Here is a 71,784-nt window from a genome sequence, read left to right as displayed (position 1 = left end):
CTTCTGGAGGACCAGGAGCGTCTCCTGCTGAAGCCGATGAGCAAATGTGCAAGCTCTGGAGGGTGGAAAATGGCAGCCGCCAGCCGCCTCGCTCTGATGAGCTGTGAGCCACTCCGCCACCCACCCTGATCCTTCCAGCCCCTCGCCCATTCTTCCCTGTACTCGCTTTAAGTGCCAGCTCCCTTGTGCCAGGGGTGGTCGAGAAATGTCAACGGGAAAACAAGAAAAGAAAACAGAAAAGCTGATGGCTTGTGATGCCTGCTAACGTAAATTCACGTGTTACGCCTGTTCTTCCTTTCCTGGGTGGAAGCAGCACTTGAGCCGTTTTTCACTAGAGCGTGCCCGTTTTCGTTGGCCAAGTGCTGGGCGCTGTCGTGCGTTTAGTTTAGTCCTCGGGGCTGCACCACAGTGTGGGTTCTGCTAGAGGCACCCTTGATGGGAGAGGAAATTGAGGCCCAGGGAGGTTAAGCAACTTGCCGAAGGTCACACAGCTACGGAGGCCAAGACAGACTCCAGGTCCGTGAGCTCCTGCCCCAGAGTACACCGTCTCTGCCAAATGGGTCAGTGCAGAGAAGAACGGCTATTTATACAAGCATACGGGATCAGTGATGCCCCCAAACATGCCAGAGGATGGCCCACTTTAACAAGCCCCACAGGTGAAGTTGAGGCAGGACTGGGATTAAAGAAAGGAAGGTGAGGCAGGATGGTGCAGGATCAGATCTCGTCTATACTTCAAATTTTGACATTCTGTTCACCATGGATTTTTTGCCAACAAATCCATGCTGGCAAAATCCAAACAAAGCTTTGTCCGTCTAGTCAAAGCTATGGTTTTTCCAGCAGTCAAATACAGATGTGAAAGTTGGGCCATAAAGAAGGCTGAGCGCCGAAAATTGATGCTTTTGAACTGTGGTGTTGGAGAAGACTCTTGAGAGTCCCCTGGACTGCAAGGAGATCCAACCAGTCCATCCTGAAGGAGATCAGTCCTGAATATTCATTGGAAGGACTGATGCTGAAACTCCAATACTTTGGCCATCTGATGTGAAGAACTGACTCATTGGGAAAGAACTGATGCTGGGAAAAATTGAAGGCAGGAGGAGAAGGGGACGACAGAGGATGAGATGGTTGGATAGCATCACTGACTCGATGGACATGAGTTTGAGTAAACTCTGGGAGAGGGTGAAGGGCAGGGAAGCCTGGCGTGCTGCAGTCCATGGGGTCGCAAAGAGTCGGACACAACTTAGCAAATGAACAACAATAATATGGGTTTTTTGCATGAAATTGAATAGTTTAAAGTACATATAAGATTAGAATGTTTTTACCTTGATCACTGAGATTTTGGGGACCCCCTTCAACTTTGCCCTCAGGGCCTGCCCTCCCCGGAGCCCCAGCCAGCCCTGCAGATCCCTTACTCTGTGTCCACACTGGGTCAGGAGTGGGCAGTGATGAGCTTCATCATCATGGTGCCCACAAGGTCTCAGGGAAACAAGGAAGCCTCTTGTCTGGGGAAGGACCCGAGCAGGCGTGGTTTGTGGGAAGACAAACGGATGGATGGGCAGATGACTGTACAGGTGGAAGGATGAATGTCAGTGCTGGTATTCAGGTGAGCGGACTGAGAAAGAGACAGTAAGATGGGATACAGTCCCGAGACAACATCACAGGACTCCCGAGAGCACACAGAAGCCCCCTGCGAGGGCCTGAGGATGCCCGCTGAAGACATCACAGACGCCAAAAGCCTCAAAGCCACACTGCGGGCAAGCATGGTGGAGGCGAGAAGGAAGCTTCTTTCTTGAGTGGAGGGAAGAGAATTCCAGACAGGGTACGCAGGCCCAGAGGTGCAGAGGAGGAAAGTGCAGGACAGAGCAACTCTGAGCCTCTGGAATAGGGAGGAGAGGCCATGGGTTTGAATCAGGCACCGCTGGTTATTAGCCATGGCAGGCACACTGCTCCGCTTCTCAGAGCCTCCATTTCCTAAGCTGTGAAATGGGCACTTTGACGGCATCAAGCTCTGAGAGCAGAATCGAGGATCCAGTACGAATGTCAAACATGAAGCTCAGAGTAGGTCCTCAAGAAAGTGTCAGCGCCTCTCCTGCGGCGGGCCCCTCCCCTCCTGGGGGTGCTCACTGGCTGACTCCCTCCAGGAGGGGCCTCTGCCCCTACAGGGGGGGCGAACCCCAGGTGGTTCCCTCCTGGGACCCCACCTCCACCGCCCACTGGCTGCGGCGGCTCTTTCCCGCTCACCACCCTAATACTCTAACGTGCACCTGCCACCACTTTATTCACGAAGATTTGCATCGATTTTGCCGTAAACGGTTATGAATTCAGCATGCAGAAAAAATAACATTGATCCCCTGCCTCATGATCTGTCTCTGAGCTGCACGGTCCGCTAATGGTTTCTCCCAAGATTTATGTCGGGAGCCGGCGTGTGGCTCCAGCCACGCTCTCCGCGTCCCCACCTCCGCCCTCCAGGTTTGCTCTGGTGACTTGGACCCTCTGCTTTAAAACGGGTTCAGGGACTGCGGCCCAGGAGCTCGCTGCAGGGAAAGCCAGGAGAGAGCAGGACAGACGCGCTAAGAAGGGAGGCGAGAAGGAGGTGGTGGAGGAGGAGGACTGCTGGGCGAAAAGAAGAAGGAAAAACAACATTCACCAAACATTCCCCGCCTTCGGCACTTCGAACGCCCTTCTGTCAGCTTCATAATAAGACTGGTGCTACCAGCTCCATTTACAATGAGGACGTGGAGGGTTGGAGGGGCTGAACCACGTGTAGAGAATCACACAGTAGACCAAGGACCCGGCCAGTATCCTGGCCCGGATGTGGCCGAGAGGGCATTCCCTCCCTCGGGCACAAGGCGAGGGTGGTTGCCCAGCTCTCCTCCTGCCGTTGGCAACTTCCGGCAAGTGAGGTCTGTTACTCCCAGCCTGGCCCTTAGAAATATCCGCCATGTGTCTCTTTCCTGCTTGGAGGCCACAGACAGCGTGGCTGGAAGACAGGGCGGGGAGCCTCAGGTGCCAGGAGATTGCAGCACAAATAAGAAATAAACAATTGCATAAAACCACTAAGATGGGGCAGTTCGCACGGATCGCCCTAAGATAGAATTGATGCTGATGCGTGCCAGCACCATGGGGAACAGTTTATATCACCTCCTCATCTTACTTCACAGCCACCCCCGGTGGTAGACATCACTGTGACAGATAAGGAGACTGCCGCCCCCAGAAGTGATGTGCGTGCTCACCGTCACACGGGGAGTGAGTGTCCTGATCAGAGTTCACTCCGGTCGCATGCTGCTCACACCCAGAGCTGCCTTCCCCTTTGTCTTGCCAGAACCTCCCCTGTCCCCCTGGAAGGAGGCAGACTGAGTGGGAAGCAGGGCGGCATCGGGTCCGTGAACGCTCACCTCTGTGGCTCTTTCACGAGCATCCCTTCTTTCCCTTACCCTGGCCCTGGAGCTTCTGCACTGAGGAGCTGACAGCAGGTGGAAACTCAGTGGTGAGCCTGAGAGGTGAAGACTGAGCCCAGCTCCATCCCCCCTGGGGCTGGGTGGTCTTCGCCGAGCACCGCCCCCTCCCATCCTCCGTTCCCCACACTCAGGAGAGGGAACTCAGGAGGTGAACCAAGAGAGCTCCAGGGCCCAGCTCAGCATGCCAGGGCAGAGAGGCGCATTTCCGAGAACCACAGAGCTGGGCCAGAGGTGCATGGGCCCATGATGAGCCCCGTTCCAGGAGCAGGCTCCTGCCTGCACAGATCAGCTTGTCTCCGAGAAAACTGTGGTCTCTTTGGCAAAATAATTCCCTCAAAAATTGGGTAGGATTGCCTTCTATTTGCTTCCTGTCAACACCACATGCAAGTAACCATAACCAAGATTTCTTCCAGGTGTAGTTTAAAAACTCATATTTTCAAATACTATATGATATCGGTTACATGTGAAATCTAAAACATGATGCAAAGGAACGGTTCTGTGAGACAAAAGCACTCAGAAACGTAGAGAACAGACTTGAGCTTCCCAAGGAGGCGGGCGCTGGGGAGGGGAGAACGGGACTTTGTGATGATCAGGGGCAAGCTATTCTATACAGAATGGAGAAACATCAAGGTCTTATTGTCCAGCACAGGGGATTCCATTCAATATCCTGTGATAAACCACAATGGAAAAAATATTAAAAAGAATATATACATGTAGAACTGAGTCGCTTTGCAGTGCAACAGAAATTAACGCAATGTTGTAAATCAACTATGCCTCAATAAAATGTCTAAAAATGAAATCAAGTGAAAATAAAATCTCATCTTTCATTTCCTGGCATCTGGTCCCAACCCAGAGGAGCCACGTGGGACAGCAGGTTTGGGGGAGGAGGCAACACTGACTGTTTGTTTCGCTTTGTTGCTGTTTCTGCTTTTCTGGCCGCTGCATGGCAGGCAGGGTCTTCGTTCCTGGCCAGGGACTGATCCTGTGCCCCTGCGGTGGAAGCGCAGTGTCTTAACCACTGGACCGCCCGTGAGGTCCCAAGGAGGCAACACTCTGATCTGACCTTTGCCACCATATTCTGGCTTGAGGTGCATAGAAAAAGTGGGGGCTTCAGTCTCCCCTCCTGCCCACGAGGGCTTCGTCCTCCAAATCTTGTTTTACAGGTAGCCTGAGATCATCTCTCTCGTGGGATCCGCTAAACATGAAAGAATCAGCCAGTGCACATCACACTCTGAGTTCCAACAGACCGGCTCGAGCTCCAAACGCTGCTCTCACTTGACCTGCTTTCAAAGAGCCACCAGCAACATCAGACATTTGTCATGATGCGGGCCACCCCCATCCTCCTCTCCCGAGATACCTCCATCTTCACCACCTGCTCCTTGACGAGTAAGCCACAGCATCGTGGTTTACACTTTGTTATGGAAGCACAACAGTGCTACCAAACTCGGTTTTAGTTACGATAGTAAGAGCTGCTATAAGAGAAGTCAAGGAACAGTGGTTTACGCAAGACAGAAGCTTCTTTCCCGGGTAGCAGTCGATCCAAGGCTGCTAGGCTAGCGTCACAATGTCAGAATCAAGGCCTCCTTCAAATCTGTTGCTGTTTTTGTCCACGTGGTCAGCATTCTTACCAGCAGGAAGCGGGGAGAGAGGAAGAGTGAGATACCCCTTCTTTTAAGAGCATGACTGGGAAGTTGATCCCGTAACTTCCTCTTGAATCTTATTGGTCAGAACATACTCCTGAGGCTACATCTAGCCACCCAGCACTATGGGAAATGTAGTTTCCATTTGGCGACCATGTGCCTTGCTAAAACTCACCAGTTCTACTGTTAGAAGAGAAAGAAAGAAATTCATACTGGAGACAGTCATCTGCAGCAAAATCAGCATTCATTCCACAGAGGAGGGGATGGAAGCTCAGAGAAGTTAAATGTCACCCAGGTTTGCACACCTAGCAAAAGTGATAGAACCAAGTCTCACCCAGCAGTCTGAGTCCAGAGCCCCCGCACACAACTGCACTGCTTCTCTGCCTCATCAGCACGCGCCACGTCCCACAGACACAGAAGGCAGACTTGCGTTTACCAAAGGAGGAAGGGGGGGGACAGGCAAATTAGGAGCTAGAGGTTAGCGGATTCAAACCACAGCACGTGAAATAGACAGACAGCAAGGTCCTGCCGTAGAGCACGGGGAACTACATTCAGTATCTTGCAATAAACCAAAAGGGAAAAGAATAAGAAAAAGAATGTGTGTGAGTGAGTGTGAGTGTGTGTGTGTGTGAGTGTGTGTGTGAGTGTGTGTGTGTGTGTGTGAGTGTGAGAGTGTGTGTGAGTGTGAGTGTGTGAGAGTGTGTGTGTGAGTGTGAGTGTGTGTGTATGTCTCTGAGAGTGTGTGTGTATGTGTGTGAGTGTGAGAGTGTGAGTGTGTGTGAGTGTGTGTGAGTGTGTGCGAGAGTGTGTGTGAGTGTGTGTGTGAGTATATGTGTGTAAGAGTGTGTGTGTGAGTGTGTGTGAATGTGTGTGTGAGTGTGTGTGTGTGTGAGTGTGTGTGAATGTGTGTGTGAGTGTGTGTGTGTTAGAGAGAGTGTGTGTGAGAGTGTGTGTGTGAGTGTGTGTGTGTGTGTAAGTGACTGAATCTCTTTGGGGTACACTAGAAACTAACACAGCATTGTAAACCAACTATACTTCAAAACTTTAAAAAACACCTGTAATGTTCCTAAAACAAATGGAATAGGAGTTCAGGAAAGGTTATATTTATTTTTCCCTGACCCTAGATATCCAGGTCCTTAAAAAAAAAAAATTTGCCACCAACACCACCTAGACACATTAGATTTTAAAAAGGAAGTGCAGAAACAATGATTTCTGGAACACGATAGCCAGGTGATCTCCTGGGTCTTTGGGCATCAGGATCATGTGGGGTCCAGGGATCTGTGTACCAAAGTTTGACAGCCGTAGGTTGGTGTTTAAACAAGGTACACGGTACACGGTACACGGTACGCGGTACACGGTACACGGTACAAGGTACACGGTACACGGTACGCGGTACAAGGTACACGGTACGCGGTACATGGTACGCGGTACGCGGTACATGGTACACGGTACATGGTTATTCGTGGCATGACTGCAGGCATGAAGCAGGGTAAACGCAGCTGCTAACTTATGAGCCAGACCAGCCTGAGTTCAGACTCAAGTTCTACTACTTCCTGGCCTTGTGAGCTTGGACAAATCACTACAGCTTTAGTATCCTCAGTTTTCTCATCTGTACAATGGGAGTGAAAATGCCTGCCTCACAGGATGTTCCCCTAGTCAGCAAACGTACTGAGTACCCGCCTTGGATCAAGTACTGTCGGAGGCGTCAAACAGAGCAAGTCAAACCCCTGCACTCAGGGAGCTTCTGAAGAGACAGAGAGCAGCCAGGAAAGATACACGGAATGCGCAGTATGTCAGATGGCGGCAAGTGCTCCAGAGAAAAACGACAGAGAAAGGCCACAGACGCTGTAGCAGGATGCAAATTTAGATCAGATGTCCGAGGAAGGAAGGCTTCGCAGAGAGGGTGACATTTAAGTGAGTCAGGCAGATATTCGGGGAGCAGAAACAATTTGCAGTGGAGGGATCAGCAAGGCTCCGAGGCAGGATCAGACCGGGTGTGTCTGAGCCGCAGCAAGGGGACCGGCGTGGCTGGAGGGGAGAGAGTGGGGTGGGCAGAGCCGAAGAGGGGCGGTGACGCGGGGCCCGCGATGCAGGGCACCCTGGAAGCCGTACTGGCCCCTAACTTATGGCTGACAAAACGGAAGCTGCTGGAAGGTTCTGTGCAAAGAAGTGACGTGACTGGGCTTTCATGGTGACAGAATCTTTCTGACCAATATGCAGAGAACGTTCCCAAAGAGGCAAGCGCGGAAGCAGGACGCTCTTGTCTGGGGGAGACAGAAGCAGGGAAGGTGGGAAGAGGTGCTGGTGCCCCAGCCCTGGCTCCGTCGCTAGCTCCCAGGGCTTCATCCCACCCCCCGCCCCCCCGCCCAGCCTCGCCGAGAAGAGGAAGACGCAGGCTCCTGTTGGAAGGAGGCGAGTCTGCCCAGCCCCTTGGAAACCTGCAAGCCTTTCTCTGAAGCTGGGCCTCTCGTGGGAACCTGCACCGGGCCATGTGTTTGGGGAAGGGAGTAGAGCAGTGCTTCCCCATCCCCACCTCAGGTGGAGACGGCGTCTCCATGGATTCCTCCGCGCGGCGAGCCGGGGGAGCGAGCGGACGTTCCCTCGCAGTCACTTTGAGGAGGTGTCCTCCGCTCCCAGGGGGGACACGTGAGCGAGTACAGCTTCCACGAGTGTCCCTTCCTGGGTCTTTGGCTTTTTGCAGCCCCGACACCCTGCGGACCTGCCCCGCGCCCGCATTCCAGGAGCGAGGGAGGGGAGGTGTGGAGGGGCGAGGGCTGGAGGCGCTGCACCCGCCGGCCCCGTGTGGTCCTGTTGGAGCCAGGCCTCTGGGCTGTGCACCCGTGTGTGAGGCGGGGCTGCGGTGGGTTCCTTCCTCGGCTTCCTGATTCACCCGTGTGTGCGTCTGGCTGCGCAGGGGCGTCCGCTTCTTTCCGCGTGAATGCTTACATGCAGATGCAAACATCCGTGCATATCGGCAGGGGGGCTCTGCGTGCCTGCACATCTGGGTGTGCATCTGGATTTGAGGCAAATGTCTGGGGCCATGCTTGTGTGTGCGCGTGGTGCTTCTAAGGCGTGCCTTTGGGCGTGCCCACGTGTGTGTGTTCCTGCGTGCATTCTTGCCTCCACTCTGTCCAAACGCAAGAATGGATGCATGCGTCCACACCTCCAGGTGCCTAGTCCGTCCCTCCTGGGGTGCAGGGACCCTGCCTCTCTCTTTGGTAGCTTGAAGGGCGCCCCGTCCTCTGGGGAGGCCCATGCCTAGGTGGACAGTGAGGCACAGGAAGTCTTTGACCAAGATGACTTTTTCCCCCGACTTAGGCAGCACCTGCAAGGACTGAGTTCAAGGCTGGTCCACAGGGCAGCATCTTTACATGGAGGAGGGGGAGAAAAGGAAGGAGAGAAACCCAGGGGAGCAGGAGGAGAGAGGCAGCAGAGGGGAGCAAGTGGACAGAAAGGGAACCAGCCGGGAAAAGAACAGCTCTGAGCGACGTGTCCCCAAACTACCCAGTTGAAAAGTTAAAAATTATACCTAATTGCGGGTCACAGGTGTTACATATAACATCCATCCAATGAATTCATTGGTCCATTTTCAACCAAAATACTGTAATGTCTCTATGTCGGACACCTTGCACCTTACCCCCAGCCCAGTCCTGCACTTTTAGCTCTGCTCCCCATTAATAACATCCCCCCAAAATGCTGAGAAAATCCCACCCAGGGGCAAATTGGTTGGTTCTGCTTCTAGCTTCTTGTGACCCAGCATAAGACAAGGACCTCTGGCCTTTACAGCTGAAACACATTGGCTCAAGTCACGTCCCTGATCTGATATCCTGTGGCAAGCCGGGTGCTCCCCCCAAGTTTTCTGAGCTCTCCTAGGGGGGCAGGGTCTTGCCATCACTTCCAGGTCAAAATTCCTCTTCCTGTTGACCTCTCCATCCCTCACACCCCCTCCCTACAGCTGCACCGGCCCAGCTGCAGGAATCCATCCTGCTTTTCTAATTCTCCCCAGACTCACCGGATGAAGCATCACGTGTAGCAGCCTTGACTCCATCTGTCCAGCGCTGCAGAGGGTACTGCTCTGAAAGCAAACTTAGAGGGGACCTTCCAACATTCTTCTTATTAAAGAAGACACCCTTCTCCATGGCCACATGCTCCGCAGGCTATGCTGCCCAGATGACTATTTTTCTCTCCCCTCCCATTGTCCGGGAGGTGAGTGAGCTGAAGGGTTTCTGGGATACCTCCCAGCTCTGAAATTCTATTGGACTTAGTCCGAGATAATCCTTTACTTGTTGGCTCTGGAAGAATGCAGTCCAGAAACTTACAATAACAAATGGTGGTTTGATCACACCCCATTTCTGTCTGCATAGTCCCTCTCATATTCCCCGTCCACCTCTTCCCTCCTCCAGACACCCTTCCTGATGCATTTTATGTGCCTCCTTCTGTCGGCATGCCTTTGTAAAGTGCATATTGCCGTTTTGTATATGCACATTTTCAGGGTACTTAAATGGAATTGCCATCACGGCCCTGGGCTTTGCAATCCGTACACATTGCTGTGGGTGCATCTGGTGTGTTGCTTCTAACTGCTCTCAGCCTCACGGTGGCCACGCTCTCATTCTGTCTATCCAGTTGCCCTGTGGAAACTAACATTTTGAACATCTGTCATTTGCCAGACATTGGCCAAGAAAGTCTCAGACTTGAATTATCAGACTCTATCCTCACAGCAACCTCTGCAGGCAGCTCTGTTAAGAAACTGAGGCAGTGGTTAAGCAACGTTCCCAAGATAGCTGAGCTAGAAAGTGCAGAGTAGAAATTTGAGTCTAGGCTGTCTGAGTCCAGTGTCCTCTCCTTTAATCAAAACAGCCTGTCTGGGCCAAATCCAACAATCTAGAACTAGCTGTGCCTAGGACCGAGCACCACAGTGGTAATAATAGTTTCCACCCTTTGCATACCTACCATGCGCCCGGGCCTTTGAGTCACACGGGGCTGCCATGTAAAGCTGCACAGGTCGTGCACTGTGCAACTTTAGCGGGTACCGTCAACCTCGAGTGCAACGTGAACAGCATCCCCTTGGGCAATGGGATGGTGACCATCATCAAGGCTGAAATTTTTACTCCATTTTCACAGTCGAGAAAAGTGAGTCTCAGAGGTTATGTGATCGTCCAGAAGCACAAGCCAGAGAAAGGCAGAGTGCAACTCTGAGTCCAAGTCCGCGCAGAGTCTGATTCCGAGGCCACAGCCCTCCTCGCTGGCCTACGGCTGCCAAAACTGTCACTTTCAGCCAAACCGTCAACTGAGCGTGTCTCCAGTTGCTCTGGGGGCTGTTCCCCAAGTAGAGATGACGATAGACAGGTCTGTCTCCAGGAGGCGGGTGCTGGGTGTGGTGTGGCTGCAACACAGACACCAGGTGGAGGTAAGTCGCTCAGTCGTGTCCGACTCTTTGCAAATCCACAGACTGTAGCCCTCCAGGCCCCTCTGTCCATGGGATTCTCCAGGCAAGAATACTGGAGTGGGTTGCCATTTCCTTTCCCAGGGCATCTTCCCAACCCAGGAATTGAACCCGGGTCTCCTGCGTTGCAGGCATATTCTTTGCCATCTGAGCCACCAGGGAAGTCCTGCTTCCTGCTACTGGGAAGTCCCAGTCCGGACACTAGGAGCTGGATGTGTGTTCCACGCTCAGCCCCCCTCCATACTTACCACCCTGGGCCGGGGGTCCATGCTCCCTTCACCCCATTGCAGCATGGGCCGGATCCCCATCCACCTAGCAAATGGTCACCAAACTCAGCAGGGCAGGAGGCCATGGAGACGAGCAGTAATTCAAAGGAAGAAGCCCTTGAGAGGGCTCTAGGTTGTGTTCACGGCATTAAGACAGCTTCAGAGAAAAGCCTTTATTGCAGGCAGAAGAATATTATTTCAGAGCTATTCCCCTGGCCCATTACGGCAAAATAATAGAACTTTAGTTTCTATATATTTGTCATGCTTAGTGCACATGTATCTCAAGTATATTTGACAGCATATAAAATTGAGGTGAAATATTGCAAAATTGGCCAATTCTTGTACATATTAAATGTATTTCCTTTATTTGTTACACTTATTTTACATATCTACACAATCCATCTTTGAAACTGGAGAGGCAGTAAGTGATGAATCGATACTGGGGTTTACATGGTGAAGGGACTCGCGTTGGGTGTGAAATTTTCTATTTGCCTGGCGTCCCCTGGTTCTGATTACAGAGAGGAATGGCCGCCACCTTCCTGCCTCTTCTTGGGCAGTTATCTCTCTCAGGGGCAGGGAGCTGCCGTTGTTAATTTGAGGCAATGTCTCCAAACCCCTTCCCTTCCCTTCTTGGCAGGGGCTGGGCACCAGCTTTCTCTAATGATAGAAGAGCATTTTACTGGTCTGAGTTTGAAGTCTAATTAGATGGAACTAACCTAAGTCCTAGAGTTCTCATCCTGGGACTTCACGAGACTTTATAAAATCGGACACCGGATTGGGAGCACTGACATATCCTTCCGTGGCTGCACAAGAAGGTTAAGCTCTACCTGGGAGTCTGGGGTGGGCTGTTCTGTTAAGGAAGAGGGTCTCTCCTTCATCTGGTCCATCCCGGCCCCGCCTGTCCATCCCTGGAGAACGCCACTCAGTCTGACAGGAAGAGTTGGGTGGTAGATGGAGCCCAACCACCAAAACTGCGCCTACCCGAACTCTTACCTGGATATTCCAGGTTGGACAAGCTCAGGGAAAAGCCCTCTGGAGTGTTGCTGTGGGTGCACCCACCCTACAGGCCGCTCAGCAACCCTTCCCACAATGGCCACAAAGCAAGACAGCACAGGGTCCTTGTTTATACGTGACCAAGGGCTCCAGGGGAAGGACGGCGCGACCACTCCTGGGGCCCAGGCCACAGGACAGAGGGTATGGATTCAGCCACATGGGTCCTGCATAGAGACGCCTATCACCATGGTGTTCTCCCATTGAGACTCCCTTGGGCCTGCTTCTTAAATGTAAGCCCATGAAGGTCAGGGCTCTCATTTTCATATTCGGGCTTGGGATTACCCCTCATCCTTTGAAAGTGAACATGAAAGTCGCTCCGTGGTGTCCGACTCTTTGTGACCCCATGGCCTATATAGTCCGTGGAGTTCTCCAGGCCAGAATACTGGCGTGGGTAGCCTTTCCCTTCTCCAGGGTATCTTCCCAACCCAGGGATTGAACCAGGGTCTCCTGCATTGCAGGCGGATTCCTTACCAACTGAGCTATCAGGGAAGCTTCAACCTCTAGACACTGGAAAGTAGTTTTAGACCCTCCATCAGATGGTGTGAGCCTGCAGACAGCCAGCCACATCTTATTCCTTGTGGTCAGCCTAGATCCGACTCTTTTCTAGGCCTGGGGCAGACTTGACATCTGCTGGGCTCTTTTCTCTATGCTTAGCTTCCCCCAATGCCCAGAGTGATCCAGTGACTGCTTTCTTGTGGGCCTTTCCCCGTTGAAAGCTGGGGCTGTGTTTTATTCATCTTTGTATTGTCTCTACCTATCGTGGCACATAGGAGGTCTTAAGAAAACGGTTAGATGGATGGATGGATGGATGAGATGAATTCTGCAGGTTTCAACACACGGGAATTGGGTCTGCAAGATAGTCCTATGCTTTGCGTCACCCGCCTCAGTGAAGTGTAACCCATAAAAGCTTCATTAATATCTCAACAACGGAGAGCCCAGATCGGCCACGTCCCGTCATCCATTAAAGATGAACTCCCTTCAGAGGGTCAAGGGGGGGCTAATGCATCTCTCCCCATGGCTCAGCCGCAGCCACCAGCCATCAGAGAGCCCATTAGGGGAGGAAAGAGCGATTGATCCCTGAGGAAAGATGCCTGGGATTTGGGGGTCAGGCAATTCCTGGGCCCCAGGAAGGAGGGACAGAGGTAAGAGCCTGTACTCACTCTTACCGGCTAGAATCCAGCTGGGCCCTGGAGGCCCGAGAAGAGGTGCATGCTCAGGGTAGCTGAGCCGGAAGGATCATCCAGCCCACCTCCTCCTTTTAGAGATGACAGCACAGGTCCAGACAGGGCAGGTGGCTTACCCAAAGCTCCGCTCTTATAAATTAATTGTAACTGCCCCGTCCTCACCTGTTCTCATACCCACGCCCTTCGCAGGGTGACTGTGCATCTCTACCCACTACAGGAAGGAACCTCGGTCCCCCCTCCCCCATCGCACTTGAACCTGGATTTGGCCAAAAGACCTGCTTGACAAACAGAGGCAGAAATGCTTATGTATCAGTTTCCAGCTTATGTATAAGAAGTTCTACTCCTCTGGGGTCTCTCCCCTGCTTTCCTAGCTTGATAAAAGTATTGCTGGGCTAGCCTGAGGGAGGACGAACAGAGTCCAATCAACTCAGCTGCCCCAGCCAGGCCCAGAAACATGAGCGTCCAACCAAGGTCGGCAAAGCTGCCTAGCCAAACTGCAACTGACCAGGCAGCCGCGTGGGCTGTGGCCAGGCCCGCTCATCTTAGCAGAACCGAGATGACCCAGAGACTCATGAGCCAACATACGTGTTTCCAATCAACCGTGTGCCCCTGAGGCTCTACGGCTGTCTGCTCTGAAGCATCACTAGCGCGGCGGGCACCCGGCCCCTCCTGGAGCGCCAGGGTGCTGTCCCCGCAACAGCCGCGGCTCCGCTGCTCCAGCGCCCCTCCTTCCTTACTCCCGCCTCCACCGTGGGAGCCTCAGTGGATGACTCATGGTCTCAAGATTTTAATCTTTCTTTTCTTTGTTCTTACATCTATTCTTTTTGCTTACAGTGTGTTTCCCAAAAAAGGACTCTGAGCCAACATTCAAACACTGGAAGGCCTCTTGCAGAAATCTGTCTTTTGAAAAATTGGAAGACGCTGGAGCTTGCCTAGCTGCGTGGCACCAGCTGACCATCTGGGCCCCGGAAGCAGCTGCCCCGTCAGACACGGACATGTGCAAGGCGCCCGCTCTGACAATAGTCCTCACCCCTGACTTCTGGCTTCCCAGTGCCAAGCCTGAGCACCAGTCATCATCTACCTTATGCTCTTAGCTTCCTTATTGCAGAGAAATTCCTCCATACGAGCTGCTGTCAAAAGTTGGCAAACAAAAGATAGACCTTGAGGGCCTCATGATTCAAGGAAAATAAAGAGAGCATGTTTCTTTGTGAAAGTGATGGATATTTCCATGTCCTTAAAATGCAAACAACAGCCGGTTCCTCTCATTAATACTGGCCCCCGGAGGCTTCTGGAGTTTCTACTCCGGTTCTAGACCAAACTCCTACAGACTCTGGTCCTACTTACCTTTTCGCTCTTCTCTCCCTTCCCCCCATTCCCTCAAACCCTAATTTCCAGACACCCCACCCCGCCCAGACCACTCACTCTGTTCCCACCCTTATGCCTTTGCCTATGCTGTGCCCGCTCCAAACTCAGTGGGAGATGCTCAGACTCACAGCTTCCTCTCAAACCTTGCCTCCACCCAGAGCCTTCCCAACCTCACCCCAGTCAGGACTGCTCTTGCCTTCTCTTGCACCCCACACTACCAAGCCCTGTGATGAAGCCCCATGTTAACAGCTGTCCCAGAATACACGTTGCTACCCCAGCCTAACTGCTCCAGCACAACTCTGCCCTCCCATCGCAGGCGCGACTGAGTCAGGGGGGCAGGGGAGAGGCGATGCTGGCCCAGCTGGTGCACCCTCTCCCCCATTACCAGCCCTGCTATAGACTTATTACCCAAAGTAGCTTTGGACTGAAATTGAATGGCCATGATTTGCATCTTTTTGCATTTCATTTGCATAGTGCTTATTTCCTGTCCAAAAATACTGACATTTGCTCACAGTTTGCTTCTGGCTCTCCAGGGCTCCCAACACTGCATCTCTGTGCCGCTGCCCTCTCACCTTGGGCCCACCACACCTAACCACACCTAACCACACCCGGAGAAACGCCTGGCTGGGCCAGGCCTGCCAGGGACAGACCCATCTCCCTCTTCCTCCCACAATGCAGCCGGGAGCCTGCCCCCAGAAATCCCCACTCAGCCTCCAGGCTTGATGTTGGCTGAACTGTTCCCTGCTGTGCCCAATGCCCAGCCTGGATCTAGGCATGCCAGGAACTTGTGAAGAGTCTGAATGAATGAGTACATGCATGACTGAGTGAATGAGTGATTGAACTAATAAGACAAATCACAAAAGTGAGTGGGTAAGCAGTCAGGCATGGGGAAAGGTGAGGAGGTGGGGGGCTTTGGAGCAAAGAGACCTCAGGCAAGCAAGCTCTGCAGAAGCAATTTGCTCAACAGTTTTGAGCTTAGCCCTTGGAGGCTGACAGGTCTGGGTCTGAAGTCTGGAGACATCAAGCAGGTGGGTGGCCCTGGGCAGGTCTCTTCATGCTGTGTGCCTCTGATTGCCAGATGAAAATACGGGCCCTGCTATCCCAATGCCTCGGACAGTTCCTGACTCACAGAAGGCATTCAAGAAAGGTCTGCCGGGTAAATGAGTGAATGCTTAACTCCCTGCATATCCAGTTGGTGGGCAGGTTAAATGGGATGCTGCCCACAAGACACTTGATGTAGTCTGTTACTCACTAGTCACTCACCGTGAGTTCAGCTGATCCATCCAGCTTCCAGTAGTCACCAGACTCATCCATGCATGATCCACATGGCACCGCCGGGAGGCATGTATTCCCGGCCCTGCACTGATCACAACTGGAAACCCAACCATGTGTTGTCCAACAGGGAGACAGGGACCAGCTCTGTGCCGAGTCCTGAGCCAGCTGCTGCGGAGCCAGAGATGAAACTAACAGTCCTGCCTCTGGGGTCTTTACAGTCAGGTCGGGAAAATAAGGCTGCCTCTCTGAAATAATTAAAGAGAAACAGTGGGGCTAGAGTCCCGCAGGCTGTAACACCAGGGAGCCTGGCCTCCATCAGCTGGGACTCCCCCAGGAGGTCTCTTAGAGAAAACGGCTTGCCTTGGCCCTTCATCTGTGTGACTGTGTGGAACGACGCAGGGAAAGGAGGACCAGCGGGAGAGAGAGCAAGGACAAGGGCGTGAAGGTGGGAGGACAAAGGAGTGAAGGTGGGAACACACGCAGAGGACAGACCGGGGGAGGAGGGGAGGTGCTGGGAGAAGGGGGTACCTGTGACTTGTGCACCTGGTTAGGGGTCGCTCCACCTCTGGCTCAAGACTCTGCCACACGGAGGGCTTATTCTCTAAACGGCAGCCTGTCTTCTCAGCATGAAGCATTTGCTGCGTGGAGCAGCACGGAGTGAAAGGACTGGCCTCCAGCTGTACCTCTGACTGGCCCAGCTAGCGTCACACAGAGGAAACTCCCTGGAGCTCAACTGCAACCGCAGGGGCCGCAGGAGCCCAGAGGTGGGACATCCAGATCCAACAGGGCTGGAACAACGTCAGAAGGGCTTCCCAGGGGAAGCACGCTGTGTTCAATTTTGAAAGCTGTTTGGAGCCAGTGGGGGAGAAAAGATGCTCCAAGCCGAGAACCACCTGCAGAGCCTGGGAGGTGAGATGGGAGACAGTGGGCTTGGCGACGGTAAGTCTGGGCGCTGGGAGGGCCCTGAGACCTGTTTCAAGGCAACCAAAACAAATCAGAGGTAAGACGACTGAACCCCAGACAGCTTGAATGACGCAAGACCACACAGCATTTTAGCAGCAGAACTTTGATTGGAATCCTCAGAGCTCGGAGCTCTAGGAGCAGAATGTGTCAAAGAAATCAGTGTGGGTGAACGTAGGGTGAAAAATATGGCCAGGAGGCTCTTCTCAGCCTGGAATCCACCTGTCTGAATCATGGGATCAAATGTGCCCCTAGTAAGAGGTTAAAAGTGAATATATTAGTCATTCAATCATGTCTGACTGTGTGTGACCCCATGGACTATTGCCCACCAGGCTCCTCTGTCATTTAATTCTCCAGGCAGGAATACTGGTGTGGGTTGCCATTTCCCACCCCTCTGCAGGGGGTCTTCCCAATCCAGAGATTAAACCCGGGTGTCCCACACTGCAGGCAGATTCTCTACTCTCTGAGCCAACAGGGAAGCCCTAATAAGAAGTTACTCTTTTTTCATCTCTATTTGGGTTAGTCTCATTTAGTTTTAGTCTTTTCTGGAGAAATACACATTTCCAAGCAGGGATCTAAGCAGCATGAGGCCCCATGATGGAAGATCCAGCCCAAACTGGCCTAGGCCAAAGGACTGTATTGGCTCAACCAACTCCTAAAGCTAGGACAAGGTGGACTTCAGGCCCAGCTTGATCCAGGGGCTCAGACTGTGTCTACAAAGCTGGGTTCCGCTCATTTCACTCACTTGATTTCTCTTATGTTGACCTCCTTCTCAGAAAGACTATCTCCTTGTCTCTCTTGCCATTGAGCTCAGCTTACTTGGAGTTCAGAGAAAGCTCCACTGATCACCAGTCTGACCATCTCACATGTCCATTCTGAGCCAGTCAGTGTCCAGGAAGGAGGTGCCATGAGTTCTTCCCTTGAGATCAGGAGTGGAAGGATGTGGCAGGAAAGATACATGATCCCAAGGGCAGAATATGAGGAAGAGTGAGTCTCCCAACATTTGTTTCTAAAAGTTGGATGCGTGCATGCTAAGTCACCTCAATCACGTTCAACTCTTTGCAATGTTATGAACTGTAGCCCACCAGGCTCCTCTGTCCATGGGAGTCTCCAGGCAAGAATACTAGAGTGGGTTGCCATCCCCTCCTCCAAGGGGTCTTCCTGACCCAGGGGTTGAACCCTCATCTCTGAAGTCCTGTGCACTGGCAGACGGGTTCTTTACCCTAGTGCTGCCTGGGAAGCCCGGAAGTTGGCTTTGCTGTTCAGTCGCTCGGCCGTGTCCAACTCTCTGTGACCCCCTTGGACTGAAGCTTCCCTGTAGGCTTCCCTGTCCTTCATCATCTCCTGGAGCTTACTCAAACTCGTGTACACTGAGTTGGTGATGCCATCCAACCGTCTCATCCTCTGTTGCTCCCTTCTCTCCTGGCTTCAGTCTTTCCCAACATCAGGGTCTTTTCTAGTGAGTGAGCTCTTCGCATCAGGCGGCCCAAAGTATTGGAGCTTCAGCTTCAGCATCAGTTCTTCCAATGAGTATTCAGGGTTGATTTCCTGTAGGAAGGACTGGTTTGATCTCCTTGCTGTCCAGGAGACTCTCAAGGGTTGGTCTCAAGTTGGATAAATGGAGCTAGAGCCACAAAAGCCCTCCTCCAGGCTCTGAGTCCAGCTGCAGGGGGCAGCAGCCAGGCAGCGTCCTCTGGGCGCCCTAAGGGGAAGGAGAGCCAGCCAGGGCAGCAGGAGGCAGAGGCGAGCGTCACCCAGGACACCCCTTCTCGGAGCCTCTTTTTGCAACCTCATCATTACCCCTACCCAGTCCTTCTGTCTCAAAGACTCAGGACGTCTCCTGTGATGTGAATTTCTGATCAAGGGGCTGGAGAACTTGAACTAAACATCTCGGCTCCATCCTAAGCATCTGTGGTCTTGGCCAGGCCACCGTCCATCTCTGAGCCTCTGTTTCTTCTCTTGTAATACGGGGAGACTGGAGCAGATCTGCGGTTTTCACACAGTTTAGGTGACAGAACCCATTCTCTCAGTGAAGTTTACTGAGCAGACCAGTATGAGAGTGATGGGTGTGGAACAGCTGCAGCTGATGCACGGGTGATGGGCACAGGGCTCTGGAGCCCAGCCTCCCCACGCCCCTGGTCTGAGAACACTCGGGGCCTCGGCTCTGGGACCACAGGGCATTGAGGGATGCACACCTGCCTTACACACACATGGACCTACAGGCCTGAGTTTGAGCCCCAGCCCCACCAATATACCAGTTAACTCTGGCTTCCTCAGCCGCAAAACTCAGGGACTCACAATGGCAATTATTTATTATACTCATGCACTTACAGGTCCGCTGGGAGTCGGCTGATCTAGGCTGACCTCCACTGGGGTGAGCACTCTGCCTGCATCTCCCACTGCCCTTGGGGCCAGAAGGTGAGACTCAACATTTTTTGTCACTTTGGCCAACATGTCATCCACCAAAGCAAGCTTTATTATGGCCTGATCTGAGCAAACAGCCACTATCCCATGAGAGTGCAATGAGGAGGCCTGGTGTGTGTGTGTGTGTGTGTGTGTGTGTCTGTGTGTGTGTGTGTGCACGCGTGTATGAGTGCGCACGTGTGCTGGCACAGATGTGGGAAGCGCGTCTCTGAAAGGCAGATGCTGCAGACCCTGCTTTATGATATTACTCAGAGGCTGAAGGCGCTTTCAGGGCCCAGCTCCCAGATTCTGCCCACTGTAAAAATCATCATGTTATAATTACAAGTTAATTAAAGCAGAAGAGATCAAAGCCACTTTAGACAGATTAATGATACAGTGAGTGCCAGGAATTTCACCGTTTTATGTATTAACCACATTGTCCTTTTTATTCCTCTTTTTTCCCCTCTTTTGTGTCAGCCGAAAAGCCTTTCATATCTTTTCTCTGCCCCCCTCAATGCATGAGGAATTTGAAGTCCTAACAGCTGTGAGGAACTGTCTGTGGAGAAGGGGCCCATTCAAAGGATATCAGAAAAATCAACGAGCCTTTTAGCTTCTGACTAGAATGAAGCTGCCACCCGCCTAACCTTCTTCTACCTAAAGAAAGAAAAACAAAAAAAGACCTAAAAAACATCAGACATTAAAATAAGGCCAAAGCAAAGGGAGGCATTGGAAACGAGACTCCCCAGCTCCTAGCCTCCCCAGGGAGGCTCTGGGAGGGAAGGGATTTTTACATTTCGGGGTAATCACTAGCCTATTCTGTTCAGGCTTCTCTAACAAAATGCCAGAGACTGGGGGGTTAGAAACAATAGCGCTTCATTGCTCACAGCTCTGGAGCCTGGAAGTCTGCAGTGGGTGCCGGCCTGGTTGGGTTCTGTGAGCACCCTGTTCTGGTTTGCAGGGTGCTGACTTCCTGTTCCCTCAACTGACCGAGGGCGGAGAGCGCGAGGAAGTTCTGCCATAACTCTTACACGGGAAATAATCCCACTCACAGAAACTGCACCCTCACAGGACAAGGACTGATGGTCGCTCAGGCGTGTCTGACTGTGACCCCAAGGACTGCAGCCCACCAGGCTCCTCCGCCCATGGGATTCTCCAGGCAAGGATACGGAGGGGGTAGCCAGTTCCTTCTCCAGGGGATCTTCCCGACCCAGGGATTAAACCTGGGTACCCCGCATTGCAGGCAGATTTTTTTACCATCTGAGCCATCAGGGAGGACTTCCACCCTCATGACCTCATTATTCCTGATCACCTCCCAAAGGCCCCATATCCTAACACCAACCCAGGTGTGGTAGCATTTCAACATATGAATTTGCATGCTGCCCATAACACCCACCTGCTGAGTCTGACAGCCAAGTCATCAAAGTTTAGCCTGAGGGTAAAGTATGAGTCAGATAATTAGCAGAAAAATAAACAGCCCACGCATTCATTCCCTCACCGGGATTCCTGAAGTGCCCACCGTATGCCAGTGCCAGGCCCTGGGTTGGGGCTGAGGGTACAATGATGAGCAGGTTAGACAAGGACTCTGCCCTGGTGGGGTCGGCAGTCATGATGGTGAGCACACGCAATGTACACGTGGACACACAATGCACACCTCAACATACAACATACATGTGGACACTCAACACATGTGTGGACACACAATGTACACGTGGATACACAATGCACACGTGGACACACAACACACGTGTGGACACACACAATGCACGTGTGGACACACAACATACATGTGGACACTCAACGCATGTGTGGACACACAATGTACACGTGGATACACAATGCACACGTGGACACAACACCGCGTGGACACACACAATGCACACGGGACACACCAACACACGCGTGGACACACACAATGCACACGTGGACACCACACGTACGCTATGACACACACAATGTATACGTGTGGACACACAATGTATGTGTGGACACACAATGTACGCATGGACACACAACGCACACGTGGACACACACAATGCACGCATGGACACACAATGCATGTGTGGACACACAACACATGCGTGGACACACAATGTATGCACGTGGACACACAACGCACACGTGGACACACAATGCACGCGTGGACACCCATCGCACACACGTGGACACACAATGCACGCGTGGACACCCATCGCACGCGTGGAGTGCTAAGGCAACGCGCAGCAGAGCCACCATGCACAAGAACCACTATTCCTCCAATCTCAGTGGCTTAAAGTTCATTTCTCCCCTGCACAAATATCCATCAGTGGTGGAGGGTGGGCATTTGCCTCAGAACCCAGGCAGATGGAAGCACTTTCATCTCCAACGGATGGCTCCAACAGTCACATCGAACAGACCGGTGGAGGAAGACCACCGGGACGTTTTTATAGAACGTTTTATAGTGACTGGTGTACGTCACTTTTACCCATAAAGTGCCTCAGAAATCAGTCACGTGACCTACCCAGTTGCAAAAGGAGCTGGGAGATGTTGTCTGGCTGGGAGACCCCTTCCTAACAATGACACTACCCCGCGGAAGGGGAGACGAATCATAGATGACTGGCCCACCTTTCTGCCAATACAAGCAGGGAAATAACTCATAGCCCATGGTGAATGCTTCACAGGAGAAGCTCAGCGGTCTGTGGGGGCCCTTGGTCAGGGGGCCTGTTTCCTGTTAAACAGGCCCCCCATTTATTCAGGGGGCTTGAATAAATGACCTGTTATTCCACAACAAGCCACCCCCACAACTGAGTGGATTAATACAAATGTATTATTATCTCTAGACGCTCTGTGGGTGGACCGGGCTCCGCTGGGCCGTGCTCACTTCTGTCTCTCAGACAGGTGCAGTCACGTGGCCCCTGTGTGACCACAGGGTTCCTTCATTCATAGGTCTGCACCTCACCTCGGATGGGTGGGGGCTGCCCAGGCACCTGTCTCCTCCCAGGGGGCCAGGGTGATGTTCCTTACAGCTTGGTGGTCTCAGAGTGGTGAGAGTCTTTACATGCTGGCTGGCTTCCCCTGGGTAAACACTCTTAAGAAACCCACAGAGAAGTTGCTATGCTTTTTACAGCCTGGACTTGGAAGTCCCAGAATGTCACTTCCACAGCATTCTATTGGTCAAGCAAGTGACTAAGGCTAGCCTAGATTCAGATCCTTCCTTCTAGTTCTTAATGCTCTGCGATTCTTTCTCAGGTAAGAGCAAGATTTCCAGACTAATCTGGCTACTCTGCAGGGTAGTTTCGAAGAGAGCAAGGAGAGAGGCAGAAGACTGTATTACGGTTGTTTTGGTGCATTTTGAAGCTCCTCACCCTTGTTATCCCCACTCTCCCACCATCATCAGCGGAACAGGGCCAGGAGTTGGCTGTCTCAGTTTGATCAGTCACCCTAATGTGTTCATCAGTCTAGAGCACTTCTGCTAGGCCTGTTCCTACCAGCTGAGTCTGAAACAGCTTTTCACATTGGGGAAATTATTGTGATGGGAGGATCCAAAGGATGAAGACATCCGTGGAGTCCAGTTCCCGTCCTCTTCAGTGAGAGCCCAGGGAGAGCGAGTCAGCACCACGGTCAGCTCCTGCTCTGCTTGCGGCTGGAGGCTTAGCTCGGGATGCCTGGGGAGGTCAGGTGAGGAGTGCGGAAGGAGAAAGCCTGCTCCCAGCGAGCTTCCAGCTTGAGAGGGACACTTGGATTCTGCTTTGGGGGTGAGAGGATGGGGCAAGAGAGAGGGGCACACTCTGAGTCTGCAGTCACGTGCAGTAGGCGGGAGACACACCTGCCACGCCGTGCCGGGCACCAGATAGGTCACATCCTCACAGCACGCGCTATAGAAGGCCAGCATTATTACGCCTGTTTTATAGGTCAGGACACCGAGGATCAAAAGAGCCAGCAGATCCCCCAGCTTTTACAGCATGTTAGTGCCAGAGCCAGGACGTGGAGCCAGGTCCACTGGGGTCCAGACCCACGCCCTTTGGTGCCATCCTAGACTTGACACTCAGTGGGGGCTCAGTAAATGCTGAGTTATTGAATGAATGACTGAATAATGAGTAGATTTGGTGAATGTGCAAACAAACTGGGAGAAGATGCATCTCCAGCTGCATTCAGATGCTGGACTGCAGAGGAAGACAGATGAGCCTGACTCCCCCCCCCGCCGAGGAAGCTGGCCGTCTCACCCAGGTCATGGGGTAAGTTGACTGAGGGGTTCACGCTGTAGCATGTGGGTTTGGTCCCCCCACCCCCGTCCTGCCCCAGAGGGGCGCAGCCTGAGTTGAGGGGCTGGAGAGGCTCAGGTTGTGGGGAGGAAGGAGTGCCTTCTCTCCCACTCTGTGGTCCGTTTTGCTCAGCAGCAGCGTAATAAAGCCGTGAGTGGCATCGCTGACAAGCCTGGACAGGCCCCCCACATGTGATGGTAAATCTGAGCCTGTTCTGACCTAGTCTGGCATTAAGAAAAAGACACAAAGGATCCTTGAGGAAGGAAGAAAGAATGGCAGTGAAGGCTGTTAAATTATACCTCAGGAAGGTCTTCCCAACAGCAGAAGTTATCCAACTCCAGGAGGGGTGAGAAAAACTCACTTGAAAGCAGATACGTGTGAAAAGGGCAAGGAATCCTTAAGGGGCCATTCTAATGTAAACCTGTTGGGAAATAGAGTTATCAAGAGCAGCTCACCCAACGCCCAAATGTCAGATCTGGAAAGGTCTTTCAGAGAGAACGTTTCTTAGATCCACATCGCCCTCTTTCAGATGAGGGTTCTGAGGTCCAGGGTGGGCTGGAAGGGACCAGGGTGACATGTCGAGGAGAGACCAGCCCTGTGTGGGCACTCACTTGTCAATGGTCCTTTCCTCGCCCCTTTGCTCTGATCTTTCCCCGTTAGCTGTAGGATTTTCCCAGAGACTAACATCATTTTCCTAAATCACATTTCTTGAAATCACTTCAAATCCAGTCTACTTCTGACCCTGGGGCCCTCCACCAAAGACACGGTAAACAGGGTTTCATGAAAGGAATTCCGTGGCACACAAAAGCAATTAGACCGTAAGTGGATGACTACTTGAGGACAATGGGCTCTAGCTCCCTTGAAGTTTTATTTTCTGAGCTTCAAGACACTTCACACCCTGGACTCAGTGATCTGAGTTCCAAACACAACTCTGACATATCCTGGAAGGATGACTTTGTTCACATTGTTCCCTGTGGCTCAGTTTCCCCATGTGGTAAAAGGAAGACAATGCTCTTAACTCCTTTCAAAGAGGTGGGATAAAATAAGTTAACACTTACAAAGTTCTGGGAAGAGTGCCTACATAGAGAAGTGCAAATAAATGTGAGTTATTATGATCAGCTGGGCTTCCCAGGTGGCTCAGCAGTACAGAATCTGCCCGCAATGCAAGGAGATGCAAGGGGGAGAGCCCCTGGGGAGAAAATGGCAACCCACTCCGGCGATCTTGCCAGAAAAACCCCATGGACAGAGGAGCCTGGGGGGCTACAGTCCATGGGGCAAGAAAGAGTCTGGCTGAAGCCAAGCACACACATAATCAGCCGACAATAGCTAGGGGTGGGGGTGTGGTTGGGGGAGGCTGGCTCTGGCTAGGACTGCAAAAGCAAACTAGTACAGCCACTATGGAAGACAGTGTGGAGATTTCTCAAAAAACTGGAAATAGAACTGCCATATGACCCAGCAATCCCACTTCTGGGCATACACACTGAGGAAACCAGATCTGAAAGAGACACGTGCACCCCAATGTTCATCGCAGCACTGTTTATAATAGCCAGGACATGGAAGCAACCTAGATGCCCATCAGCAGATGAATGGATAAGGAAGCTGTGGTACATATACACCATGGAATATTACTCAGCCATTAAAAAGAATTCATTTGAATCAGTTCTAATGAGATGGATGAAACTGGAGCCCATTATACAGAGTGAAGTAAGCCAGAAAGATAAAGAACATTACAGCATACTAACACATATATATGGAATTTAGAAAGATGGTAACGATAACCCTACATGCAAAACAGAAAAAGAGACACAGAAGCACAGAACAGACTTTTGAACTCTGTGGGAGAAGGTGAGGGTGGGATGTTTCAAAAGAACAGTATATTATCTATGGTGAAACAGATCACCAGCCCAGGTGGGATGCATGAGACAAGTGCTCGGGCCTGGTGCACTGGGAAGACCCAGAGGAATCGGGTGGAGAGGGAGGTGGGAGGGGGGATCGGGATGGGGAATAAGTGTAAATCTATGGCTGATTCATATCAATGTATGACAAAACCCACTGGAAAAAAATAAATAAATAAATAAATAAAGGAGAAAAAAAAAGTCTCTGAAGGCATACTGGTCTGTGACTCTAGAAATTTAGATTCTAGGTCCAGCTCAGTCATGGAAGGTCTGCTGCAGGGCCCTGGAGAAGTTACCCCTCTGCCTCTGAGCCTCAGTTTCCCCATCTGGACAATGAAGCACTTATACTGAGAAATCTCTCACCTGTGCTCCCAGCTCTAAGATTATGGGAGCCAGCGGTTATCACTCCTGGTGCAGTGAAGGGAATTCAGCCCAACAGTCCTGCTTTGCCTCCCTCGGCCAAGCCCCAGTGCAGGTATAAGTTCTGTCTTCACACTCTACTCCATGCCCCTCTGGCCCATTCTGAAGGATTCTCTAATGGATCTCAGAGCCGAGACAGCCAGGCCAGGCCAGCAGAGCCAACCCAGCTGTCAATGCAGAAGGCTTGCCTGGGTGTCCCTGCACTGGCTGCTGCCTGAGCATCACCCTCCCCTGGTCCTGCCGCCCACATGGCAGGGCCTGGCCCCTGAGCCTGAAGACAGAGGGCAGCCTGCCAGAGAAGCAGGGCGGACGCTCCCCCGAGTGATGCATGGGGCAGCCCTGAGCCAGCTGCTTTCCTCATCCCAGCTGAAGTGGATCTGACAGTCTGGGGGAGGGGGACAGGGAGGAGAGGAGCTCCCCTCCCCAGCTGGCCCCGCAGGAGATCAAGGAACAAGACTGTCAGCATGAGTTTGGGAAGCACCACTAGCTTGCATCAGTAAGATGATTTTGGAGCGTAAAGGGGACCTACCGGGGGCTTCAGAACAATGTTCACTTCCCCCTCCTCTCTGTGCCCACTTAGCAACGCCCAGGCACAGAGGTGGGCAGTGGGAAGGCGTGAGACGGTCTAGGTGCATGCCCCCTGGGCCCCTTCCGCGAGAGGCGGTCTAGGTGCATGCCCCCTGGGCCCCTTCCGCGTGAGACGGTCTAGGTGCATGCCCCGTGGGCCCCTTCCCCGTGAGGCGGTCTAGGTGCATGCCCACTGGGCCCCTTCCGCGTGAGACGGTCTAGGTGCATGCCCCCTGGGCCCCTTCCCCGTGAGGCGGTCTAGGTGCATGCCCCCTGGGCCCCTTCCGCGTGAGACGGTCTAGGTGCATGCCCCGTGGGCCCCTTCCCCGTGAGGCGGTCTAGGTGCATGCCCACTGGGCCCCTTCCGCGTGAGACGGTCTAGGTGCATGCCCCCTGGGCCCCTTCCACAGCCACACGGCTTTGAATAACTCACGCCCCTCTCAGAGCCTTGCTTCCTCCATCTATAAAATGAGGGTGCTCATGGGGTTTGGCCACCTGATGTGAAGAGATGGCTCCTTGGAAAAGACCCTGTTGCTGGGAAAGATTTAAGGTGGGAGGAGAAGGGGATGACAGAGGACGAGATGGTTGCATGGCATCACCAATGCAATGGACATGAGTTTGAGCAAATTCCAGGAGTGAAGGACAGGGAAGCCCGGCGTGCTGCGGTCCATGGCGTTGCAGAGTTGGACATGACTTATGACTGAACAAGGACAATGGTTTGGAGAAAGTCCAAGAGAGAGACCACAGTCCCCACCTCCCGACACAGCACGCAACGCGTCAGGTCCCGCGCGCAATGCCCTGCATGTGTGCTTCATGTAATCTGCACAGCAACACTTTGATGTAGACACAGAGGTTACGTGATTTCCTCGGGGGACACAACTAGTCAGAACAGAACCTGCACTCAGACCTCAGCAGTCTGGCTCCAGACGCTGCTCTTAACCACGTTCCCAGAGTGGGGGTTTCCAGCACAGGCCCCGCAGGAGCTTGACCACCATGAACTCCCCTCTGGCCGCCCCTCACGGATGCGAGGGCAGGACTGCTCCCAGAAGGAGTCTGTGGTCAGCCCAGCGCGGGACACTGAAGGAGCAGAGATGCTTCTGGAAGGCCACCTCCCAGACGGGGCTTCAGCGGTAACAAAGAAATACAAGCAGAAACCCAAAGACTCCTCGAGCTGCCCAGGTCTTCCCTGGACTGACCTGACGGGCCCCTGAAATGACCCTGTCTGGGTCTTCCTCAAGTTCCTCGCACAAAGAGGTCACAGCTCCACAACTCAGGGGGATGTGTTTTTTCAAGCACATCAGAATGCAGAAGCTTTTCACCCTGACCATATCACGGGCAGGCTTTTGGGGGACACTGTCTACATCAAATGCCTCCAAGAGCTGGGACCCTCCAAATCCAGCACCGGTCAGGGCATCATCCAGGCCTCTGTCGGGACCCCAGCACCCTGTGAGGGCCCACTCCCAGCCCCGGGTTTAACTGAGTCCCGGCAGAGTGGCGGGAGGGCTGACCACCAGCAGGTACTGGAACGCTCAAGTCAGCGGCCCCCTCGTGCCCAGAGCATCCGCAACTCCCAGAACGAATGGCAAGGTGAGACAGAAAGGCCTGCAATTCGTTAGGCTAAACCCCAAACCCAAAACCAGAACATCGAGAGCCTGTTTCCTTTAATTATCCTCCTGTGTCAACACAAAGTGGGAGCGAATGCCTCTATGGAGAGTGTTCAGAGCTCTGGGGACAAAAGTGTTTTATCTGGGCCCCAGGTCCGTGGCTCTAAGAGAACCAAAGCCGATGACCGCAGGGAACGTCACCAGCGGATGACCCCCTGCTTTCCCGGGCCTGTGTCTCCCTCCGCCCGGTCAGCCGTTTCTCACTTGCATCCCTCTCTCCTCACTTCCTCTCCCTCCCAGCCCCACGTTCCCACGGCCCCACCGCTCTCTCTGTCTTACCCTCCCTGTGCCGGATTCTCTGTCTGCCCTTCCACATCCCTGCCCGGCTCCTGTCTACAGGGCTCCGTGTCCAAGGGCTGATCTCTCCTGTGCCTCCCCGGGATCCCTTGGCCCTGGATTCTGCTGACCCGGGAGGCAGTGGTAGGAGGTTCGAGGCCAGAGGAGATGGTGTGGGGGGTGTCCTCTGCAGCCCTGGGCCCTGTCTTTCCTGTGGCAGCTCCCACCCACCGCCCGCCATCACTTGCTGGGTTCTGGTACCCACTCCCTCACCTTGGCTTTAGGCGCCTCGCCGCTGCCCTCCCTCGTCCCCTGCCCTCCTTCACTGGCTCCCCCTAAGCTCACCACCTCTCTGTGAACATGTGGTTGCTCAGTCACTCAGTCATGTCCGACTCTTTGCGACCCCATGGACTGCAGCACGCCAGGCCTCCCTGTCCGTCACCAAATCCCGGAGCTTGCTCAAACGCATGTCTATTGATTCGGTGATGCCATCCAACCATCTCGTCCTCTGTCGTCCCCTTCTCCTCCTGCCCTCAATCTTTCCCAGCATCAGGGTTTCTTCTCTATGAATGGTCCCGCATTAAGTTGTCAAGTGTGCTCTGAATTTGCCCACTGTCCCCACCCCAGAACCCTAACGATAACACTGTCCATCTTCATCTCCGACTCTCTCTTTCCACCTGAATCTGCTTCCTGAGCCCGTCTCCACCTCTGCCCTCCACATCCCTTCCTCTCTCCATCCTTCCACCTCATCAGTCTCGCTGCATCTTCCAAACTCCTCCCCTCACACTTCTGCTTCCGTCTTTCTGCCTCATTCTCCCGGTCTCCTCTTCTTTCTTCCTTTCCTCTCCCCAGACTGCACAAAACCTTCATTTCAGAGGTAGGATCTACCAACCACCAGTATAGCACGGAGGGACTTTCTATGAGGACCCACAGACCCTGAAGAAAGCACTCAGATGAATGAATCCATGCCTCCTGCTTGGGTTTACCTTTAGAATCTCTTCAGAAAGTTGTGTGGAAAGAAGAATCATTCCTTTGGCTGGGGCGGTCCCCTGGGCCGCCCTTGAACATGAACTCAGTGAGGGGAGGGCTCACCTTCACTTCTGAGCCCTGGGATCTCCCACCAGTGCCCCAGGAGACCTCGCTGGAAGCTCAGACTCCAAAAGACCTGAACGGGAATCCTCCTTTCCCCATGTCTCTATCCTTAATCCTCCCAAGGAGTCAGGCTTGATTCTCAGCTTTCCTTCTTCCCCACCTCAGTGACATGTCTTGGGGATTCCACCTCTGAAATAAATCTCCAACATGCCGACTTCTCTCCAGCACCCCCGACCCTGGCCCAGGCCACCGTCACCTGCCTGGATGATGATGTAAACCTCTCACTGGTCTTCCCCATCGCCACTCTTAGCTCCCTTCCGTCCATTCTCCACCCAACAACTGGAGGGATTGATCTTTTAAAAGCTTAAATCAAATCAAATCATTTCTGTGCTTAAAATTCCGCAAAGATCTCCCGTGGCTTAGAATAAATACCAGACACAAGCTCCTGGTCCGTGATGCCCTAATGAGCTGCCGGCCAACCTCTGCCTCCCTCCACCTGGTCCCAGCCCGCTCTCCTCCTGGCGTCCCCCACCCAGTGTCAGACCTGCTGAAACCTGGGCCCCCCAGATGCAAAGGACTAGAGGGTGCCCAGACCCTTCTGGTACCGAGGCGCGGGGCCTGCCACCGCCATAGCCACACGCTCCCCTGTGATGGGGGGGACTGCAGGAGAAGACGGCCGCCGGCCCTGCACTGCTGGTCAAAGCAGCAGCTCCTCCAGGAAGCCCACGGGGATCTGCCCAACTCCCCACGCTTCCTGCCTAGCCTCCCACACGAGGCTGGTCTGCCTATTATGTCCACACATGGAGCATCTGCCTGAGTTTTTTCTTTGGTCACTTGTGGGGAGAGTACGTAAATCTATGGTCATCTGAAGTATCTAAACCTCACATATGAAGTCAGATCAAAGGCTCGTATCTCAAGGGTGGCATCTTGGGTATAGGAATCCCAGGGGGCTGCAAACCCACCCCTGTCCCAAGTGACCCTACTCTGCTCATCCCCAAGGACGCCTCCTCGTGTATCCTCACAGGTCACAGAGACTCCCCTCTCCAGCCCATGCCTTCAGATCCAGTGAGACCAGCAAGAGTCAAGGGCACGTTTGAGGGGCAGGGGGAGAAGGGGACACCAGGAAAGACGGGGCTCGGAGCCAGTGTCCGCAGGTGGCGACACCCCCTGAGCGGCTCTGAGTAAGATGCTAGTGTTGGTCGCTCAGTCGTGTCCGACTCTTTGCGACCCCACGGACTGTAGCCCGCCAGGCTCCTCTGTCCATGGGAATTCTCCAGGCCAGAATACTGGAGAGGGTTACCATTTCCTTCTCCAGGGGATCTTCCCCACCCAGGAACTGAACCCAGGTCTCTTGCATCGCAGGCAGATTCTTTACCATCTGAGCCACAAAAGCACCTCTAGGAACGTAGAAAACTCCTGCTCATCTCTGGGGCCGCAAGGCCTGGGAAAGGCTGATGCACAGTTCAGGGCTGGGAGGGGGACTTTGACCTAGATCGTCCTGGTTCTAGTTCTGGACCCGGTCACCTCCTAGCTGCGTAGCTTGGTCAGCAGGGTGCTAACAGCAGCCGATATTTATCGGGTACTTGTGCCAGGCGCTGTGTCTAGTCATTCATGTTACACGACAAGTCTAGGGCTTGGGTGCTCTTATTACTTCCATTTTACAGATGAAGAAACTGAGGCACAGAGATTAAGGGACCCGTCCAAAGTCACAGACCCAGGAAGTGATAGATCTGAGGCCTAGACTGAGGATCCCAGCTCAGCAGCCCCGGGCCTCAAGAATTCCCTCCCCTAACCGTCACACTAGTCACGGACCGAGTGCCCCAGCAGGCTCGGCTGTGCAGATGCGGTCCGTGTGGGGACGCAGGGCTCAGTTCAAGTCTGTCTCTCGCGGCCTTGAAGTTTTTCACAATTTTTGAACAAGGGGCCCCCACATTTTCATTTTGCACTGGGTTCTGCAAATCATGTAGCAAATTCTGCCTCTGATGTCAAGACAACACTGTGGGGGGCTGTGAGATTGGGGGAGAGCGACCCGGGCTCTGTGCCCAGAGGCCGATCCAGCTGCTGTGAAGCAAGGGGACTCAGCCCCACGGCACCCCCAGAGGCGGGCCATCTGGCTGACAAGCCAGCAACTGTGACTTCGATCCCCCCACCCCAGTTTCACTGTTAAGCGCCTACTCCGCGCAAATTGACAGATCCACACTCGGCGAGCAGATGCCGACTGTCCTCACTTCATCACGGCTCTGCATCTTATCACTCAGCTCGCCCAGCCGCTGGCAGACAGGCGCCCAGGTGCCTGAGCGTGGTCGCCCCACTCACAGCTGCGTGCACCCCCGATCTCGGAGACGTCCCTGCTGCCTCCTCTCACCACGACCTCGGTCCTCGGCAGGCTCTCAGGCCTGGAGGAGAAGTCACAAGGTCAAGTCAAAAGGTCAGGGAGCGCAAGCCCCGCTCCCCACCTCCAGGCTCTGCAGCCACTCTGCCTCCCTCCGTCCCGACGCCTGCTCTGATCAGCATCTGCCTGTAAAGACAGACACGGGCGATCCAGCCCTGCCCCCTCAGAAACTTCCCTGAGGTTCTGGCACCCTTCTGGAGCTGAGTCAACACGATCCCATCTGTCTTACTAGCGGCGGGTGACGGGGCGGGGGAGGGGGTGGCGCGCAGGACCCCCGCCGTCACTCACCACCTATTTATCCACCTGCCTGGCACCCTGTCCACCTGCTCGCCTGTCTTCCGTTTGTCTGTCAATCCATCTTTCCATCTGTCTTGTCATCTCTCACCTGTCTCCGTGAGTCAGAGCAGCCCACGGCCCTCGCTTTCTCACCCCCTCGAGCAGGAATCCGGGCACATCTGGGCCTCCCCAGCCCCTCCCTTTCCCCTGCAGCTGCTGAAGCCCTACCTGCACCCTGGAACTTGCACCTGGCCGGGCAGGTGGGGATGCCGGGCTTCAGAGAACTCTACAGCCTGCAGCAACATTATTCTTACCGTGAATGGCCGTGGTTTGGACACCGACAGGCTCCCCGAGGGCTTAGAGGGTAAGGAATCTGCCTGCAATGCAGGAGACCCGGGTTAGAGCCCTAGGTGGGGAAGATCCCTTGGAGAAGGAAGTCACTCCAGTATTCTTGCCTGGAGAATCCCACGGACAGAGGAGCCTGGTGGGCTGCAGTCCGTGGGTTGCAAAGAGTCGGACACGACTGAGCGACTAACACTTTGGCTTTCACTCGGACGCCTACACCGAACGAGCTCTGCTCCCCCCTTTTCCCTCAACAAGCGTGTTCTGAGCACCTGCCGTGTGCCAGGCCCATGACTGGGCGCTGATGTCACGTCAGACAAGGCAGCCAAGGTCCCTGAGAAGACGAGTTTCCACTGGCGCCCAGACGTAAAAACCATCCATCTTTTACACACGAGAAAAGCCAGGCTCAGAGAGGCTAGGTATCTTGCCCCAGGTCACACAGCCACTGAGAGTGCTGCTGCATCACACCTGGGCCAGATGCCTCCCAGGATACTCTGTATTCTTTCCAAGCCCTTGCCGATGGGTGGCTTTGCCTGGAGAGGCCCTGCAGAGCGTGGCAGGGAGGCAGGGAGGTAGGGACGAGGGGAGGTGCATGCTTTGGCTGCCGGCAGATCAGGGTCTGATCTGACTCTCTGGGGCCAGGCACGCCATCAGCTATTAATCCCTCCACTCAGCCGTGAGATTCTACAGCATCGTGTCGCCCAAGCGCTGTGACGGGCAGGTGATTATCAGGAGCACTGCCCTTGAGAAGCAAGGGGTACAAGCCTCCTACATCTCTCCCAGAGCTAGCACCTGATGGAGCCAGAGGCGTGGGGCGGGGGGAGGTCACAGAGCGTCAGGGATGGAGCAGGGTACAAAGGTCATCGGCTGCACCACCCCCCCCCCCCCCCCCCCGTCCTGGAACCTCAAGAAGAGCATAAGAAACCTTAACTAAAACCTACTCTGAAAAAGAGTCATTTGGTTTACAACGGAGATGAACAAACTTTCTGCAGGGGGTCAGGGAGTGAATATTTCCAGTTTTGCAATCACATGATGTCGCAGCTGTCCAACTCTGCCCTGGGGCAGGAAAGCAGCCGCAGACAGCACGCAAGCGGCCGTGACCCAAGGATTCTGATTCACCAAAACAGGCCCTCAGGCTGCATGCTGCTGACTGCTAGTCTAGATTCTACACCAGTAACGGCAATCCTAGTAATTAGGAGAGCTAATATTTACTGGAGAAGGAAATGGCAACCCACTCCAGTACTCCTGTCGGGAGAATCCCATGGACGGAGGAGCCTGGCGGGCTCTAGGCCATGAGGTCGCAGAGTCGGACCCGACTGAGCGACTCACACACACACACACACAATATTTACTGAGCACTTACTCTGCACCAGGTCAGATCTCACAATACCTGGGGGAGGTTGGGACTGCTACTCTCGCAAATCTACAGTTAAGGGAACTGCAGCACAGAGATGATGTTAAGTAACTCACTTGCCCAGGGGAAGTGGCAGAGCCACTCAGAAAGTTCTGCCTCACACCCTTCCATCTGGTGGCTCAGAAGCTTGGCGTCCTCCTTGACCATCTCTTCCTCTCACACACCGCATCTAACCTCGAGCAAATCCTATGGGCTCCACCTTCAAGGTATCCTTACGAATGTGATGGCTGCTCACCCCGCATCCATCCTGGTCTGAGCTGCATCGTCTCACCCGGTTACTGCAACAGCCTCCTCCCCCGCCCGCCTTCAGAAACCTGTCACCACGTTATATAACTTAGTCATTCTGATGCTCCTCTGGCCCACTCCCCCATCTCCGACCTCCCCTCCTCTGTCTCTCCCCTTTCCCCTCTGGTCCAGCCACCCTGGCTTCCTTGATGCTCCTGGAATACACCAGCCCTGCCGCAGGGCCTTTGCCCTGGCCCTTCCCTCTGCCTGGGATGTTTTCCCCAGACATCCTGCAGGGCACACTCCCCCACCTCTGACATCTTGGTTCAGACCTCACCTCCCCCATGGGACTGCCCCGCACCTCCCCCGTGGGACCTCCCCTCGCCTCCCCCATGACACCGCCCCTCACCTCCCCCGTGGGACCTCCCCTCGCCTCCCCCGTGGGACCTCCCCTCACCTCCCCCATGACACCGCCCTCGCCTCCCCCACGGGACCGCCCTTCACCTCCCCGTGGGACCGCCCTCGCCTCCCCCTGTAGCCCTGCACCTTTGCCTCTTGCCTCCCACTCCTGTTCCCTCCTGTTCCACATCTTCCCCTTCCTACGTCACCTATTACCTTTACTACACCACATAACTTGGCTCTTTATTATTTTTATTTAATTGCCCGTCTTTCCGCACTAGACGATGACTCCGCAGAGCCAGGAATTATTTGTTTTATTGCTGATGTGCCCCAGCCCCTCCAGCAGCCCCGGTCCATGGAGGGTGCTCAGTGATATTTGTTGAATGGACACGTGAATTCCGCCTAAGCCTTCCTCGTCCAGCGCCTGCTATTTCCTCAGGCTCTGAGTGAGGATGGAGAGCTAAAGGGACCACATGTCAAGGAAATGACACTTTTGCTGGTTGCCCTAGAGAATGTGGCCACTGTGTTGTGGATGCCAGCCCCTGAGCAGAAGCTTTCACACTAGCTGGGCTTGGATGAGCTCAAAATAAAACCACGTCGCTTGGGTCTTTTTATCTGAGCACATAAATCAGGCCAGTACTCAAGGAATAGATCATCTGCCTCCTTGATGCCCCTTGCTCTGCTCCTCAAACAAACAAATCCAGGAGAATCCCAGCTCCCTTTGCAACACCAGAGCCTGAAGAAATACAAGAGACATCTGGGGACCAGCAAACAGGGCTTCTCTCTGAGGACCTGGGGCCAATGAGGTGGGCAGTTGATAAAGCTTGGGTAGAGCCAAGCTGGCCAACTGTGCCTGGATTCTAGGATCGGGGGGAACAGCAGGAAAGAGTGTGCGACCCCCTGAATAGGCACCCCTTTAGTCAAAGATTGATGTGGATCAGGCATGTTTTGAAAGACAAGCGTTCAACCACTTAATTCTGGCCCTGCATAGTTATAGCCCTGGCCATCACATCCTGCCCAAGTCCTGTTGATGACCGATTGGGTTGCCTTGGGCAAATTGCCTCATCTTTTTGGGCTTTGATCTCCTAAACTCTAAAGTGATCTTTAGGACCCCATCCAATGAGCAGAGTGTGTGGTTCTGGGATTCCATGTCTGATCCATCACCAGTAACCTGGTACAAATATTAACTCAAGCAGGAAAACGAATCAGGGAAGAACTTTCCCTCAGTATGACCTGGCTATAGAGGCAGGAAACTTGAGTCTGAATTCCAGTCCTCTCCCTTGCCAGTCTTACAACTTTGCTCCCTTGGCATGTTTCCACATCTATAAAATGGGGATAATAATTCATCGCCAGAAATAGGTGAGATGATGTGAGTTAAGTGCTGACAGCAGACTGGAGGTGGGAAGCTACTGTCACAGAGACAGGGACCCTCAGTAGGGGATGGGTGTGACTCTGAGGCTTAAATCTAATACCAGTGACCTTGGGTTTCAACCTGAGGAGTGAATATTACTGTGCTTACATTTTTACCTTCGTACCTCTAAAAAGACACATATTCCACTTCAAGAGAAACCAGGAAGAGGGATTTTTTTTTTTTTTTTTTTTTTTACGATTGAAAAGAGGCAACACGATACAGTAAGGCAAAGTATCTGTAATGCTTTGTACTATGTCAACTTAGTTAAGTTAAAACTACATTTCCCAGCATCCCATTTTCTGTAGTTCTGGGAGTGAACCCTAAGGACACTGGATCAGAGAGAAAAAGTGTGTAGTGTTGGATCAGGCTAAATTCATTGACCTGCGTGAATTAAGCAGAGATTCTGGATTCAATGCATTTGCTCAAACAGCTGGGACTGACTGTTAACAGTGCTTGGTTGAGTGATTAAGACCTGGAAGCAAAGGAGGTCCACACTAAATGATGTTCTAAAGCCAGTATTTCCCTGGGAGATTGCAGCGGAAGGCGTCCAAAAGCTTAGGGATATTGGAATGCTGGAGTGGATTTATCACGCCAGACCTGCTCGTCCACCCCCAGCAGGTGCGGGCTGCCATGCACACTACCCCGCCAGCTGGGCTGTGGGACCCGGAAGATCTGATGACGCCTGAAGGGATGCTGTGCGGAGACTTGGGCAGGCTCCCTCGGTGAACCGCAGTACAGACTTCAGACTGCAGAAACGCTATACCACTGTCTAGATACCATTCTTCTCCTTCTGAGAGACGGCTTCTGTGTCTCTACAGAACCTTGTAGGGACTGAAAGCTTGATTATGGGCCACCAGGTCCCTGCACCTTCTGAGCTGCCCCTCATGAACTGGGTGTTGTCTGAGCAACCAAACCATAATATTGGGCATTTGTGCAAGCCATTTTATCATAAGATGGAAGTAGCATATACAATACCAGCTCAAGCAGGTCCAGAAGACACAAGTAAGTCACCTGAGCAAACACTCCAGATGCCCACCTCCCCTCTCACTATACAAGCTTCCTCTCTCTCAGCTTACACCTGTGGCCTTCCGTGGACTTCCCGGACAAGTTAACTGAGGGAGAAAGAAATGGTTCTGGTTTATAGATGGTTCTGCAGAATAGGCCTCTTGTTTAGCCGCTATGTCGTATCTGACTCTTCGTGACCCCATGGACTGCAGCACGCTGGGCTTCCCTGTCCTTCACCATCTCCCAGAGTTTGCTCAAACTCATGTCCATTGAGTCGGTGATGCCATCCAACCATCTCATCCTCTGTCATCCCCTTTCCCTCCCACCTTCAATCTTTCCCAGCATCAGGGTCTTTTCTAAGGAGAGGGTTCTTCATATCAGGTGGCCAAAGTATTGGAGCTTCAACTTCAGCATCAGTCTTTCCAATGAGTATTCTGGGTTGATTTCCTTTAGGATTGACTGGTTGGATCTCCTTGCTATCCAAAGGACTCTTAAGAAGTCTTCTCCAGCACCCCAATTTGAAAGCATCAATTATTCAGCACTCAGCCTTCTTTATGGTCCAACTGTCACATCCATACATGACTACTGGAAAAACCATAGCTTTGACTATACGGACCTTTGTTGGCAAAGTAATGTCTCTGCTTTTTAATACACTGTCCAGGTTTTTCATAGTGTTTCTTCCAAGGAGCAAGCAGGATAGGCTGGCACTATTCTGAAGGGGGCAGCTGCAGCCTCACTCCCCGGGACAGTGATGAAGGGAAATCCTTCCAGTGCAGAGCTTTGAGAAGGGAGCCTGGTTGCTTACTTAGCCTGGAAGGAGAGACAGCAAGTCAGGCACTTAGAAGAAACACAGTTGGAAAATTGGTGAAGTGAGGTCTGGAGAAGAGGTATATGCTGAAACTTTCCAAGTTGGAAGATAGGGTGAATGTATCTGTGTCCTAAAAGCACACTCATCAAAGAGTGACCTCAATAAAGCAGGACCTTAGCAACTGGCTGGGCAAACTGATCCGTTTTGTGGATGTCAATCAAACTCTTTCTTAAGCCCTCCCTATCGTTACCCAGTGGTAATGATACCATTGGGCAAAATGGCGACAGAGAAGGGATGGAGGTTAGGCACGGATTCAACAAACTGGACGTTCACTCGAGGCTGACCCAACCACAGTCATCGCAAAGCCCCAAGTACCAACCACAGACTCCGGTGCTGAACTCCCAGCACGACACCATGCTTGTTCTCAATTTACTTATCCAGGCCCATGTCTCAAATACGGATTTGTTTTCCAGCCCACAGTACTTCTGCCAAAACCACCATCTGTGGATTTACAGAATGCCTTGATCACCTTCATAGCATTCCACATGGCTTTGCTTCAGATCATTTACAGCAAGTAAATGTGGTGAATTCAGTTAATTCACTAGTCTCACTGAGATCTCCATCACCCTGAAGCAGCTGGTCTGACTAAATGGCAGAGTGGCCTTTTGAAGGCTCGGTTATGGTGTCAGCCTTGGGACAGAACCTTGCAGGCCTGGGGCAATATCCTCCAGGAAGGAGCCTATGCTCCAAAACCAGCAACTGATCGACGTTATTCACCCCCTAGCCAAGATTCCCAGGTCCAGGTGTTAAGGGGTAGAAATGGGTGTGACTCCTCTGGCTATTATGCTATGTAATTCACTAGCAACGTGTTTGCTTTCCATCCCCGGACTTTCGGTTCTTTCAGTCTAGAGATCTGAGTTCCCAAGAGAGGAATGTCCGGAGACACAACAATGGACCCATTAACCATTAATGGGCCCATTGCTATCTGCCCACTTTGGGCTCCCCATGGCAATGAATCAATGGCTGTGGAGAGGAGTCTCCAGACTGGCTATAGTGATTAATCATGAATAACAAGAGTTGCTGCTATACAATGGGGAATAAACAGGAAGACACTTTGAATCCCAGAGATCCCCTGAGGCACTCCTTAATATCCCCATATCCCATAATGAAATCCAATAAAAAGAAATACAACCACCTTTTATAGGTAGAACTGTTAGTGACTCAGACCCTTAAAGAATGAAACTCTTGTGTTACCCCAAGGCCAGCTTATTGAGGAAGGCAAATGGATTATGAAAAGGGTAGAGGATGAACAAAACTATAAACATCAGCTGCAATCACATACATGATCAGCGGAAGAAATGAAGCAGATAATAGATCTGAGTATTTCCCTATTTTGTATGGAAATATTTATGCATATGTTAATCAAAGCCTTTTTCCCCTCACTCATCCCTCTATGATCTAACATACGAGTTGTTAACAGTACAGCTAACTGATCATTCAGCACTTAAATCATGGGATATCTAATAAGGAGGTTTTTTGTTTGTTTATTTCATTGGAGTATAGTTGATTGACAATGTTGTGTTAGTCAGGTGTACAACGATTGAATCAGTTATGCATATGCAAATACCCACTCTTTCTTAGAGTCTATTCCCACACAGGCCATTACAGAGTATGGAGTAGGGTTCCCTGTGCTATATAGAAGGTCCTTATTAGTTACCTATTTTATATATAGGAGGAGTTTTGTTAGGGGAAGCACACTGACTGAAACCGCCCACCCTGGCCAGGCACCATATAACCATTTGCATGAGTTGTTTCATGACAGGAGATCCTGATAAGGAATACGGAACTAATAGGCCACCACCAGCCGGAAGAGTTGGGGAAAGGTCGAGAGGAGACACTGCGTGTCCGTCCACTTCCCAGAATCCCTCTCGCTAGCATCCATCTTGGCTGATGCGTGCGCCACCAGGAAAGACTCTGAATTACAATGATCGGCCAAAGACCACCCGGAAACTAATCCCATCACCATAAAACCCAAGACTGCGAGCCACGCGGCAGAGCAGTTCTCCTCCAAAACCAGCAACTGATCGACTTGCTTTGTCAGCACATGTGTGTCCTCGGACAGTTCATTTCCGAGTGTTAGACAAGAGCCCAGTTTTGGGTCCCCCTTCCTGCAACAGTTTGAGCTAGAAAAGGTATGAACATCACTCAAAGATGGATAAACAAACTTTGTGTCTACTCTAGGGAAGAAGGTTAATGTGTTTTCAGTTGTACCCAGGATTATGTGAGGTGGAAACAGGATTTTGCCAGGATATTAATTTGGAAGTTAAATATGGTTAAAAGAAGTGGGTACATGTGCCAGGTTGTTACGGGTAATCAGACCATGGAGGGTTTTACTAGAGTCAAAGGCACTCTGAGAGCTATACTTCCAGCTGAGTTAACCTGGTCTGGTTCTGAGCTTGGTTGGCAGTAGAGCTATTTGCTTGGGGTTTGGAAGTGGAGTGAAGCAGCAGCCACGTTTATATCCTCAAGGTCAGGGTGGGGTTCAGCTCAGTCGCTCAGTCGTGTCTGACTCTTTGCAACCCCAGGGACTGCAGCATGCCAGGCCTCCCTGTCCTTCACTATCTCCCTGAGTTTGCTCAAACTCATGTCCATCGAGTCGGTGATGCCATCCAACCATCTGTCGTCCCCTTCTCCTCCCGCCTTCAATCTTTACCAGCATCAGGGTCTTTTTCAATGAGTCAGCTCTTCGCATCAGGTGACCAAAGTATTGGAGTTTCAGCTTCAGCATCAGTCCTTCCAGTGAATGTCCAGGACTGATCTCCTTTAGGATGGACTGGTTGGATCTCCTTGCAGCCCAAGGGACTCTCAAGAGTCTTCCCCCACACCGCAGTTCCAGAGCCTCAGTCCTTCAGGGCTGGGCGGGTTTAGGCGTCGTTCTCATGCACGGCCCGCCTTGTTGAGGGACAGCTCCTGAGCCTTCAGCAACCCCGCTACGTCTCCTCCAGGGGCTCCACACCCCAGGCTGGCAACGTGTGGCAACACGGTGAAGCTGGCCAACTTCTTCTGCAGGTCAGAAGCTGGAAGACGGGGAGAGCTATACACGAGTTCCAGTCTATTGCTGTGTGTTCTGGCTTATTCCTGCAGAAGTCATTGGTTTCCCCAATGCCCATCCATCTTTCTGTCCCAACTGCCTGCCTAGCTGACTTCAGGACCAGCACCAGAGGCAGACTGTGGACTGTTTAACCAGTCCCCATAACTGCCTTAAGGTCAGATCTCTATACCAAATCCTGCATTCTTTCTCATTCATTGGTTCTGCTTCCTGGGACAAATCCTAGGCCATGCCTTAGGCTGAGTTCCCTACGAAAAGAGCCTGGGGTGGGAATTCTCCTGTAAGTGATTTACCAAGAGAGAGCTCTCAGGAGAAACTTGGGAGTGAATAAAACAGGATGGGGGGGGGGAAGAAGCTAAATGAGGACATGGGTTCAGCCAAAGTCTAGCCTCAGCCGGAGCGCACGGGGAGTCTAGGGCATGAGTGACACCACAGGGTCGTCCTTCCTCGGGGTAACTCTCTGTGCTGGGAATGGTCAGCTCTGTGCGCTTTTAACCAACCAGTTATTTCCTAGAGGGTTCCCTGGGTGGGAGTGTCATCCTCCAGGTATTCTTGATGAAATGGCTCCTGAGGCCAAGGGCAATTCTCAGAAGAGCGCAGCTCTGAGCTGTTAGCAGTCAACTCTCAGAGCAGCTGCCGATGGGTGTGCCCACCTGGTAGAGAAGGCCAGAGTTGAGCGCCGACAACCTCTGCTGCACATGGGTTTCCATATTAGGAGACCCGGGTTTGGATCCCAACTTCACTACTTAATGGCTTGGGCATTGATCTCGGGCAAGTTTCCCAAGTTCCCAAAACCCCATTTTTCTCATTTGTGAAAGGGGAGTAATAATTTGTTGTTGTTTGTCAGTCACTAAGTCGTGTCTGACTCTTTGCAGCCCCGTGGACTGCAGCACGCCAGGCTTCCCTGTGCTTCACTGCCTCCCAGACATTGCCCAAACTCACGTCCATTGAGTCGGTGTTGCCATCCAACCATCTCATCCTCTGTCGTCCCCTTCTCCTCCTGCCCTCAATCTTTCCCAGCATCAGGGTCTTTTCAAATGAGTGGGCTCTTTGCATCAGGTGACCAAAGTATTGGAGCTTCAGCTTCAGCATCAGTCCTTCCAATGAACATTCAGGGTTGATTTCCTTTAGGATGGACTGGGAGTAATAACATCGTGTGATCTATCTATAAGTGTTTAAAACAGCACTGGGCACGTGGCAAATACTCAATGAATATTAGTGTTACACCAGAAGAAAAAGGAAGAGGAAAAGGATGGGGGAGGAAGAGGAAAAAGAGGAGGGAAAGGACAAGAAGATGAAAATGGAGGAGGAGGAGATGAGGAAGAATAGCTTAGAGTGGGAGCCAGAAGTCTGGGTTCTGGCCCCAGATCTGTAACCTACTGCCTTCAGTTTCCTCACATGTAAAATGGGAATAATTGGGTAATGCCACCTCATTTCCATACCGTGGATGAAATATTAGAGTAACAGAATGATGGACCTTCCGAGATGTCCCTGTCCTAATCTCTGGAACCTGTGACTATTAACTTTGTATGATAAAAGAGACCTTGCAGATCTCGAGATGGGACGATTGCCCTGGACATCCAGGCAGACCCTACATAATCACAAGGGAGGCAGAAGGATCAGAGCAAGAGGCTGGACTGACGAGAGGAAGGGGTCACGAGCAAAGGAAAGCAGGCGGCCCCTCAGAGCTAAAGGAGGCAAGGAACCGTCTCCCTCAGCTTCTCCAGAAAGAGCCAGCTGCGCTGACACCTGGACTTCAGCCAGTGAAACTGATTTCAGGCTTCAGATCTCCAGGACTGTGGGAGAATAAACACGTATTGTTTTCAGTTACATTTGTGGATGTTTATTACAGCAACAAACGGAAAGTAAGGCAGGGTCCAATGAGACAGCATGTCTGAATATCATCACCATCAGGATCCATTCAGCACTGTATTCATGGCCCTAGGGGTCTTGTACTGGGCCATGAGAATGAAACAAACAGGCTATCAAGATCTTAGAAGATTTTAGGGCTTGTGCCGAATCATAGGAGTTAGGTAATGCCCAAACCAAGCCTGAGTCACAGAGACTTTCATAGAGATTGTGTAGGCTTCAAAACTGCAGAAACTTTCCAAGTTCCTTCATACCATCTCAATCTCCCTCAACACACCACTGAAACCACCCACAGCCATATGACAGACTCAGGGAACTGGAAAGGGAAGACACATCAACCTTTCTTCTGAGACATCTTCCCTCACAGATAATATTTCAAACAGTTCAAACCAGACTCCTCTGGCTCTTTGTCAAACCAGAAAGATCCTAGGTCTAGATTAAATATGCCAAAAGCCACAGAGGGAATGCCAGGTCTCACGAATTTAGATCATTTCTTCTAGAAGGCTATGACCAGGCACTTTATTTGACTAACAGAGGAAACAAAACTTCACTAGATACATGATAGCTGTCTCCCAGAGTTTGTTCAAACTCACGCCCATTGAGTCGGTGATGCCATCCAACCATCTCACCCTCTGTTACCCCTTCTCCTTCTGCCCTCAACCTTTCCCAGTATCAGGGTCTTTTTAATGAGTCAGCTCTTCACATCAGGTGGCCAAAGTATTGGAGCTTTAGCATCAGTCCTTCCAGTGAATATTCAGGATTGATTTCCTTTAGGATGGACTGGGTGGATCTCCAAACTGTGGGAGATAGTGAAGGACAGGGAAGCTAAGAGGACAGGTCTAGCAAAGAGTCAGACATGCCTGAACAACTGAACAACGACATACAACAGCTGGACAAAGAAGGGCCACTGTAGGCGTCCAGTCCTTCCAAGACTGCCTCCCTGAGATGTTGTCTAGCAAGGATTGGGGGAAATTGGAAAGTCTGAGTGTTATCTCTTTGCTTAAGAGTCATTACTAGTTTGACTTTAATATTAGTCCTCTGTGTGATTAAGGCGGAGAAGGCAATGGCACCCCACTCCAGTACTCTTGCCTGGAAAATCCCATGGACGGAGGAGCCTGGTGGGCTGCAGTCCATGGGGTTGCTACGAGTCGGACACGACTGAGCGACTTCACTTCGCTTTTCACTTTCATGCATTGAAGGAGGAAATGGCGACCCACTCCAGTGTTCTTGCCTGGAGAATCCCAGGGACGGCGGAGCCCGGTGGGCTGCTGTCTATGGGGTAGCACAGAGTCAGACATGACTGAATCGACTTAGCAGCAGCAGCAGCAGCAGCATGTGATTAAGAACAATTTAATTCGACAAGGATGCTATACTCACCCCTGGTCTGCCACTTACTCTATATATTGGTCACGTTTCCACTCTACTAAGGCTGCATAACAAACATCCCCAGGTTCCCAGTGATTCACAATATGACATATGTGATTGATACTCACAGATATGTAGGTCTGCTACAGTTCAGTTGATTTTGGCTGGGTTAAGTTGGGCACCTGGTGTGAAGAACTGACTCATTAGAAAAGACACTGATGCGGGGAAAGATTGAAGGCAGGAAGAAAAGCGGATGACAGAGAATGAGATGGTTGGATGGCATCACCAATTCGATGCAATCAGTTTGAGCAAGCTGCAGGAGTTGGTGATGGACAGGGAAGCCTGGTGTGCTGCAATCCATGGTGTCACAGAGTCAGACATGACTGAGCGACCGAACTGAACTAAACTCAGGTGCAGCTGGGCTCCTAGCTTTAGTAGGCGCTGAGTCTATCCCACATGTCTTATTCTAGGACCTGAGGTCTCAGGTTCTCTCATGTAGGACAGAAGCTCAAGAATGCTAACAGGAGCTTGCCATGGCTCTAAAAGTCTTATCTTGGAACTAGCACACAATCATTTCCACCTGCAGTCTATTAGAGATACCAAGGGAATATTTCATGCAAAGATGGGCTCAATAAAGGACAGAAATGGTATGGACCTAACAGAAGCAGAAGATATTAAGAAGAGGTGGCAAGAATACACAGAAGAACTGTACAAAAAAGATCTTCATGATCCAGATAATCACAATATTGTGATCACTCACCCAGAGCCAGACATCATAGAATGCAAAGTCAAGCAGGCCTTAGGAAGCATCATTACAAACAAAGGTAGGGAGGTGATGGACTTCTAGTTGAGCTATTTCAAACCCTAAAAGATGAAGCTGTGAAGGTGCTACACTCAATATGCCAGAAAATCTGGAAAACTCAGCAGTGGCCACAGGACTAGAAAAGGTCAGTTTTCATTCCAATCCCCAAAAAAAACCAATACCAAAGACTGTTCAAACTACCACACAATTGCACTCATCTCACATGCTAGCAAAGTAATGCTCAAAATTCTCCAAGCCAGGCTTCAACAGTACGTGAACCATGAACTTCCAGATGTTCAAGCTGGTTTTAGAAAAGGCAGAGGAGCCAGATATCAAATTGTCAACACCAGAAGGATCATCAAAAAAGCATGAGAGTTCCAGAAAAACATCTACTTCTGCTTTATTGACTACACCAAAGTTTTTGACTGTGTGGATCACCACAAACTGTGGAACATTCTGAAAGAGATGAGAATACCACACCACCTGACCTGCCTCCTGAGAAACCTGTATGCATGTCAAGAAGCAAGAGTTAGAACTGCACATGGAACAACTGACTGGTTCCAAATCAGGAAAGGAGTACATCAAGGCTGTATATTGTCACCCTGCTTATTTAACTTATATGCAGAGTACATCATGAGAAACACTGGGCTGGATGAAGCACAAGTGGAATCAAGATTTCTGGGAGAAATATCAATAACCTCAGATATGCAGATGACACCACCTTTATGGCAGAAAGTGAAGAGGAACTGAAGAGCCTCTTGATGAAAGTGAAAGAGGAGAGTGAAAAAGCTGGCTTAAAGCTCAACATTCAGAAAACTAAGATCATGGCATCTGGTCCCGTCACTTTGTGGCAAATAGATGGGGAAACAGCGGAAACAGTGGCAGACTTTATTTTGGGGGGCTCCAAAATCACTGCAGATGTTGACCGCAGCCATGAAATTAAGTCACTTGCTCCTTGGAAGAAAAGCTATGACCAACCTAGACAGCATATTAAAAAGCAGAGCCAACAAAGGTCTGCCTAGTCAAAGCTATGGTTTTTCCAGCAGTCATGTATGGATGTGAGAGCTGGACTGTGAAAAAAGCTGAGCGTTGAAGAATTGATGCTTTTGAACTGTGGTGTTGGAGAAGACTCCTGAGAGTCCCTTGGACTGCAAGGAGATCCAGCCAGTCCATCCTGAAGGAGATCAGTCCTGGGTGTTCATTGGAAGGACTGATGCTGAAGCTGAAACTCCAATGCCTTGGCCACCTGATGCGAAGAACTGACTCTTTTGAAAAGACCCTGATGCTGGGAAAGACTGAAGGCGAGAGGTGAAGGGGACGACAGAGAATGAGATGGTTGGATGGCATCACAGATGCAATGGACATGAGTTTGAACAAGTGCTGGGAGCTGGTGATGGACAGGGAAGCCTGGCGTGCCGCAGTCCATGGAGTCGCAAAGAGTCGGGCACAACTGAGCGACTGAATTGAACAGTCCATTAGCCAACGTAAATCACATGGCTAAGTCCAAAGACAAAGGAAAGGTGCAGCCCCCTACAGGGAAGCCATGGGAAGGGTGAGAAGAAAAGAACTGAGGAAAATCAGTGCGATATAACACAGTCCAGAAAGAGTCTTTGACATGTTCAAGTGATCATTCATCTCCCTGCTCATCGTTTCAGACCAAAACTGTCCTAGAAACAAGAGCTTGCTGGGACCCTCCTCCCCCAGTACTATGGGCTCCAATTAGATTTCCACAAGGAGGAAATTGCTGCATGGAGCATCATCCCTAGATAGAAGAGGATCCAAAGAGAGTCGTCAATGAAAGAGTTCTTAAATATCGTCACCCAAACAATCCATTGCACAGATGGGAAAACTGAGGCCCAGACAGGTGCAGAGTCTTCTCAGTGTCTCAGGGACATTCAGCCCAGCAGCAACAGGGTCAGCTTGCCCAGGTTCCAGCCCGAGCTCCACCAGTTATTAAGATGTCATGCTGGGTAAATTACCACAATGTCTCTGCATCTGTTTCCTCATCTATAAATGGAGGAAATCATAGTTCCTACCTTACTGGGTTATTATGAAGATTGAAGCTGGAGCACTTAGAAAAGTACCTGATAGTTACCAAATAATTAATAGTCATCATCATCATAATGACTCCACAAATAGCACTCTGTCTTAAGTACTGAGAAATTAGTTCCTGGCCCTGGGAGCTCTCATATCATGAAGGAGACAGAGAAAAATAAGCAAATTCATCATGTGAAATATTCTTCCACAGCAGGAGTCATAGAGGCAGAGGGTGAGTCTAATTTTGCCCCAAATGGGAAGAACAAAGACTAGGAAGACTTTTAAAAGGAGGTGTAGTCTGAACCTAGTCCCAAGTAGTGTGCAGAATGTTTTCCAAATGGACAAGAGGATGAATGATATTCCTGTAAGGCAAAGACTGTGTGCAGAGGCCCTGAGGTATGGAAAGATAGCTCAAAGTGTGTTTGCAATGTGTGAGGAACTCGAACCAACTGGATGGTCTGCTGAACAGAGACAGGAGAGGAGGGCAGGGGTCAGATGCTGCAGCGCTCAGAATGTCAGGGAGGTGCCTGTGACCTCCAGCTTTTCCTCAGAGAAGCACTAAAGGCGGATGGAAGGAACATCCTGAGTAGGGGTCTAGGCAATATTTCTTATATGCATTGAAGTTTCCAGTCTTGTCTTACTCCTATAAATCTGTATCTTCTTCATATTATATCTATGCTCATTCACTCATTTAACAATTGCTTATTAAGTGCCTACTGGGTGGCTCTTAGAATACCACTAATTAAAACCAAGATTCTCTTCTGTGGATCTTTTATTCTAGTGGGACAGGGGGAAGTATTGCTTTATTGAAAGGCAATAAATAATAATGACAGTAGATGATAGATATAGATAGACTATATTAGAGAGAGAGAAACTTCATATATTAAAATGTAAGTGCTTTGGAGAATAAGAAATTAGATCAGGATAAGTTAAGCTGTCATTAAATGAAGCAATGAATGAATTAAGACGGATGGATGGATGGAAAGATGGATGGAAGGATAGATGGATGGATGGATGGATGGGTAGACAGAAGGAAGGAGAAGTCTGGGTAGATGGTAGGGAACCTCTGAAAGGTTTTAAGAGTGAGAATGACAATACTCACATCTGTCAATCCCCTGCCTCCAAGAGGCTCCCAGTCTCGAGGTAGCAGGCTGCAGTCCTTCACATTCAGGGTCGAGGAAAGGTGAGCTCTGCCTGATCAGGTGTCTCAGATGCAGCCTGATCTCCAAGCAGGTCAGCAGCTTGTTACCCACGCTTCATATGCAGCTGAATTTCCAAATGCACAGTTGATATAAATACCTTCTGGGCACATACTAGCTAATAAATAACTTGGTTAAATTGCAGCAGAGGGAGGAAGCTCTAAAACTGGAGGTAGGGATGGAAGGCTGGGGAACACAGCCCTTATTAATGACCAAACTGCAATCTCCGAGAAGAGGGGATGATACTTCGGGAAATGAGCCTGTGACAATCATTCCTTCTGTTGGCAGCACCCTGATGGCTTCTCCCAGACACACAGCCTCCTCTAACCCAGCCTTCTCGGGGGGAGGCAGGAGCCCAGGTTCCTGGCTGCCTCTCAGGGTGAGTCATTTTGCTTTTCTGGGCTTCAGCTCCTCATCACTAAAATGGGAAGGCAATTTCTCAACCTTTCTCATAGGACTGAGTAAATTAATGGGTGGAGAAACTTTGGAATCTGTAAAAAAAAAAAAAAAAAAAGCAGGAGGAGTGGTTCCATTAATTGAAAAGAACACTAAATAGTTCCCATTTCCCATTTTATAAAGCCTGGGGCAATGCAGTGGTCAAGGATGGGATCACAGACAGCTGGGTTCAAATTCTGCTTCTGCATCTTTCAAAGTCTTGAAACAAAGTAAAATTTGCTCATTTGTATCTGACTCTGCAACCCATTGACTAGCCTGCCAGGCTCCTCTGTCCATGGAATTCTCCAGGCCAGAATACTGGAGTGGGTTGCCATTCCCTTCTCTGGGAGAATCTTCCCAACCCAGGGATTGAACCTAAGTCTCCTGAATTGCAGGCAGATTCTTTACAGTCTGAGCCCACCAGGGAAGCCAAATTTTGGGGTTGGCCAAAAAGTTTGCTTGCATTTTTCCATAAGATGTCACAGAAAAGCCCAAATGAACCTTTTGGCCAACTCAACACGATGATTTGGGACAAACTGTTTTCTCTCTGAAGCCTTGACTTTCTCATCTGTAAAATGAGGTTGCCGCCCCTCCCTCATAGGATTGTGTGCGGTCAGTCGCCCAGTCGTGTCTGACTCTTTATACCCTCATGGACTGTGGCCCACCCGTCTCCTCTGTCCGTGGAATTCTCCAGGCCAGAATACTGGAGTGGGTTGCCATTTCCTTCTCCAGGAGATCTTCCCGACCCAGGGACTGAACCCGGGTCTCTTACATCTCCTGCGCCACCTGGGAAGCCCGCACAGGATTACCGGGCACATTAAAAGAGAGAGCTCGCCTTGGAGCCTGGGACAGGCTAACTGCTACATGAGTGCGGCTCTGATGACCGTTGTTGCCGTCGTCCTGCGGTCCAGCCTCCTGCCTGTGACCCTGTGATCCAGAGCAAGGCTGTCCAGGCCGGCTGTGATGCACATTAACACGCGGAGTGGAGGGTGCAGGCGTGAGAGGGAAGGCGGGTAACACCAAAGCCGGAAGTAGAGCCTGCAGCCCGAGGAAGCGGGGGCTCCTTCTGGGGGAGCCAAGAGCAGACAAGGGAGCTGAGAGAGAGGGCCGCGGCTCTGATCCCAACAGCGAGCTGTGCCACTTCCCCCAAAGCCAGAGGAGAAGCTGATGGAGCCCCCAGGAAAGGCTCACGCGCTCAGGCCTCTCTGGACACCTGCGCAGGTGTCCCAGGCTTAGCAATGACATTTCCGAATGAGTCCAAGCCCTCTCTCCCTGCGCCCGTCACGTCCCGTGAGCTTCAAACACAGGCCATCACTGCTCCCAGCACTGCAGGCCCTGACGATGGCTCCATGCCTGGAGCCCAGGGACCCGTGACATTTCACGGCCCGTGAAACAGCTGATTTGGGCAGGGAGAGGTTGGTGCCACAACCCCACTCTGGGCTGTCTTCTCCCTGGGCCGCCCTTTTAGAACCTGCCCAGGTCAGGGAGGCCTCTTTCTCTGGGCAGGAGGGCCTTGCTCCATTTTGTTATTACTGCTGGGCTTTTTGGGCTTCCCTGGCAGCTCAGACGGTAAAGAATCTGCCTGCACTGCGGGAGACCTGGTTCGATCCCTGGGTGGGGAAGATCCCCTGGAGGAGGGAATGGCAAAATGCAATGAGATGCAAGTTTCAGGACACTGAGAGATCCAGAGCCCAAACGAGTTTCCTTCTCCACCTATTCCCTCTATCAAACTGAAGAACTACTACCTGACTTAGCCAGCTCCTGTTCCCTGCCCAACGGTATGAATGTTGTGATAAAACTGTGGCTCACTCTGACTTTCAATCTGCTAGGTGCTAGGCACCAAGTGCTTTACCTGCACCAACTCGTTAAATCCTCATAAGAGTCTGGTATCTGCTGGGTCCCAGAGCCTCAAGTACACATTCCAAGTGTGGGGAGCTTGTCTGACCTTGTATACTGCTCCCCTCAAGGGAGAAATGGTGGGACCAGAAAGACAGGAAATCCCAGCTCCTTTAACTCATGGGAAACTCCCAGTGATGCGTTTCACCACCTTCTCCCATGGATCCAGTTTTTAAACCCCCTGAGGCAATTTCTAAACTGGAAGAAACTTTTAGCAGGGAAGTCATGAGCCTTTTGGGGTCTCACATCCTGTTGCAAAGACATCATCTGTCTTCCTGGAAGGAGACGTCTGTTGCTTGCATGCAAGGTGGTTAAAAACAGTCATGGTTGAAACTGTTTGTCTCTTCTGCTCAAGAGAAGGAAAAGCATTGCAAGTTGGTGTGCGAGGCTCTCAGGCCCACCCAGCGGGTTCTGAGTTTCCTGAGGGAGGGGGGAGGCTACCCCTCTGGATAGCTCTCACCCAAGAATTCTCAGAGCTGAGCAGGGAGGGCGGATGGACAGGTTGGGAACGGGCATCACAAAGAATCAGGGTCATGACGCCACGTGACAGCTGCCCTGCCCGGCAGATGGGAGCACCAGGCTGAGTATTAGGAGGCCACTGGCTCTGTGTGACCTCAGGCTAGTCTGAGCCTCCACCAAGCCTGAGGTTTCCCCCTTTGAAAAATGGTAATAATATCTGATTGACCTGGTCCTGCCCAGCTCATGGGGCTGCTGAGAGGATCAGAAGAGACAAGGGTTGTGGAAATGCCTGGAAGACCTCGACACCCCGTTCCCATAGAGATGATGACAGCGATGGTGGGGTGGTGGCTGACGGTCGCCGGGCACTCTGAGCCCTTCACAAGAGGCCGGAAGTGCTGGTGGGATCAGCAGGCTGTGTGACCCGCCACGACTCTGAACCTCTCCCGGCTCTGATGTTCTGTCCTGTCACACGCGAACGGTGAAGGCCACACTGAGATAAGAGGTGTGGAAGGACTCTGAACACTGTCTGACGGGGCTTTCGCTCTAGTCAATATCTGTTTGACAAGAAGAGCTCTTCTGGCAATTACTGGAGGGACAGCGGTACCCAGGAGAAGAAAACTCCAGATTAGCAGAAATATGACTTCAAATCCTCACTGCGTTCACCCTAATAACAACAAAATGGAAGCCCTGACTCTTAAAGAGGGCAAGAGAATACTACTGATTGATTCGTTAGAACGTACGAAGTCCCCAGCTCACAAGCAGATAGAGATTCTAATAACAGCAAGAGCCAACAAGTATAAATTACTTCTGTGCCAAGCCTGAGGCCAAGGACTGTCCATGCATTATCTCATTTAATCCTTGCAGCAAAATAATAGGATTCAATTATTCCTTTTCCTGTTATTTCCATTCTATAGATAACTAAATTGATGCTCCATTAGTATAGTCACTCAGCCAAAGTCACAGCTAGGAAGTGTCCACACTTGGATTTGAACCCCTCCTGAGATACCAGGCTCTTAACTGTCCTAAGATGCCATCCTCACATCAACCCTTTGCAACTGAAATGACTACTACCCATTATCCCGATTAAGGAAACGGAGACTCAAGGGGTAAATGCACTTTCCCAAGGTTTCCTTTTGGAAAATGGTGGGCTGAAGCCAAGTCTGTCTTTGGGAACACAGTAAGCCCCCTACGTAGTAACCCTCGAGTTGTGAACTTTCAAAGGTGTAAGCGTGTTTCACACGTTCAATCACATCGGTTAGCTTTGTGTCTGGTGTACGCTGTCATGTGTGTGCGTGTGTTACTGTATAGAACCGTTGTTATGCAACATGTTGTTGTTCAGTCTCCCAGTCCAACTCTTTGGGACCCCATGGACTGCAGCACACCAGGCCTCCCTGTCCCTCACCATCTCCCGGAGTTTGCCCAAGTTCATGTCCATTGCATCCATGATGCCGTCCAGCCGTCTCATCCTCTGACGCCCTCTTCTCCTTCTGCCCTCAATCTTTCCCAGCATCAGGGACTTTTCCAATGAGTCATCTGTTTGCATCAGATGACCAAAATACTGGAGCTTCAGCTTCAGCATCAGTCCTTTCAGTGAATATTCAGGGTTTATCTCCCTTAAAATTGACTGGTTTGATCTCCTTGCTGTCCAAGGGACTTGGAGGAGTCTTCTCCAGCATCACAGTTCAAAGGCATCAGCTCTTTGGCGTTCTGCCTTCTTTACAGTCCAGGTCTCACAAACGTATGTAACCCCTGGAAGACCATAGACTTGTCTGTACAGACCTTTGTTGGCAGAGTAATTTCTCTGCTTTTCAACACACTGTCTAGGTTTGTCATCACTTTCCTTCCAAGAAGCAACCCTCTTGTGATTTCATGGCTGCAGTCACCGTCTGCAGCGACTTTGGGACCCAACAGGAAATCAGTCACTTCTTCTACCTTTCCCCCTTCTCTTTGCCATGAAGGAATGGGGCTGGATGCCAGGATCTTAGTTTTTTTAATATTTAGTCTTAAGCTGGCTCTTTCACTCTCCTCCTTCACCCTCATCAAGAGGCTCTTTAGTTCCTCTTTGCTTTCTGCCATTAAAGTGGTATCATCCACATATCTGAGGTTGTTGACATTTCTCCTGCCTATCTTGATTCCAGCTTGTAACTCATCATGGCATTTCTCATGATGTGCTCAGCGTATGAATTAAACAAACAGGGTGACAGCAGACAGCCCTGTCCTACTCCTTTCTCAATCTTGAGCCAATCGGCTGTTCCATACAGGGTTCTATCTGTTGCTTCTTGACCCACATACAGGTTTCTCAGTAGAGTAAGATGGTCTGGTATTCCCACCTCTCTAAGAGCTTTCCACAATTTGTCATGATCCACACAGTCAAAGGCTTTAGCATAGTTGACAAAACAGAGATAAATGTTTTTCTGAAATTCTCTTGTTTTCTCTATAATCCAGCGAATGTTGGCAATTTGATCTCTGGTTCCTCTTCCTTTTCTAAACCCAGCTTGGACATCTGGAAATTCTTGGTTCCCATAATGGCGAAGCCTAACAGGCAAGATTTTAAGCATAATCTCACTAGCATGGGAGATAAGTGCAATTGCCCAATGGTTAGTACATTTTTTGATACCCCTTCTTGGGAATTGGGATGAGGACTGACCTTTTCCAATCCTGTGGCCACTGCTGGGTCTTCCAGATTTGCTGACATAAAGAGTGCAACACCCTGATGGCACCATCCTTTAAAGATTTGAATAGTTCTTCTGCAATTTCATCACATCCAGTAGTTTTATTAACAGCAGTGCTTCTTAAGGCCCACCTGACCTTGCACTCCAGAATGTCTGGCTCTGGGTGACCAACCACACCATCGAAGTAATCTGGTTCAACAGGATCTTTTTTATACAATTCTTCTGTGTATTCTTTCCATCTCTTCTTGATCTCTTCAGCGTCTGCTGGGTCTCTGCCATTTTATTCTTCACTGTGCCCATCTTTGGGTGGAATGTTCCCTTGCTGTTTCCAATTTTCCTGAAGAGATCTCCCCTCCTTCCCCTTTTGCTGTTTTCTTCTATTACTAAGCATTGTTCATTGAAGGCCCTCGTGTCTTTTCTCAATATTTTTGGGATCTCTCTGTGTAATTGGGTGTGCCTTTCCCTCTCTCCCTGGCTTTTCGCTTCTCCTCATTCTTCAGCTATTTGTGAAGCCTCCTCAGATAACCACGTTGCCTTCTTGGAGGAGGGAATGGCAGGACACTTGCCGTGAGAACCTCACGAACCGTATAAAAGACCAGAAAGACGTCGGACATGAGCAGCCTACGAATGAGCACTTGATGGAATTGGCGGCCCAGAGAAAGGGCGAAGCGAGACGAGGAGTAACTGAGGGATTGAGGGGGTTCACGAGACGGGGTATGGGGGGGACTTGCTTTATCTTAGGAGGCACCGTCAGATTTTGAGTCACAGCCCCCAAACAGAGAAAGGAACCTGAAGGTTGCACAGCCGTTCAGAACGCAACCCAGCGAGCGCTCACCGTGTCATCTGTGACGAGGAAAAAAGAGCCACTACCCAGACCTCGCTGGATCATTTTTTCGAGCGAGCGGACAGAACTGGACCCAGCGGGGAACGGAACCTGAGCCGTCAGCGTCAGGCGCCAGCAAAGCTGCAGCTCGCCCTGCGCCCCCCGCGGCCGACCCTCCCGCGGTGGCACCGTCCTCGCGGCCTCTCCTTCTGCACCCAGCGGCTCCTCCTGCCTGCTCACCTGGTGCCCGCCCGGATGCCAGCTGATGCCTAGCTATTGGCATACTTCTCAGGGCACTGTACTGTAGGGTTAAAAGATGTTTCCTTTATTTTTTCTTTGTTTTTATGCATAATTTGCGGAGGAAGAATTATAAACCTGTTATAGTGCAACACTACATAGCAAACTGTTAGTTGGGTACCTAAGCTACCTTTGTTGGACTTCAGAGCAAACTGGATCTACGAACATGCTTTTGGAATAGAACTCGTTGGCAGGCTGGGGACTCACTGTAGACCTCCGGACCCTAACACGTAGAGCAACAGGCATGGCGTTTGCCGGCGGGTGGGGCACCAGTACTCAGGGCTCCCGGACGGGCGAGGGGGCACACAGGCCGTGGAGCTGCACGTCAGGCTGGGCACGGCCAGGGAAGCAGGCGGGCTGGGTGGCAGCGGAAGCAATTCGGACCAGGGCAGGGGATCAGAGCAAGCCCCCAGCCCATCAACAGTCAGGCGAAGAACAGCCTGGACAGCTCAGCTTTGCCCTTTTACAGCCAGAGAGACAGAGCATCCCAGGCCGGGGAGGAGGGGGGTCTCCACCTACACGGCCACAGAGGGAAAGCCCCGCGCGGCCACTGTGGGCACCCGATCTTCCGGGAAAGACCCACCAAAGCCACCCTGCCTTCATTCAGTCACCCATTCACTCAGCAGGTATTTAGGGACCCCATGTCAGTGCCAGGATCGATGCTGGGCACTGGGGACACAGCAGTGAGCAAGACCAAGCCCGTCCCCAAAGTGTGGGGGCAGAGACAACACACAAGGGGAGCCCGGCTGCAGGGAGGCAGACGGCGACGCCGGCGGCGCGGCCCATCAGTGGTCAGGGCCCCAGGGCCTGTGGGCTCGCTGCGGCTCCCTTTCTACTAGGATGTGAGCTTCCTGGGGACTGGGATCTCACACGTCTTATAGGATCAAGCCGGGGGACAGACTCCGAAGGGAAGGCCGGAATTTGAGGCAGAAGAGAGGGGTGCCAGCAGCAGGCAGGAGAAAGGGGCCTTCCTGAGCGACACGTCCCGGGGGGACCGCGAAGTGGAGAGTCGGCCTCTCACACCAGGAGCAAGTGTGCTGGGGGCGGGGCCAGGACAGGAGGGAAGGGGAGGGTCTCGATTAACCCAAAGGGAGAGCCCCAGAAAGAGCATTCAGCATGGCCTTCTCAATAGGGGCGTCCTGCTATTCAGCCTTCTTAAGACCCAAAAGCCCTTTCCCCCAAATTGGGGTTGATTCTGAAACTAAGCTTCAGCATCGTTCACCCAGCTGCCCCATCTTTGGACAGCTCGGCCAAGTTCATGGATCGTTAGCTCCTGGTTCGATTCCTGGGCTGGGAAGATCCACTGGAGAAGGGACAGGCTACCCACTCCGGTATTCTTGGTCTTCCCTGGTGGCTCAGAGGGTAAAGAATCTGCCTGTAATGCAGGAGATCTGGCTTCAGTCCCTGGGTCGGGAAGATCCCCGGAGGAGGAAATGGCAATCCACTCCAGTGTTCCTGCCTGGAGAATTCCATGGGCAGAGGAGCCTGGTGGGCTACAGCTCACAGGATCGCAGAGTCTGACACGACTGAGCGACTTGAGCATGCATGCAGTTCAAACGGGCTTCCCAGGTGGCTCAGAGGGTAAAGAACCTGTCTGCAACGCAGGAGACACAGGAGACATGGGTTTGATTCCTGGGTGGGGAAGATCCCCTGGAGGAGGGTCCAGCAACCCACTCCAGTGTTCTTGCCTGGAGAATCCCATGGACAGAGGAGCCTGGCGGCCTACAGCCCATGGGGTCACAAAGACTCGGATACAACTGAGAGGCTAAGCAGCAACAGCGATTAATTAACAGCTTGGGGAGGAGGCGCAAGATCTAAGACTGAAGACAATTCTGTCTGTTCACAGTATGACCAGACCTCATTTCTAGCAAAATCCAAAATTCTTTTAATTATTTTTTTTAAATGACAGCTTATCTCCAAGATGTAAAGCAGAGATTGATCTTAGTGCCAGAAGTCCAGTGGTCCAGTCCAGATGGCGCTAACTCACCACCATCCACGCTGTCCCTTCACAGTCATCATCATGGAGAGCTCAGCGCTGCCGGGGGCCCGCACACAGCTGGGTCTGCTTTGAGGGTTGACTTCTGAGACATTCCTGAGACCCACAAGGAAATCCATCTCACGATCTGCTGGTCTGAGCTTATATTTGCAAAGCTGGTCTCAAGGTCATAAGATCTGCTATTGGGGGAAACAGGATACTTCTGCAGCAAGAAGGGTTTAGGTTAGATCCCAGAGCGCACGTCCCATGCAAAGTGGCCAGGCCAGGGTCAACCCCGGAGCGAGGCTGGGCCATCTCAGTCTCGGAAAACTCCTTTCTTATTTCTTACCTCCTCTGGCACTTGTCTCTGTACCTCACCAGTCTGCTCGAGATTTATTGTTCCCTGGGAAGGATTCATCACATCCCAGAGCCCGAGGCCACCGTTCGGTTTAACGTGTATCAGGTTTGCGCCTCTGCTCCGAGAGCAGGCAGCTCCAGGTCTGCGTCCGTCTCCACCGCCAACACCTGGCGTGACGCCGCACACAGCAAGGCCTCGACAGGTGCTCTGGTTTGTCGGAGACGCTCAGGGCTGCAGGACCCATCAGTCGGTAGGGGGTGGCGTGGATGGATGGGTAGAGAGCCACACACCAAGAACTTCACGCTGTAATCCCACTTAAGCCTCCTGACAGCCCTGTGTGGGAGGTTTAATTAAGCTCTGTCTTAAGAGAGGAAACTGGGGCACCAAAGAATCACCAGCCCTTCCCACTCTTGGGCATGGAAACAGTCGGCACAGGGGGCGCTTCTTTCTGGAGTCACTTTTGATGGAAACTCCAGACTCCTCCTCTAAGAACAGGCTTCAGGCTTTGGTCTCGTCTGAAGGCAGGAAGTGGACCAGATCAAAACCAGGAAGATGAATAGCTGACACCCATCAAGTGCTGATCACATGCTAAGCGCTCTTCTGAACACTTCATGCCAAGTCATTTGATCCCTCAAGGAGGGGAGAGATCGCCCCCACTTTAGAGCCAAGGAAATTGAGGCACCAGCTGCTGGAGTTGGTCCTGCCAGAGAACAACAGACCCAGGGAGGGCGGGATGCAAGCAGCCGTACATCAGACCACACGGCCTTTTACCATCCTGTCTGCCTCCTGCTCACTGCGGGACACGATTTACACAGAGGCAGCCACAGCTTTCCTCTCCACGGAAGCCCAGAGAAGTCAGGTAACCAGCCTGAGGTCACACAGCGCCCGTCCCTAGTCCCAGCCACCATGGGTGTAGCAGGGAACCAGGTAGGCTGCATCCACGCCAGGCCCTGTGCTTGCCACTCTCCTTACCCAGATCACATCGGATCCTGACGACAGCCTAGGAGAAAGGCTGTGTGATCCCTGTGATATGGAGGAATAGGCAGGGAGGTTACGGGGAGGAGAAACAGAGAGGTTAAACACCGGCTTTCAACAGCCGTGTCCTGGCTCCCCACCCTGAACACATGCGCTCCCCAGCCCCGCAGCTGGCCCCAGCCCATGCTAACTGGGAAGGTCTCCCTGTCCCAGGGGAGACTCGATGGACCATCTGCCCCCTTTCCTCTCCTTTTCTCTTGGCTTCTTCGTGCTAATTTACAGACAGCAGGTAGAGTCTGAGATGATGGAGGCGAGGAATTAAGAGAGGGTGGGAGGAAGGAAGGGAGGGGGCGGGGCTGTAAACACTAATTGTTTTATCTGGAGGTTGCTTTCCATTTCCATGCTGAAGGGAAGGCTGTGTTTAATTAACTCTGCTGTGTGCTGGGGACAGGGCCTGATTGAAAATGAGCTACGGGGCCTCTGTTACAAGGCAGAGGGCCCCACAGCCTCACAAAAGCATCAGCCCGGCGACATCTGGGCAGGAACTCGGAGGCAGAGAGGTCCACAGGCTCGCGCTGGCTGCTCAGTGCCCCTCCCAGCTTCCTCCCTGCCTGCAGGCTCCCGGGCCTTTGCGTGAGTATCTCTGCCCACCCCTTCTCTGCCTCAGCCTCCCCCTGTCCTAACTGGCTGGAAAGAGGCAGCTACTCACCTGTCTTAGGCCGGTGTTGTTTGGTTGCAAGAAACTGATGCCCACCTTAGCTGCACTTAAGTCAGTTCAGTTCAGTTCAGTCGCTCAGTCGTGTCTGACTCTGCAGCCCCATGGACTGCAGCACGCCAGGCCTTCCTGTCCATCACCAACTCCCAGAGCTATCTCAAACTCATGTCCATCGAGTCAGTGATGCCATCCAACCATCTCATCCTCTGTCATCCCCTTCTCCTCCTGCCTTCAATCTTTTCCAGCATCAGGGTCTTTTCCAGTGAGTCAATTCTTCGCATCAGGTGGCCAAAGTATTGGAGTTTCAGCTTCAGCATCAGTCCTTCCAATGAATATTCAGGACTGATTTCCTTTAGGATGGACTGGTTGGATCTCTTTTCAGTCCAACTGCCTCTCAAGAGTCTTTCCCAACCCCACAGTTCAAAAGCATCACTTAAATAAAGAAGGCTTAATTATCAGGCCACAAGGGTGCCCCCTTGAGCCCCAGAAGCTGGAAGAACAGCTGGGCCTCTAGAACTCAGAAATGGGAAGGAATCAGATCCAAACTGCTTTGTCCCGGCCACCCTCAGCCACTACCGTAGCTCCTTAGACCAGCTTCTTTCTGGATCTGCTGCACTCTCTCTCCTCTGCATTGGCTCCCCTCTGCCCTTCCGGTCTTCAGAATCTGATGTCCACTCTGCTGATGCAGGTTTGAATACTTGAGTGCAAGAGTTCTGATTGGCCCAGCTCACTGGTCAGTTGCTCATCCTGGTCCAATCAGCCCGGGCTAAGTGCTGGGTCACAGGACTGCCTTTCAGGGCCACGCAGAGCTACTCTCTAGGGGGTGGGGGCGCAGGGAAGAAGGGGATGGGGTTCAGGGTTCAAGGCGCCTCAGAGCTCTCCCCTTCAGAAGCGTCACCTGCCTGACTCCACCTACGGAGTCAGGAACCTTTCCTCTGTGCTCCCCCTGCCCTTTTGGTCCAGCAGCTGTGTGACCTTGGACAAGTTATTAACGTTCTCCATGCCTCAGTTTTCTCATCTGAAAGTAATAACAGAATTCAACTCCTACAGTTGTTCTGAGAACTTATTAAGGCAAAGAAACAAAGCACTTAACCCAGTCCCTGTCACGTAATTAGGCCCCTGTTTTGCGAACTAATTTTTCTGTGACCATTGTTTCACCCTTTCGAGCATTTTTCACGTGGTCTGGGATAAGCTTCTCGTGCGTCTGTCTCATCCGCCACCCTGGGCAGTACTGTCTGGGGACACTTGTCACCTTAGAGGTGAGCCATTTGCCCCCAAACCGGGCACAGTGCCTGGCATAAAGTAATCTCTCAGTAAACGCCCAACGGCCGAATGATACCAGCAGTCGCTGCCACTCACTGATCATCAGCCCTGTGCCGAGGCAGGAGGGATCGTAATGAAACAGCCCTTGGAATCTGGGGCCTTGGTGCATGTTTGCTGACCAAACTCAAGAGCAGGGACTTCATAAAGCCTCAGATTTAATCCCCGCCACAGCCTTGGGAAGTAAGAATTTCTGTCTCCACTCTTCAGAAGGGAGGTTCACCATACTTGGTGAGCCTCAAGGACCCAGAGACACCGGCCATCCAGGGGAGAGGAAGGCCGGGAAGCCAGGGTTGTTCACTGCCTTCCCACTGAACTTCCCACTGGGCATCCAGGCTCCAGGGGCTGCGGACAGATGCCAGATTGAGTAGGGCAGGAGGCGGGCGGGCTGGGTGCTCCATCCAGCCACGAGGATCCAGGGAGAGGTGTGGGCACTCGGTCTAGACAGATGTCCAAGCCACTCTGCTCAGTCAGGGACCGGCTCCACATGCCAGGGCGCCTCCGTGTGTAAACGTGTGTGAGCGGAGGGTGTGCCGCGTGTGAGCGGAGGGTGTCATGTGTGAGCAGAGGGTGTCTCGCGTGTGAACGGAGCGTGTGCCGCGTGTGAGCAGAGGGTGTGCCGCATGTGAGCAGAGCGTGTGCTGCGTGTGAGCAGAGAGTGTGCCTCGTGTGAGCGGAGGGTGTGTGAGCGGAGGGTGTGCCGTGTGTGAGCGGAGGGTGTGCTGCGTGTGAGCAGAGGGTGTGTGAGCGGAGGGTGTGCCACGTGTGAGCAGAGGGTGTGCTGCGTGTGAGCGGAGGGTGTGTGAGCGGAGGGTGTCATGTGTGAGCAGAGGGTGTCTTGTGTGTGAGCGGAGGGTGTGCCGCGTGTGAGTGGAGGGTGTGTGAGCGGAGGGTGTGCCGCGTGTGAGCAGAGGGTGTGCCGCGTGTGAGTGGAGGGTGTGTGAGCGGAGGGTGTGCCGCGTGTGAGTGGAGGGTGTGTGAGCGGAGGGTGTGCCGCGTGTGAGCAGAGGGTGTGCCGCGTGTGAGCGGAGCGTGTGCCGCGTGTGCTCTGCCGGTGGCCCACTGACGGGACCAGTGGATGCGCCGCGCTTTCCTTCTGTGTCAAGTTATTCAAGGCACTCGAGTCTGGAAGCCTCTCTCCCCCGAGCCCCAGCCCGGGAGCTCTGGCCCAGCACGGCCACCACTTGCTCTGGGAGCCGGGCACGTCCCCGCCCCCCAGTCTCCACACAGCAGAGCTGCTGGTTTAGCCCCGAAGCAGCAGCTGACTCCTACAACCCAAGGAACTGTAGCCCACGGGATCCCTTGTCCATGGGAGCTCCCAGGCAAGAACACTGGAGTGGTTGCCATTTCCTCCTCCACGGGATCTTCTCAACCCAGGGCCTGCACCCGGGTCGAGTGTGTTGCAGGCAGTCTCCTGCATTGCAGGTGGATTCTTCACCCCCTGAGCCACCAGGGAAGCCTGAACAGCGGTGGAGTTGAGTGAAATTATTTGCACAAACCCTTCCCGCTCAGAATGGCGGGGACACCCAGGGGGTCGGTATCAGGTACAACTCTTCATCCCTCTGTACAGAAAAGCCCCGCCCGGGAGCTCCGAGGGGAGAGGAGCGGGGACCTGGAGCTTGTGGGATTTTCAGTCTCTGATTAGGAGCCTGTTGCTGGTCTCCAAACCCTCTGACCCTGCACTCACTCGTCTGAAGGATGCACCAACTGCTTAATCAGACCGCTCTCAGCACAGCTGATTAATAGAGGCTCCGGCTTTCAAAAAAAAAAAGAAAGAAAGAGGGGAAAAGAAAGAAAACGCTTCTGTAAATCAGCTGTTTATTTAACTTTCCCTGGCATTTAATGATTGCAAGGCTTGGGAGATGGGGAGAGATGGAAAATTAATTTGAGTCTCACCAGAAAAACCAGTCAGGGAAATAATGAACTTCCCAGTCTCACGGAGAACAGAGAAGGGGAGCTGCCAGATGAGGCAGAACCCCCCCAGCCTCCCCGTCTGGGCTCAAGTTGGACTGTGCCGGATGACAGACAGACCGCCAGACCTCTCGAAGCCCGAGAGTCAGGCAGGGTTTCGGTTCCTTTCAAGATACAAAACCTCATCAAACCCCGCCCCATCTTACTAATGGAGGGAAGCAGAGCTTTAGCAAGGACAAGCCAAGAAATGGCAGATAACAGTTATGTTCTTGTGCTCACGTGCTCAGAACCTCACCCCCACACATGCACGCATGAAAGAGGTCCTTCTCTGAAGGATGGAGAAGACGGACATGAGAGGTGCACAGTTTCAGAGTGGAAGAGCTGGTAAGAGCTCGAATGGCTTCTAGTTTGAGTCCCTTATTCTATAAGTATGGGAACTGAGACCCAGAGGGAGGCAGTAATTTGCCCAGGACTCTTCCTGTGGAGCATGGAACTTACCTGGAGCGCGAAACCTGCAGCTCTCCGCTCCTGGTCTCCCTATCTCTGCATTAATGGACGTGCACAAAATAACTCTGCGGCTGTTGTTCAGTCGTTAAATTGTGTCCCCATGGACTGTAGCCCACCAGGCTCCTCTGTCCAGGGGATTTCCAGGCAGGAATACTGGAGTGGGTTGCCATTTCCCCCTCCAGGGGATCTTCCCAGCCCAGGGATCAAACCTGCATCTCCTGCCTTGGCAGGCAAATCCTTTCCCACTGAGCCACCAGGGAAGCCCCAAACTAACTCAGCTATGGACTAAATTTTGTGTCCTCCTCAAATCCATAGGTTGCAGTTCTAAGTTCTAACATGACAGTGTTTAGAGGTGGGGCCTTTGGGAGGTAACTGGGTTTGGATGAGGTTAGAGCGGTGCTCCCCACCCCATGATGGAACTGGTGCCCTTACAAGGAGATGAAGGGCCCAGAGCTTTCTCTGCTCCCCACCATGAGAGGACACAGCAAGAAGACAGCCACCTGCAAATCAGGGGGAGGGCTCTCACCGGAACCCAACCATGCTGGACATCCGATCTAGGACGCCCCAGCCTCTAGAAGTGTGAGAAATACATCTCTGTTGTGTAAGCCACCCAGTCTAGGGTTAGACCAGCCTGAGCGACTAAGACAAACTCCCTTGGTTATAAACACCATAAGCTCTGGGGATGACTTCAGGAAAAGTCCCGTGGCTGATTTTCATTGGACCATCTTGGGTCACATGTCAGCCAGGAACAAATCACGGGAACCAGGAGGATGAACTATACTGATTGGTCAGAGGTGGGTCAGGTGACCCAGCCCTGCTTGACAACTAGATATTTGCCTCAGCAGCCCTGCCCAAAACACTTACCCCGGTCAGAGTGGGCCATGCCTTATACCCAGCCACTTCTGTGTCCTTGTCCCCACTGTCCCCTCCTCCTAGATCACTTTAGATACCAGGAGGCCCCGTTCAGATTCTGACTCAGAGAGGAAGGTTTGTGTGATCCTCCTGGTCCCAGGGGTCATCTCTCTCTGCCTCACTGGTCCCTCTGTGATAACACCGCCCACTTCTGCTTACTATAGTTATCTGATCGTCTCTGTCCTAGACTCCTTAAGGGCAGGGACTTTGTCTCTTTTATCTTTTGAATGCATGAATCGGTTCACACAGAGAATTCGGAAATCAGAAACGACAACCTCCATGCAGGTACCTTTAATAAGACAATTCCCTATCTGACAACCGGCTGTGCCCGGATGTTCTTCTCGGGATCTGGCTTAAATCTCGGGATCTCCTGCTTTGGGAAGAGCAGGGGGCTTTATAGAGGCACATCCTTCTCATCAGTGTCTCCCTTTCTGCTTTGCTCTGACTTCTTCCCTCCGCAAGTCCCCCCTCCAGGACTCCGCGCGGGCCAGCTTCAGAACGTGGGAGGTGGGACCCAGCCTGGCAGCGGCCCCCCGGGGCTGGCGAGCTCCCAGGAGAGGCCCAGAGGCTGGTACCCAGGAAATGCCACCGCCTCTCCCCTGACTCCTCTTGGCACCCAGCTCAGCACCCTCCCTCCCCCGTCAGCGGCCTGTCAGTGACTGAGCAACGGAGCTCACATGCTCTTCCCTGCCCAGCATCGCCAGCACGCCCCCCACCCCGCCCGCTCCGGGCTCCAGAAAGCTGTGAAGCTGTTCCTGATGAGCTGGCATTCAGCCTGGCTCTCGCCCCTGGAGGGAAAGCAGCTCTTTGCCTGCGGTGCCAGGATGCTGACGAAGAGGAAGAACCATCACCCCACAGGGACGACAGGGAGGGTCAGTCTCCCCAGCGCGGGGCTCGGCCTATGCTCACCTGGGCTCCAGCGCTGAGCTGCCCCCTAGGTGTCCCAGCTTCTCCCACAGTCAGGATCGCTCGATGCCTCTATCTCCCTGCCTTCTTCCCAGAAAGCCACAGAACAGGAAAGATGAAGACATTCTTAAGGGTCATCTTGTATAAATGTCTCCCAAGACAGAGGACAGAGACTGGGGTAGAACAAGGAGGAGGGGTGAAATCTCAAGAGGCAGCTTTGTTCTCAGACTGAACAGAGGGGGCTATGTCAGGACCATCTGAAGATGACTCAGAGATCCTGCCAGAGCAGGCACCCCCCCCAGATCACACTCTGTGAAAATTGTTGGCTCCCCAATAATATCGCGAGTCTCAAATGGCATGAACATGTTTATCTCTCTCAGCAACATAGTCCTGACAGTTGGCATTGTGCCTGGCACATAATAAGCGCTCAATTAAATGCTTGCTGAATAAATTATTGCAGAATAAACTCCATCTATTAAACTATAACCAATGCGGTTTTAATCCACATCGAAATGCTTGACTGCCTTTACTCTCTTTGAACAGCCAAGGATAGTTCTAGAAGCCCTGGACAGCCTGTGGCACCCTCGAGACCTGCAGCAGGTGTGTTAGGAGCAACGGATCTGAACCAACCGTCTCACACAACGTGTGTCCACTCACTGGTCTGTTCAAGCAATAATGTTTCCTGGGCACCTACGGTGAGAAGGGCACTGCTCTAGCTCCTGAGGGCACAGCAGCAGCAAGACAGTGCTGTGGACATTGTCACTAATGCAGGTAGACTCGCGGTTAGCAGAGAAGCAGAGACACACGGAAGGGGTAGTGGAGAGGCAAGCCCTGTGAAGGAGGGGTGACGGGGCGCCGTTTTCTGCCAGGGTGGTCAGGGACGCGTCCTCGACTGAGATGACGCTTAAAAGAGGCGTGAAGAGGAGAAGAGATTGAGTCACAGAGGCCCCTGGGAGACCGTGTCAGAGAGAGGGGCTGGACGCCCGAGTCACAGAGGCCCCTGGGGGACCGTGTCAGAGAGAGGGGCTGGACGCCCGAGTCACAGAGGCCCCTGGGGGACCGTGTCAGAGAGAGGGGCAGGAGGGGCTGGACGCCCGAGTCAGGGGCACGCCTCGTTCGCTCCAGCAAGAGCAGGAAGGTCCAGGTTAGTGAAGGTGGACGAGCAGGAGGGAAAGGAGCGAGAGATGAGGTCAGAGATCTGGGCAGGGGACACACAGGTCCCACCTAGGCTAGAGGGGTCACAGGAAGGACGGCGGGTGCGATTCTGAGTAGGGCACAGTCAGCTGAGCACCTACTGTGTGCCGATCACAAACAGTGCCCTTATAGATACGCCATTTCTAGGGCTGAATGAACCAAAAGTTTACAATAAAGAACCACAGCCCAGGTTCAAGCTCACCATATGGTTCTTTCTTCATCTTCAGTTCTTCAGCACAAGAGCTTTGAGGACAGAAAGTCTTGAGGTATCACCAATACGATCAAACACCCATCAGGTGCCAGCAAACAGCTGTCCTGAAGGGCCATGCAGGGCAGGGACTGCTGCTATTCTCGGTTTACAGAGGTCCAGAGCATCACCTCTCAGAAACTGCCTCCAGCCCCCTGGAGACAGAAGGGGGCGTGGTGTGGCCGTGTTGGTGATGCCGGGTGGGGAAAGAGGATGACGGCTTTGCCTCCGTCAGCCACTGACCGGCTGCTGAGCGGAAAGGGAGAGATGCAGAGCTGAGCTCGCCAGGGGAGCAAGGAGAGACGGGGGGCATTTCCCGGGCACCAGCGTCCGGGCCTCTCCTGGGAGCATGTCCACTTGGTGGGGCTGCTGCTGGGCCAGATACACCTCCCCTGGAAGAAGACATTCCAACAGTCTGTGCATGCTGAGTCCCAGAGAACTGAAGGATTTGGTTTGGGAAGGGAGGAAGTCAGTTCATGGACCAAAAGGTCACACCACTGCCAGGACTCAAACCTAGATCCATCTGGAGCCAAAACCTGAGATGCTTCATGAAGCAGCCAGCATCTTCCTGCTGCCCTTCTTAATTCCCCCCCCCCCCCCCCCCCCCCCCCCCCCCCGTTTAATGGAAGGAAGGCTCTAGACTATCCCAGTCTGCCACAGGAAGCCTACTTTCACCCAAAGGAAAGTTATTTTGAACTCAGGAAATGCAAACTAATTTCAGTATCCATCAAAAGTTCCCTTCCTCCTAGAAAGAAAGAACATAATCTGTTAGGCCTCCCGACGTACTGGCATTCTGAAATAGGGACTCGCGGAAGGCATGACTGTGGAGCGGTGAGACTCCAGGCGCTCTGGCAGCGGGATGAGCGAGTGAGGTATTTTAAGCAGGGACCCTTCCCAACAGCCATCATTCACACATACAGGCTGCCGCCTACTCCATTTATACATAAGGCTGGGCTTGTGCATATGTGAGTTCTTGCCAATAGTTTTTAAAAAGCATTAGTCCCAGGGAGAGTCTATTCTTAGACTCTTAAAGCTGGAGGATCCTTAGAGAGCATCCTAGTCCAATCCTTCCATTCTCAAATGGGGAAACTGAGGTCCAGGGAGACAAAATTTCTTGTCCAAGGTCACACCACTGCAGTTCAGGGTCAGAGCTGAAATCGGAGCCCCGTTTGACTGCCTCCTGCCCAAGGCCCCTCCCCACTTAGACATCACTCGTCTAAGTCACCCATGGGGCCAACCCGACACTGAAGCTTGGTTTTGCCCCTTCTTAGCTACGTGACCTTCAGTTCATGCTTCCGCCTCTCCATCGGCTTTCTCACAGTAACGGTATCAGTACCAGCATCACAGGCTGTAGGTTAGGCGCGTGCCTGCAACAGGACAGGTGCTCACCTGTAACCATGCAGTTGCCCGGCTGCCTCGTGTCTTGGGACTCTCTTCTACTTCTTCATCTCCTGTGACTGGAAGAGTTTTATCTCCTGCTCCGCACAAGCACAAGCTCCTCCGGGAGAGAAGTGGAGCCACAGGACAAGAACAAAGCCGCGGTGTCCCCTTCCATCCTACTGCACTGCCTTGCTTATTCTGGGCGCCAGCCCAGAGGATTCTGGAGTGGGAGACTAGAGGGGTGGTGGGAAGGAGGAAAGGCCTTGTGTTTGCTCCCCAAGCCCTGCAACGTAGGCCTCTAGGGGAAGAAGGAAGGTGCCTGTAGAAATACCAGAACCAGGCAGTAATACGAGGTCAGAGAGAAAAGCAGGACAAACCTCCACCTCAAAGGCATAGCATCAGCCCCACAAGCTCTAAGGAGAGCCCTTGGAGAAGTGAGAAAGGGAGGCGTGAGAGCCGGAGCAGAGGTGTGCAGGGTGCAAAGACTCCACTCGCTCCCTCGGTCTCCGAGATCCCCGCGGTGTCCCGGGAGGTGCCCTGAGAGTGGACACAGGAGAGAGGCTGCCCTCTGCTGGCCCCAGGGATCCATGACCTCCATCCCCAGAGGCCCACCATGCCCAAGGCCTGCTGGGCCCTGAGGAGTCACACCCTGCTTTACAGATGAAGCAAGGGTGTCACAGAGCAGAGAAGAAGACCCGCTCTCGCTGTCCCCACCCCCGACCACGTGCGGCTACGGGGTTCCCTCCGGCCGGCTCTTTCAGTTCTTTGTCTGCTGCTCCTGAGGGAGTCAAGACAGACGACCTCAGAATCGCTGGACTGAAAGCATCTCGGGCCCCTAGCTAGCCAGGAAGCCTGGGAAACAGCAGCTGACTGAGTTGGCATGTTTTCTTGTCCTCTGGAGGAAGAAAACAGCCTTGAGGTGACAGTATGGGATTTGTCCATGGTGCTGAATTCTCTTCTTAGCTGCCCTGCCTACTGGGAGTCCTCTCTGGAGCTGATCTACTTGGTGGGACATCCATGGCAATTCTTTAATGTCAACTAAAGACAATTTCTCCTGCCATGGAAACTTTCCCGCCCAACCTCAATTAAGTGAGGATGACACCAAGTAACAAATACGTTTTAGCAAAGCTCTCTATCAAACATGACCACCAGGGCAAACATCAAAGCTTATTTCTTGAGCTGCTGCTGTGAGTCAGGCATTGCTCTGAAGGCATGACGTCTAATGGTTTATGTAGTGCTGACAACAGCTTTATGAGATCGGCACCGTTAGCAGACCCTCTCTGTTACAGCTTAGGAAACTGAGGCACAGCCCGGTCGAGTATCTTCCCCAAGGTTGTGTAGTAGTGGTAGAGCCAAGATACACAGTCAGCCAGGCTGAATCCAGAGCACACACTTACTTCCATCACACTTTTCCCATCCCCTCGTAATCACGCAATGCCGCTGAAGGACAGATGTAAACGATTTTGCATTATCTGCTGCTTTGCATGATTAGTGACATGGCTCCCTTCCATAAGTGCAAAAATCCAGGCACTGGCTGATGAAGAAAGGGACTGATGTTCCTCTAGAAAAGGGTGCCCTGGAGTCAGAGAGAAGCCCAGAGATAAGGGTAGGAAATCCTCAGGCACCTAGAAGCCACATCTGATTGCTGGGTTGGGTCTGAGGGAGAGCAGTCAGGACCCTGAAGACAAAAGATGCAGCACATGGGGAGTGGGGGGCTGGAAGTCCAGAGTCAGGAGAAGCAGGTCTAGGTTAGAGGAGACTTTCTGGGAGCCTCGGTGGGAGACTCTGTAAGGCAACACCCAGAAAGTCCTTCAGGAAGAAGGGAGGTCTGGTGTCCAGCTCCTGGGAAGGCTGCTCACTCAGTCCTTGACCCCCAGGCCCTTCAGGGCTGGCCTCGGCTGAGTCACCTCTCCCACGTGTGGCCCCCTCCCCAGAGTGGCCCACGGCATAGAGACCTAGCATCTCACCCCCAACTTGGGCAGACTCTGAAGCAAACATTGTTCCAGGTTTGGCTGGCCAAGGTCATCTGGGGGCCGTGTCCCAGCTCGAAGTCTCCCTCTGCCCAGCCCTGCTTCCTTCCTCTCCATGGGCACTGTTCCCAAGAGCACTTCCTAACACACATTCTGCACACCAAGCCTAATTGTGGAGTCAGCCTCCTATGGAAACCAACCTGTAAACAGCCTTTAATGCCCAGCTTTACATAATGCGGGTGGCCAGCCAGCCCATTCCCAGGCCTTGTACACACTTGCACTTCAGATTAACTATTTATTAGCAAGTTGATCTTTTCACATAGAAAACAGAGCACAGAGAAGATTTTTTAACATTACTGGAAACCAAAAACCTCCCCCTCTGGGCCCACAGCATCCATGTGGAGCACTGCACAGGAGAAAGAAGATGAGGGTGGAGAAGACACAAAAGATAGTGCCAGCTTGAGAGGGTGATCTGAGTCAGACTCCTCCTCTTTGTGAGAGGTACCTATGAAAGCAACACAGAAGTAAGATGTACCACGCATGCTACAAAAATATAACTAAAGCTAGTAAGTGTACAACACACACAAGTGTGGCCGACGACGGGGATTCACTCTGAGCCACACTCGGAGGCCTCTGTGCCGCGTGTGCGGCCGTTACACCCGCTCTGCATTGGGAAATGTGGACGCTCAGCCACGCAGTTGGCCAGTTGGCAGACCGGACTTCAAACTCAGGCTTCATGGTTGCAGGGTTCAAGTTCGTTCTGTCACACTGGGCTGAACGAGTCAAGAGGCCAAGGCAAAAATGGGGGCGGGGGGCACAAGCAAAAAGCAAGGAGAGCAAAGAAAGCTGTGGGGACGGTGCGGAAGGGGGCCAACACCAGCTCCAGGAGCTGCTCCCCCAAGTCCACCCCCCGTGCTGCCAGACGCCGGCAGGAAGGAAGGAGACCCCGGCGTCTTCACTTCCTAAAGCCAGAGCTCGACGAGGAATTTTAAAATTCTCTTGGCTGCCCTGGCGGGACTCACCGCTGACAAATGGAGAACAAATGAGACCGTTTAGCCAGTAATTAAACAATAATGGTCTATGCAGAGGTCTCCACTAGGCTGGAACCAGCCAGAGAAAGGACCCAGAGGTTCCGTCGAGGAACGGCGTGGAGAGGAGCCTCTGATCAGGTTATTACAGCGAGAGGGACTCATTAACCCACACCAGCCTTGCGTGGACGGGGGAGGGCTTGGCAGCCCTGTGGGGGGAGCCCAGCCTGCAAACCCAGCCTCATCCTGGGATCTGACTCAAGGCATGAGACGCTCCAGTCTCTACTCAGGAGTCAGAGCACCTCCTAGCCCTCAGCCCAAAATGAGGGTTCAGAGGGGGATTCAAGAGAGGTCAGTGCTGCTGACCTTCAAGGTAATCTCTGTGGCTGAGGACATGCTCCAAATGGCCCTCTGGGGTCCTGGCGTGGACTGCAACTCAATTCACTGAATAGATGTGGACACCCCTGACCGGGGTCAGAGTGTCAGGCCCAGGACGCAGCACAATGGTGGCGATAATAACGACAACCGTAATAGTAGCAACGTTCACTCCTTAAATGCTCATTCTGTATCACACAGTCTGCTGGGCTGTTCGTGGGAAAATATTGCAGATGGATTGAATTCTTATCCTGTGTTGTAGATAAGGAAACACTTACACACGGAGCTCAGGGAAGTTGAGGAAATTTGTTCAGGTTCACCCAGCCCACTGCAGGAGTGTCAGGCAGGACTCAGACATGTATCTGAGTCAACGTTCATCTCAACAGCATGCCACCCAGTACCCGCTGCAGAGTCACTCACGAAAGGCCCTGACATGAAGATTCCTGGAAAGGAAAGATTGTTTCTAGCCGAAGGAATCAAGGAAAACTTCCTGGGAGGGGTGGGATTCTCGTGGGCCCCAAAGGTGAGCCAATTCTTAGGCAAAGGTGAGGTGGTTTAAACAGGCGTGGGCATTTCACATCCAGGTTCGCCCTAGCGCTTCTTCAGGATGTTAACTGAAAGTCACAAAGGAAGAAAGCAGAGTCCAATAGTCAAATACATTTGGGAAAAGTTAAATTCAACAAAATCACACCAGTTTGCTTACCCTGAGATTTCTCAAGAAGGAGTTGTCGATGTGGAATTTCCCTGAGGCTTTCTACCAAGGAATTCTTTTCTGGGGACCAGCTTAGAGTGTGGATTACTGGGATACACATCGACAAACCATCTTACGAGATGAAGAAGCCTTCACCATTCTTGTGTTCTGGGGACCCTTGGCCCCAGAGCCACACTGGTCCCACACGGGTTCTTCAGAAAGTGTGCACTTGAAGAGGCATATACCATCAGCCCTGAGAACAGTGTGTGCTGAGAAAGGAAAGCAGGATGAGAAAGTCATGGAAGAATGTGATTGCACCCTAGGGGGAGAGCCCTCAAGAGGTGAGGGGAGAGGCCAGGGTCGGGGCCAGGAAGGGATCAGGGCAGGGCCTGCAGAAGGTCAGATCAGAGCCCATTCACAAAGCTCTTCAGCCTGAGGGAAGGCAAATCTGCAGGCCCTGGGGAGTGGTCTTCATCCCGATCACAGGGATGCACTTGATGGAGGCAGACTGCCTTCCCAGGAGCCAGGCAAGGAGGTCTGCAGGAGGAAGAGTACCAGATGAGAAATGCTTCCCTTAGAAAAGAGAAAGGATGGCCTGAAGATTGAGACTCAGGCCTTGATCGTCTGAATCCCAGCTCTGGCAGTCAGGACTCAGGTATCCTGGGCAAATTTCATAACTTCTTTGAGCCTCAGTTTCCTCGTCTATAAAATAGGGATCATATGATCTACTTCCCAGGGTAATTGTGAAGATTAAATGAGATAATCTCTGTAAACTACTTAGCCCAATTTCTGGAACGTGATAAAAAGAAGAAAGAAAGTGAAGTCACTCAGACATGTCTGACTCTTTACGACCCCATGAACTGTAGCCTAACAGGCTCCCCTGTCCATG

The sequence above is a fragment of the Cervus canadensis genome, chromosome 24 (assembly GCF_019320065.1).
Source record: "Cervus canadensis isolate Bull #8, Minnesota chromosome 24, ASM1932006v1, whole genome shotgun sequence".
Classification (NCBI taxonomy): Eukaryota; Metazoa; Chordata; class Mammalia; order Artiodactyla; family Cervidae; genus Cervus; species Cervus canadensis.
The sequence above is the reverse complement of the archived record's forward strand: the minus strand, read 5'-3'. Positions refer to the sequence as shown.